The sequence below is a fragment of the Rhopilema esculentum genome, chromosome 13, assembly GCF_057945365.1.
Source record: "Rhopilema esculentum isolate cy_ngs chromosome 13, ASM5794536v1, whole genome shotgun sequence".
NCBI lineage: Eukaryota > Metazoa > Cnidaria > Scyphozoa > Rhizostomeae > Rhizostomatidae > Rhopilema > Rhopilema esculentum.
The window spans coordinates 745,146-817,234 of NC_142827.1; the positions used below are offsets into that span (position 1 = coordinate 745,146).

General features: G+C 35.8%; 3 protein-coding genes across 3 annotated transcripts in view; all 3 read left to right on the forward strand.

Moving 5' to 3' along the window:
- Positions 1 to 15,823: 15,823 nt before the first annotated feature.
- LOC135691661 (protein kinase C alpha type) lies at positions 15,824 to 44,913 on the forward strand. The gene is made up of 16 exons (XM_065209598.2): positions 15,824 to 16,058; positions 21,263 to 21,297; positions 21,805 to 21,887; positions 23,757 to 23,868; positions 24,172 to 24,321; positions 26,542 to 26,698; positions 28,377 to 28,608; positions 30,218 to 30,352; positions 30,732 to 30,905; positions 32,858 to 32,949; positions 36,104 to 36,166; positions 36,717 to 36,855; positions 37,515 to 37,595; positions 37,808 to 37,915; positions 38,488 to 38,628; positions 39,176 to 44,913. The coding sequence occupies exons 1-16, from the start codon at positions 15,892 to 15,894 to the stop codon at positions 39,329 to 39,331; spliced, it is 2,025 nt and encodes a 674-aa protein (XP_065065670.1). The 5' UTR covers positions 15,824 to 15,891; the 3' UTR covers positions 39,332 to 44,913.
- A 4,192-nt stretch (positions 44,914 to 49,105) lies between these two features.
- Positions 49,106 to 53,301, forward strand: LOC135691922 (uncharacterized). The gene is made up of 3 exons (XM_065209924.2): positions 49,106 to 49,609; positions 50,448 to 51,102; positions 52,057 to 53,301. The coding sequence occupies exons 2-3, from the start codon at positions 50,458 to 50,460 to the stop codon at positions 53,029 to 53,031; spliced, it is 1,620 nt and encodes a 539-aa protein (XP_065065996.1). The 5' UTR covers positions 49,106 to 49,609; positions 50,448 to 50,457; the 3' UTR covers positions 53,032 to 53,301.
- A 7,538-nt stretch (positions 53,302 to 60,839) lies between these two features.
- The window catches only part of LOC135691784 (transmembrane protein 184B), a 12,930-nt gene continuing 1,680 nt past the window's right edge, over positions 60,840 to 72,089 (forward strand). Inside the window, exons 1-8 of the mRNA XM_065209755.1 lie at positions 60,840 to 60,987; positions 65,600 to 65,721; positions 66,414 to 66,576; positions 68,789 to 68,879; positions 69,269 to 69,344; positions 70,091 to 70,182; positions 70,691 to 70,860; positions 72,009 to 72,089. The exon at positions 72,009 to 72,089 is cut by the window's right edge and continues 1,680 nt beyond it. Coding sequence (XP_065065827.1) covers positions 65,623 to 65,721; positions 66,414 to 66,576; positions 68,789 to 68,879; positions 69,269 to 69,344; positions 70,091 to 70,182; positions 70,691 to 70,860; positions 72,009 to 72,089 — 772 coding nt within the window. The 5' untranslated portion in view covers positions 60,840 to 60,987; positions 65,600 to 65,622. The remainder of the gene's footprint in view (positions 60,988 to 65,599; positions 65,722 to 66,413; positions 66,577 to 68,788; positions 68,880 to 69,268; positions 69,345 to 70,090; positions 70,183 to 70,690; positions 70,861 to 72,008) is intronic.

The window sequence follows — 72,089 nt, forward strand, 5'->3', positions numbered from 1 at the left end:
AAATGCATTGCGTGTGGCAACACCTATGACGTAATAATGGGAACGGTCTATTCATCTAATGGACATACTTCTGAACAGAATGGAGTTACTTCCTCTTGGAATGGTAGGCTATTAAGCTCGCTCTGCTACAATGCATCGGCACATATTTTGATGGTCTCACTCAAGGAACATTTGTGAAAAGACAGCTAATGTCAAAAGAACACATGAAATAATTCTTTTTTTTGTATTCACATAATTTTTTTACAAAACATACACAAATTAACCAGACGATACCACAGGGAGCATGGGAATAAATAGCAATCCTGTGGTAACTTACATTCAACATATAAAACTAAATTAACTACAATTTAAAGATACAAAATGAACGAAAGAATAAATATATAATTAACTACAATTTAAAGATGCAAAATGAACGAAAGAATAAATATATAATTAACTACAATTTAAAGATGCAAAATGAACGAAAGAATAAATATATAATTAACTAAATTTAAAGATGCAAAATGAAAGATGTTTCGTTTTTGATGATGCGCCGATGCATTGTCCCGGAGCGAGCTTAATAACCCACCATTCCCAGAGGGAGTATTCATTGAACTGATGGAAACTGCAACACGTTTAGTTCAATTCAGTTTTAACAATGAGATGTATCAAAAAATGGAGTTAAGTGTTAATGTTATGCTCTTATATCTAACTGTCAGTCCTGTATCTTATATCTCACTGTCAGTAGTATGCTCTTATATCAATCTAAGGCCCTTGAGTGTCTACTAAAAAAATCTTATTGTAGCAAAACTCAATCCCTCGATACGCATCCCTTATACTTTTGGACCGTTAAGAAAAATTTCAAAGTTAAAAGAACTTATGGCTTTTGGTCAAGCCCAGGAAAGGAAGTTCTACAAGAATCAACTCTTGGTCTCCTTTACTCAGTATCCGTGTAAATGACATTTTATTCATCGTTAGTAATACATGTAAAACATCTCTAAATTGGATACAGAAAAACAATATATATTCTTAAGGAATACAATTCTTAAATGTGATGTCACAAGAAACTATTTTTAGATACTTCAAATTTTGACCAAATAACATGAAGTAACACCATGGAACACTTCCAAATATGCAATATTCATTAGCTCCGACACAGGTTGGAAATTAGAGGGGAGAGGGGAAATTTAACACCCATAAAAAAATTTCGTGATAAGATTTATTGTTTTGCAAAAAAGTGGGGGAGGGGGCATAGCCCCTTAGCCTCCCCTTCGTTGGTGACCTAAATGGCAGTTAGTTATGTCAACAATCAGGTGAAGTGTGGCCAATTAAAGATTTGGCTATACTTGATTTCTAATTACGCTATACTCAATATTAGAATAAATGATATATGATTACAAAATGTTTATTCATCTAATAAATCAGGGATCTAAAATACGAAGTGGTTGTCCCCGACAAAGGATGGAATCACCACAGTGGTGGAGATTGCATATAGAAGCGTGAACTGCAATTCAGGGTCTTTAGTAGCACTTGGTTACATTGACGATGCCCCAATATTAGCAAAAATCCTCATAATATCAGAGTTTTGTTGATAATCGATCTCTCAGCTGGACATCCAGTAGAAAAAAGTGGTAATGGACAGCAGCAGAAAAATACTAAAAAAAAACAAAATAGGGAAATAACATTTTTGGCAGCAGTTGGCAAAGGAGTACTCCACAAAGCAGATACTCCACTTGAGCAACATCTACAATATCATTAATGAAAGAAGTCCTGTTAACTATCTACAGCATATACGCAATGTTTGCTTCATAAAATAATCTCTAATTAATTCTGCTTAATATTTGTTCCAGGTTACTAAACAAAAACCATTAGCAACTTAGGGTAGGATGGTCCTCAGAATGTTCTACCATTGTCAATCATAAGACTGAAGGTGGCGTTCTCTCATCATTTTGACCATTTATTTTGGGCTGTCGGTGCGCCAATCGCAAAGACGGCCATAATAAAGACCCAACCATTTTTAGGGGGTTGAGAAGAAGAACAATGGCCTTCTTCCGCCGACTAGCAGCATCTTGTTCATGCAAAAAGTCGCAAGCTATACGGCCATTAACTAATGCACGAAAATAAGTAGAAAGTCAACATGCATGCAAATAAAAACCCCTAAAAATTTCTAGAAAAACTCCACAATTGTGCAATCTGTGCCCAAAAACAAAAGCCCAAGGGGCACCTAAAAGGCGTACCCTGTCACATATTAAACGTGATTAAATTTCATTTTATCAAGCTCTGTGCAATTTATTTATCCCTCCATTTTGTCAAATAGTTGCATTGAGTTGCCTCCAATTGGAGCTAAAACTTTTCATCTCTGAAGAAAAAGAAACAATGGTTATTGCATAAAATTCTGAGAATATTGATACACATTGAGATGAAAAAGAAAAACAATAGGAATTAGTTTTTTAGGAGGACATCCATATTACCCCTTTTTTGTGTGGTAATCTATTAACCCGAAGACTATTTTAAGATTCAGTATATATGTTGAGAATTGTTCCACTGCTCAAAACTACTTTTTATCCATCATGCAGCTATGGAAAGGAGGTCATTTTCTTCAGCAATTTTTCCTGATCCTTCAATATTTGTCATAGACTTCTTAAGTGATGTCTCTCCGATAAAAACTGGAATGCTTGTATACATTTTTTTACTGGAACATGCGATCTGCATTGAAATAGATAACATTGTATGCATTTAACATTGTATTTGATCAAGTAGGACCTCTTGAGACTTCTCAGGTAGTGAAGGATGGGATCAAAGTTGCATGAAAATTGGATGATTCAGAGCCTAGATATTTTGTGCAGAGCCTGGAGAAAAGAGTATAAATTATTTAGAAGAGTATGCCTAGATCCCGGTAAAAAATATTAGGAGCCTAAAGTAATAGATGTAAAGACCACAACATGTGTTAAGTAAATTCTTTGCTTCGTACAGCTAATCCCCGAATCGCCCCTCCCTTCGTATAATCTACCCCTCAAATAAGCTAAAACTCTGATTAAAAGAAAGATCGTTGAAAAAAGGACAAAAAAGTTTATACGCCGTCAATCTGATCGATGTGATAAGCTGAAGCCAATCAATCTTATTGCTTATAATTGAAAATTTGCCACCTTTAGAATAAGCCACCTACCAAACATATCAATTTCGCGTTTTGATAAGCCCCAACGAGAGCTTAAGAAAGGTAAATATTTGCTTGCTGGAAGATTGATCTACACTATGGACAAATTTTGAACTACTTCTAGTTCACATGCTTTAAATCATCAAACAGAAATTTTTGTTGGTGTGTACAAGGGTAATGATAGCATTTCTGGGGGCACTACTACCTGTCACTAAGAAAGTAATGTTTTCCAACAAATAAAACACTGCGCGTCGCCAATCCAAGAAAAGTTGTCAATTTTATATCATAAACTCAACCATAAACAAGTTCCACGATTTTGCCGCCCGGTTACATGACTCTGTGGATGTGTTTTAGCAGAGACCAAACTAGATCGCTCTTACCCTACATCACAGTTCATGATCCCAGGTGGCAAAAAGCTTATAGATTAGACGTATCACATCACTCTGGCGGGCTTCATGTGTATGGGATGGGAATAAGCAAATGATGTCTAAGGAGCTAACAGGAATTAAAGTGCCGCGTGACGTGATATCCAAGCAAAGTTTATCAAGATAGGTCTTAGATAATTCACTTTTCCCAAAAACCTTTAGGCTGGGACATTCTTCTGTGCTTTTTAATAGAAAACATTTTTTCATCCAAGCCAGACAGGGAATTAAGTGTAATTGACTGAATTTTGCCTAAAATCTAATTTTTTCACTAATAATAATTCCACTCGATTTCAAAACTAGAATGGAACGCTTTCAATGAGCAAACACATTGAAACCGTGAAGATGTCGCAGAACAGCAAAAATCTCCTTTAAACTTGTTTTAAGCGTACCCCTTTCCTTCAATGTTCCTGAGATCTATTTATACATACACAGTCTGATGCTGACGACCAACTGTCTCAACAACAACGCATCGTTTTAGATTATTTGTAAATGATTGAACATAAATTTAAAAAACATGTTGAAAACATAAAATGAAATGATGCATTGCAAACCTTTTATTGTAGTGATCAGTTTTGCCATATAAGTGGGTATTTTATTTTAATGAAACATGAAGTGACAAAAAATTTCTAATTTGCAGTGATTCTTGAGTAAGCTTGATAACGATATACAGAGATCGATAGAAAACACACATGTGATTGTATATAATGAATAATTTAAGGTTTTGGTTCATGGTTTTATGTTGTCTATTTTTTTAAATCTTAGTGACAGGATTCCATGTTTCAAATCAACTAAATTTATAACTCTTTGTGAACTCTTAACAGCTATGAGGAGGGAACATGTACTCATGCCACTTTTTATCTTATTTTGAACGGACATTTACTCTTTCAAAAATAGCATATTGGCTTCTTACAAACACAGAATGTTAGGAAAAGTTAAAATTCTGGAATAATGGATTAAAAGTCTTTGCTTCAAATAAAAAATATCTGACTCAACTAAATGAGGCTTTTAATAGAGATCGAAGATGATGGAACGTTTGGTTTATAAGTAGCAAACATGCTTAGAATTTGGCCAAGACACACTGCAGGCTTCTTTCAACTTGGCAGAAGCATTGTGCTCTAAAAATCGAGATTAAAATTTAAAGCCAAGTATTTCAGAAAACTGGTTAGAGGTTATGCAAATGACAAAATGGCATGGTGAGCAAATAGACTGTGCATCAAGATGAAAAAGCAAATTAAAGCTGTTTCTTTTAGAGTTTCCTAGACCTTGGGGTATTACTTTTGCAAGGCAGTTTTTCAAAGGAAACTATGATATCTGTAGGTAACTATGAAACTAGTATTATTGAGCCTCTTTTTTGGCACTGTTGCTCCGCTTAGGACTCTTTTGGCACTGTTGCTCTGCATTCAACTGCACCTTCCACCAGTACCTTCAAACTACTGTCAAATGAAGAGCTTCTTTTAAACGTGTAACGCTAAGCAACTGCTTCAACCTTTTTTCATGCTTTCACAATTTTCATTATGTTTTTTCTGTTACAGTTGTGACACATCGGTTTGAAAAGTTCCAAGAATTATACCTCATTAATCACTCTCTAAACACCTCTAAACCGTTCCTTCCATTTTTTCAACTATGGTGCATGCAAACTTCTATCCTTTTGACTCTGCTGTTTCGTTATTTTACATTTCTCCTTCCCACTGTAATTTATCTCATTCGCATCTTAGTTTTTTCTGCCCCTTCCTTATATCATAACACCTTCCTTATATCAAAGAAATCCTTATTATTTTATTCAAGCATCTTCAATGTTCGTCTCAAAACTTTTTTTTCATTTTCCCATCACTTTCCTGAAAAACCCAGCTTGGCTCATAGTTTTATTCGATCAATCGATCGTCCTTATTCCGTTAAAGCCATTCACAAAATGTTGTCATACAGAAAATACAAAAATTTAGCAAATATATATGTATATATATGAAAAATACATTTATCTATTTAAAGATTTTCATATGTGATCTTGAATTGTATATTAAGAAGTATAATTCCCGAGAATTTTCCCTAATTTCACCACTGTGTGTGACATAAAAGTTAAAAAAGAGGTGGGCCTAAAATGGAACCCTGAGGAACACCAAAATATATGCAGAAAATTTACTTATTAAAGTGGAAATTGCGTAACGTCGAATCTATCATTATTATCTTATTCAAGCTTTTCAATCACTTAGATTATACTTTGTCAGAAAATTCTGCCCTGAATAATTTCAGTAGATAATCATTTTGTTTCTATGTCCTTCTTAATTGCCTCACGCTTTCTTTTCTCTTCCTTGTTCTTCTTCCTTCCACTTTAGTTCCTTTGCTTGATTCATTGCATCTTTTTTTTTCGCTTCTTGCAACATGTTCATTTCACTTTGACTTTATTTTTTTCATCGTTTCCAAAATGCTCACAGCCACTAAATATCTCAAGATATCAACATTTCTTGTTTTGTCCGTCAAATTATTCCCCAACATCCATCATAAAACCTTTAATTCTGTTATTTCTCTTCATTGCCCAGTTTTCCACTCTTCAACTTAATAATGGCCTACTCACAGTTCTGGCCATCTAAACTAATTCTAGGTATATTTCCGTCACTTATTATGTTAGTTACTTTTTCATTTATTCTGCAAATATTTTGTTTGTGCTCACACATAACTTTCACACCGACTGTCTTCATCTTTGAAAATTAAAAAGCCACGATGCTGAACTTTTTAATCTGTTTAGAATATTCCCCAGTTACGCGGTTTACCTTGAACATACAATTTAACTCTCTTTTTAGACTTTTCTCAGTTTTTCCATTTTATTAACTTTAAGACCATTTGCAGAAAGTTGCCGTTGTCACTTTTTCAGAGTTTTCTTGCAACTCATCTTTAGCTGCTGCAATCACAACAAGATCATCCACGTAAAGCAATAACCAGGGCAATTCTTTCCCTAGAAAAAGAAGGTTAGATGTTCATCAATTGGCACAGGAATAAAAAGCTGACGATGATATCGATTTAATATGCTTTTAATTGCCGTAAATTATCTCAAACGTTGTAGCAACTTCATCCATCTGAATTGCTTTCTTAAGCTTCATTTTTAAATCTAGTAATGCTCTAGAAGAAACCGTTTTGGCTTCTTTCTCTTTCGTCTAATTAGTGATACTATTATCTCGGTAGGAAAAGTGTGTTCAGTCCTTTGCCGTGGTTTGAATAAAAATCAGCACAGGTCGATGAAGTAGTATTCGTAAACATTGAAGATTCGAAAACAAAGATGCAAAATAAGAAGAGACACATTTTGCTAAGCAGACTCTTTGTCGCTACATCTGTGATTAAGGCATTACTCGGGATAGTAGGTGTGGTATTTGGCACAACTCGGTTAGCTGATTTCCATAATACTGCAGCCAATCACACTCAAATACTTTATAATTCATAGCTCACCTGCTGCGTGAAGACGTTTTGTTTTTATAAACATCATTAGATTATACCAGACATCAATCGAAGCAAATCTTTCTCCTCGAGAGTTTCTTTGGTGCGCATTCTTATTTTACCTCATTTTGGTTATGTTTCCTTTGCGTTTGCTGCTCTGGTCGTCATAGCAACACTTGAGTTACTAACTAGGCTAAATGTTCTGAGCATGTTATTATAACAAGTAAATCTCCTCTTCGTTCCACCTGGGCTACTGTCTCATGTTTCCCAAAACTTTGATTTGTCACCCGGTTGCATCGAGCGAAAAGCTTTTCTTTTAGTATAAATAATCCTAAAACGAACTTTAGTTAATGAAAGAATTTTTGTTTTTTGCAAAGAAATGGAATCTAAATTTCATGCCGGATTTTGTAAGTAAATTTTCTGAAATGGTTATGAAGACTGTGTATCAATGCCTGACTGAAGAATTAAACATGCATTGCCAATGAAGAGATGTTCTCAAGTATAACAAATTGGGGGGAAATGGACATTTCTACATAAAAGCAATATCTGGTTTGACGCAATGTTCTTGTGAGGTTCTACCTGTTAATTATTACAATAATGAGAAACCTGATTCACAGAATCATAAGAACCAATATATTACGTCATCCTGCCAAGATCTTGTATAAGTTTGTTTGTGTAGATATTGTGGTTATGTTTCAATTAGATTTAAGAACCACATATGTTTTCTCAAAGAAATGAAACAGTGAAATTCATTTATAGGTCATTATTTACAAGACATTTCAGGTTTACCTGTTTCTATAGTTTTGCTTTTAGTGAACAAACACAGAACGTACTTCAAAGAAATCTTTATTTTATTTACTGAAAAACTATTCGTGTTCTTAGTTCTATGTTATTGCTATGTGTTACATTTTACAATATTACCTTAAACACAATGAAGCTTTATCAGAACAGAATTTTTGCTATTGAATAAGCCATCACATGTGGTCTTAAACTCCTATGATAAATATTTGCCTAAGGTAGTAGACTGGAACAAACAAAAACGACTACGAGAATCCAATACGTTGTTAAATCAATTTTGAAATAAATAAAATGTTTAACTCATATTTTGCCTTGTATTCGTCCGAAATTTTACGTTGAACGGAAAGTGCCAGGTTTCAACTTTCTCGTCCTAATTTTAAAATAAAACCATCTTTGAATGAAGATTCTGATGGAAAAGTTATTAATCGAAAACAAGGCCACGAATAGAGCAATACCCCGTACAAAGTGCTCTGTTTTGTTATCCTTTTCTTGCAGGTCAAATTGGCGACTCATCTGCTCAAAAACGTTAAGCAACATACGTCGACTCCCAAATAACACAAGTAAAACATCATAATAAATATCTACTTAGCGAATATTTTTCTATGAACGCAAACGCATACTTTGATTGCCTAAATACGAAAAGATAAACATAATAATAATGATAATTCAATGTAGTGTTTGCTAATAGCAAAGAAGACAGTAGCATTTAAGGCAGAATAGTAAGTGATGCTTACTTGTAATTTTGAAGTTTTATACGCAAGAATCATATGAGAAGCGGGCGCTTGCGCAACTGATTGTCCGAAAGGATCGATGCAATCCTTAGATGGGGCTTAAAGATAGCATGTCATCATGAACGAAACGGCACTTTGACCTAGCTACCATATGGAATTTAAAATTTGAAAATTGAATGCCCCCTCCCCCAATTCGCATAACAAAGAGCTTTCTAGCAGAATATTTTGTATTAATTTGTCTTTGACGCCTATCTTCCAACGTGCAATGGAGCCCCTGTACAAAGAAAGAACGGTCATTTCATCTTCAGTTCTGCAGAAACCCACGATATAAGCATTGTAATATTTTTAGCCAATTTAAGTCAAAATGTTCAGCTACTTCTTTCTTCTTTGTTAGAACACAAGTGATTCTGGCCAAGGCTTACTGCTAGACGCATTTTTCGGAGATCACTGTTTTTGTCACAAATTTTTTCGATTTAAAACTTCGGCGCTGATGACAGCGTTATTCCAGTCAGTAAAGTTTTTAAAAGCTTGAATTGTACGCTTGGAACATAATAAAGCAGTAATGACCAGTTTACTGCACTGGAGCCTTTCTCGTTAAGAATCAAGTTTTGTTAAGTGTTCTGTTCAGATCTGTTGTCCATACAATGATTGTGGTTGATCTTCAGACAAAACCGAATATTGTATGATTGGGAAATAGAATAAAACAGCATGTTCCTTCTAGCATTAGAAACAAAACTCTCATGCAAAGAGAACAGCCTCCTTGGACGTGCAGATCAAAAACAACCATGCGATTCCGCAGGGTTTTGGCTCCCAAATATTTAAAAAGTCGTCAAACTGCAGTGACAACAAAGATTATCGTTCAAAAGGATTAATAAAGAGCGCTCGAGCCTTGTTTTGTAGCTCATTGCCTCTTTGCTCCAATTGCTCTCATTGCTCCAATTGCTCTCTTTGCTCCAATTGCTCTCATTGCCTCATTGCCCCATTTTTGTAGCTCCAAGTCTCATTGCCAAACTCACGAATTCTAGCAAAGAGTTTTTAGCATAGATCGAATATCTTGCTTCAAAATTCTCAAAAAGCGACATTCGGTTTGACCACTTTTGAAAAAAGAGGAAACTTTGGCTGTTTTCCAAATAATCAGAAAAAACACCTGCATTTACACTCGAGAGATCAATGATTTCGAAAGGAAATCGCAAAAGTCTGGGAGATCAATTCTAAGAAATCAATTTGCAATGCAGGCCAGTGAGTGCCAGACCAGATAGATGTTTTGAATTGCCCTGGCATCATTTTACAGGTGGAAAGTAAAACCGTTTTCATGTATCTCAAATGTTACCTAAATGAGAAGCGATTCTGTTTGCAAAATACTCACTCAATATTGATTTTATTTCCTTTTTTTTCATTTGTTCATACGCATCAAGTGGTACTTCCAAACAGGATTTAATAGCAGCACACATAATTTTTAATTCTTTGGTGACCCACGAACAGTAGTATCTATCTGAAACGGGCCTATTTTTAAAGCAGCATGTCCATCGCGTACCTGTGGAAAATTTTTGTCATTGTTCAACTAATTTTTCAACTATCATATTGACATTATCATATAGTGAGATTATACACATCAAATTTTCTATGAACAAGCCAACAAGATATAAAGATTTGCTGAAATTTCCCATTTTCATGGCACTGATAATTTCTCTTTTTTTTCAACCCCACCCAAAAACTTTCAGATATAGTAGACCTTGAGTGAAAGCAGCTTCTGTGCGAGCTTAAGAAGCATTACTTTTTAAACAAAGGATATCATTATTTCATTATTAGACCAGACAACGATCACTGATGTTAATAATTGAAGAGCCCCCGCCTCTATAGCAGAGTTTTTGACAAAAGATATTATGTGAAAAATCCAAGATGGTATCTTCTTAAGGCAGAATGATAAGGTTTGGCTCCCATCCTATCAATTGATACGATACATAGCTTTAATTTTTGTAGGTATAATATTTGCACTGACATCAGATTACGTAGACTCGTACCCATTAATGATTGAAAACAGGAGACATTTTTGTGAAGGAGAAACATCCGGTTAATCCTCTCACTAGTGCCGAGACCTCGACGTCGGATTACGTAATTATGAGTCAGTTGTTCACGCTTGATGTTAGATATGGACAAGTTATGGGCTCGCTAGTATACGCTGAATATGTTGATTGCAAATAGTTCGATTCCGTTCCTGTTATTATAAAATTGTGAAAACCCAAGATGGTATCTTCTTCAAATGTCCTGACCTTCATTCTTCAAAACAAACATTGCAGTATTGTTATACCTCTCTCCAGTCAGAACATTTATTTTACATTTCATATCTTTTGTGTCAAGGTACAAAGAAGGTCAATATTGTGCTTAAGAGGGGTATCCAAGCCCTTTTTATCGACAGGTTTAATAATTCTCCGAAGAAGAACCACAAAATTATTGTTTTTGGAAGAGAGATTTTTTGGAGTGGATTCCATACACCCTTAACAACCGTCCTGCAGGTAGCAATTCAACATATTCAACGATTATGCAAAGTCCATGATCGCAAGCCCTATCTACTTGCCTTGAAATAGTAATAGAGGGAGCTGGAAATAGTAGCATTGGAAAAGTTTTATATTTGACACTCGTACCAATGAGAATATGTTTGATCAGTCACCGTTAATCGATCAATCAACATCAATACTTGAAAAAGTTATGCACATTTCAGGTAAAGAGAAAATAAAAGATGAATAAAGAAGTAAATAAGTAATAATACACTAACTAATTAATCAAAGGCAATGAAACGCCATGTTTTTCAGCAGAAGGGAAAGCTATTATAAGGGTAATCCTAGGGCTGCGGAGAGAATTTATGGGTTAAGGGTCAGTATGATTTTAGAAAAGTCTTGAAAACGTTTAATTCGTTAACTAAATTCTATCAAAACCGACATACTGTTGCAAATAGATGCGCGTAAATGATGATAGTGAATTTTTATGGCATACATATTGCTATACATTGCCCTGTTGCAATCACAAGTAACCCAAGCCCACAATGATAAAAAAATCAGAAACTCAAGCAGTCAAAGACTCAAATTGCTCCTACCTTACTTAATTGATAGCTTCCTAGCCATTTTTTCAATATATGTATGTCAGTAAAGATATTTTACGAACTTGAGCACAATAATTTAGATGTTTGTAAATTAAAAGGTACACATCTTTCAGAACGACACGAATCAACATGATTGCTTTAGAGGTAATGTTGGTTAAAATGTGGGTTTCTATTGAATGCATTCATCATTGTTATATTTTAAATGAGGCTTTCAGGCGAGTATCGCGCAAGTATCACGTTCGCGTTTTTGGTAAACACAAGTTAGTGAAAATGTATGAAAGTTTTGTTTTACGCAACTCTCGACAAACCAATATTCATTCTTCTTTTCCAACTACAAAATGTATCATCAAATAAGAGGAGGAACTGATCAGTTTGCTCCGAAATAGGAATTTTAGCTCAAATAACAAGCTTCCACAGCCACAATGAGAGTGACTGATAGCTTAAATATTATCTAAGTAACACGAAAGAATAAAGAGAAATATAAATCAACAAGGTGGGGGGATTTATATCCCAAAATTTTTCGACAGGATGGAATTTTTATCTCGTTTGAATACGATGAGGAATGGTATTTACTCTGTTGGAGATGTTAATAATTCATTAAAGTGTATGTCATGATGCGATTTTATGCTGAAAACCTCTTAAAACTCCAGTTAAATGAAATTCTTTGGCTAGTTTTCAAGTCAGCAAAAGCTTTGACTGATATAAAAGATGTTGAGTGAACTTTACCATCTATTCTAGATATGTATTTGTATGAACGGATCGTTTAAGCAGCAAAAAACTACAAATCATACTTCATTGTTTTGAATGTTCATGTTTCAATGTTTTGAAGGAAAAAGTTATATTTCTCTTCTATGATCCTTAATTGTACAGATGTGAACACGAATCGGTTTGAAACATCTTTTGATAAAGATAAATATATATAATAAACAAGAGTAACAAATTTGCATATCAAAGTCAACTTACAATCCTTAGGTAGTGTATGATAAATATGTATCATATGTATGACAAATTAATCAGATCAGAGGAAAGCTACATTAGCCAAGTACCAACCAATGGTGTTAAGATGTGAAGGAGATAGAACAACGCATGGGTTGAACAGAAACAGAACGATAACTTTATATTAACTTCAAACGGCCTACACACATAACTGTATTACTGTCAACTGTAATCTGAAACTATATAAACATGGGTCACATGAAGTAATGCTCCTGCGCATAGTCAATTAGGTTACTACAAATGGCTTGCAGAAAATAAATTTGAAATATCTTCTAAAGTGGTGTCTATATCAAGGCGGAAATAGAACGTATAAAATCCAGAAACGACTTTCTAAAAAACTGCCACCTGCTTCAAAAATTCAAAGGCAATATACGTTGGAGGTAGTCTAGATATAGTAGGGCTCTTGAACTGCATTATGAGCTCCCATAGAGAAAGTGTATTGGAAAACAATATAAAGAAAAAGTGAATTGAAAATTTCAAAAGTATGGTATGCTTTTACGTTTCAAGGAACAGTACACTTTTGCTAGCGACAAAGTTGGGGTGCTGGTCTATTATTTTGACAAAGCTTGTTATCGAGTTTCAGAAATCATTTTGTTGAATTAGACATTAATGTCAAAAATTTCACTATATTTTGGGCGCTGCATTTCCCTGCCCTACCAGCTTTGTTCGAATATCCAATTTCCGCTTCTATATCATTGTAACAAGTGACAAATTTTCTCGCAGGCTAGATGAGAAAACAATGGCAAGTACAATAAGTAGGCATGGTTTTTATTGATCTGAAAAAGCTTTTGACTCTGTGAATTGCGACAATCTGTGCAGAAAATAAGTCGAGTTAAACGGCATATGACATCGGAAACATGTTTGGTTCAGGTACAATCAATGCGAGTGTTAAGAATTTCTAAGGTTAATTGAGAAGTGTCTTAAACTGAGAAAATTAACAAGGATGTACCACAAGGCTCACACCTCGACCTCCTTTGTTTTTGGTTTTCATCAATGGCCTCTCACTGTATACATTAAACAAAACAATACATGATGATGACACTAGTCTTTGCTATCAGTTATCAATTATCATTATATTGAACGAGGCCATAAATAATGTCTTTGAACAATTAAAGATATTGCCGAAGGCAACATAGAGCTGTTGAGCTTTGGAAATATACGAAATTCCTATTACCAGCTGAATCACCTGAAAGACCGTATTTAATTTTTTTGTGTTTTGACAAAAAACGACCATTTGCAAAATTGTGTCCTTGAAAATCTGTAAAATTTCAATTTTTATTTTGTACCAGGTTTGGACTTCAAAGTTTCCAAGATGGTGATATTGACTACCTTGAAGAAGAAAGTTCTGTAAAGGATTCGACCGCCGTAAGCGGGTGAGGGCAGGAATATTCAAGCGGAACCATTTTTCGGTCAAATTCCTTATAAGTTTTTAAAACTTGATATCATCATAAAATCACTGCCACAAAAGCTGTATTACAAACATAAACAATACTAAAAGATTTATCCAGACAAAAACTGTGGTTGCTAATCCTAATCTGAGCTTTAAAAAGTCACGAAGTTTGGAGTGATTTTCAAAACGAGGCCGTAAGTCGAAATGGTGAACAAAGCATGGGGAATATGTGCATTAGTTATTTAAAAATTCATATTTCGCAAAACTAATACAAAATACTTCCAGTAACCTAGCTTAGACCCCTAATGAATGTGGAGGTCTTGAGCACAGGTTGCCAGTAACCTATTAGGAAGGGTCGCCAGGTATCCAGGCTGAACCATGCAAACACGCGTAAAATAAATGCAAATCACGCTTGCACGGTACTGGAAATGATCACGCCCCCTAGAAGTTTTCATAATTTTTTAGTAACTATCTAATGGTAGTAATTTCTTGTTGGCAGAGCCATCGGTATTGGAATCTCTGAATAATTGAGACATTTACCTGGTCTGGTACTGGAAACGAAGACTTTCTGCTTGTAAAAACGAAAGCACTCTATTTCGAATTTCGCTCGAAGCACTCATTTTCACGCAATCACGCATAATGCTGATTCACAGGTCACGCGCCAATGTCTACTCACGTATTTAAGCATAATAAAAATTTGTTTCACGAATTCACGCATCGAAAACACGAAGATCACGCGATCACGCCAAAATACTTGGTAGCCCCTAAGGAACCAATTCTAGAGAAAGTAAATTCTAGAGAACGAAAAGAAAAACTAGACAATGTATACCAATGAGGATCTTGAAAGCAATGCACGAGGATGACATGTACTTTTTGTATCACACAAGCACAAGGCAGAAGAAAGGATATAAATTGATAAGGCCAGCCAGAGACCGAAATAGGAAGACATTCACTGCGGTAAGAGAGGCAGTCACGCGAAACCTTGCCGCCAATGGAAACAAAGATACAAACATGTAGAAACCAATACCACACAACTTGATAAAAACACAAGCAACCATAGTTAGAAAAAAAATAATGATTTCCGCTCTAGGAGGATGCGCAGAAGAGGGCCTAGGGCTCAATCTTTTTGATGCATTCAATGCATTAAAGCAAGAACTGAAAATAAAAGTCAAGCTTTTTCCCCAATAGTTTGCATGAATGTAATAAACTCGACCCTGAAATCAGACAACCGCCTTCTATTGACATATTCAAGAATAGATTACTGTCGATCATTAGACCACTTTCTCAGTGGCGTCGCTTGACCTTCCTGACTAGGGGGGTGGAGCTACGCCCTTGTACTCTGTATCTTTGACCCACAAGGGCTATTTTTATCAACTCAGCTTAGGGTAGGGCTACTTTTTGTGGTCAAATTGCTTGGCAAATCGATTTTCAGTTCTCATCAAAATGGAAAATATTGACTTTTCTCTTGCTATAAATTGATATTGCTTGGAAATCAATTTCATGAAAATGGAACTTTGCTGCCCCCATGCTGCCCCCGTGGCTCCGGCGCCCTTGGAAACCAATTTGGTAGGATTGCTAGTGGGCTAGTGCGGTCCATAGTTCAGCTTGAGACAGATTTGTTCATAATTAACTGTTATCAAAGGGTATCCGCAAGACCCAGACATTTTGTATAATTCTTTTCCCTAATCACACCAAAAATTTTCTTTTGGTTGAGTTTGACTCATTTGTCTTGGTTTTAGTTTTCATAATTCTGTGCCTGAGTCCCGTAAGGTACGAATTTTGAATGTAGGTGGAGCGCGGGACAATACGTGTTGCCGCGAGATAATCTCTCCAGACGCTGCTTTTGAACACAGGCCTTCCTTCAGGGTTGTAGTGGGAAGTAGACCATTCAGTGAAAGATGGAAAATTCAAAGAAAAGTTCGAAGTCAACTGATGAGAAGCCTAAAGGATTTAACAGAAGAGGGGCAATCAGAGAAAAGAATGTTTATGAAATAAAAGACCATAAATTTGTGCCAAAATTCTTTAAACAGCCAACATTTTGCGCTCACTGCAAGGATTTCATTTGGTGAGTTTGTAAACTTTTGTCCAAGGCATCATCACCAATCACCGTAATTGTATTGCATTAGTATTTGCACGTTTTATTTTTTCATATGATTTAGTGTTATGATTATTTTGCAGTTTTGCTCTCAAGGAAACCCGAATGAAGGTTTTGTTTTTCTCGCCGGTAGTGATTATTTCCCGTGATTCGCGGAGGGGCGGTGCGTTTAGTGCTCGAAGCCCTCTTTCCTTGCAAATACCCTGTATAATTTAGTCTTGACGGTTTGATAAAATTTGAGGTATATGCCCCTGCCTGTGTTTAAAGTTATGTGCTTTAGGAGCAAATGCCTGTGCTTTAGAATGCAATCGAAAATACCTGGAAGAACCCTCTAATCTTGAGTGGGTGTTGATTCTTATAAAGAAGATCAGTTGATTGTACGCTTCCCTCGTCGGCATTTCTTCTACTGCGCAGGGAAGGACTTCCACCAGGAGATGACAGCTTCCAGCCGCGCCCACGCCATAACTTTGTAAAAACTCAAGCCGCAGCAGTCTTTTTTTTTAAAAAATTGTTTGTATTTTTGTCGAAGATCATTTTGAAAATAACTTCCTATGTATCTTCTCCATGAAACTTGATATCCGAAATGGAAAAATGATTTCAGACTAAAAGTTGTTCCTTTTTTCTCAAGAAGCTTAAAAAAGTATTTTATTTTTATCCCATAAAACCTGAAAGTAATTGCAAAGTAGTCTGTAGAAGAGAAACAATCCCTGCCATCTAAAGGTCATGGTCTAAATAATTTGTATTGGGGTGTAGCCCCCAGACCATCCTCCACTTTTCAAGCCATATTTTCCTCTGAACCAATTCCTAACATCCAACAAAGTTTCATATGAATTGAGTGCTTCCATCTCCTGATCATTTCCACCCACAATGTTCTCCACTTTCCCATCATTATCAGAGGCTACTTCATCATTGGTAGAATATTTTTTTTATTTAGACTTCAAATTCTGCTCATATTCTTGTTGAAATGTAACATAAATTGATTCCTCTAGATATCAAAGCTTCAATAAACATTGGAGCTCAAATTTCTTGTTGATATCCTGTTTATTTTCAGCCTTGCTTCTCCATCTGGATCTCCCTTATGGTCTTATGTTAACATCTTTCATGTTGATCATCTACAATGTATCTAACAGTATAAAATTTCATCCTGTCTTCCTGTCCAGCTCTTAATGCCAAATGCACGGATTAGATAGTTGTAATCCTCCTATGCATTTTCTCATACCAATATTAATAGCCCCTCTTTAAAATAGCCTCTTTTAATCACCAATTTTTACCATCCTTAATATGTTAGTTTTTCCATGCAGTCCCATGCAATGCAATGATGATGTATGTTTTGTTACTCACTAACAAATATGTCAGCTGCTTATTAAAATTCTCTTGTTTAAATTTTCTGAATTTATTGAAACAAAAACTCAAGGCACACCTGCCTTTCACTCTCTTTTTGATTTTAGTCATTTGAGATGGCATGATTGTTGAATAAATAATCATTTTTATACCTTTACGTGTTGCATTAGATTCCAGGTAGTTGCCGGTTAATATGGCCTTATCTAGCATCTCTTCCTTCTGGCATATTAGTAATTTATTGGCCTTGGACCTACATTTGCTTTAATGGAACAAAAGAAAGAAACTAAGCATTCATGTAGGCACAGGGGAATATGCTCCATAACTTTCTGCAGCTCACAGGTGACCTCTTTTGCCAAAATGTACCCCTCTTGTCCCATGAATATTTGTAAAATCACTTGATAACCTTTGTTTAATTGATTTGCTAATTTTAATTTTTATCTAATTTACCATTGAGATTCCAAAGCAGAGGCTCAATGGGATTTTTACTTTTGCTAAGTTATACTTGGGTTGTTTCAATGGTTTTATTTGTAAATATTCCAGTTTATAATGACATCTTTATGTCATTATAAACTGGAATATCGTTTGTAATTTTCATGCAAATATGAAATTCCCAACTAACTAGTACCATATGTTGTATGAATATAAAAAAAGAAAAATTTCTATAATATCAATGGATATATATATTATATCCAATACATAAATTTATTGTAGATTTTTTATATATTGTTGGCGATACTTATTATTGTGGAGTACTCTATGATTTCCCAGTTTTAGTTGGATTGGAACCTAAGTTCTTTAATTTAAAATGCTCTTTTTGGTGTGATATTTTTCAATGCTAGTTGCAAAGTAAGTCAGAGATGCACTAAAGATTTTTTAAACACAATTCATTCATTGATTTTAATGTTAAGTGCAGAAAGTTGTTGTGCTATTAATTATTTATTATTCTGTTAGAGAAAAATTTTGTTAAAAATATTCTGTTAATACATTGGTTAATATTTTGTAATATGGTTTTTGAATTTTTAATAAGCGTCTTGTGGTGAATTGTCCCTTCATTAAAGATGTCAATAGAATAGTGATTTTGACAGTTTTTGTATTCTTCAATTCAAGCATCCAAACTAAAAATAAATTGACAAGGAAGTAGGTAACTCGCACATTGTCAACTTGTATTACAAATGTTAAGTTTTATTTAGATGTTCTTTTGAAAGATATTAAATTTGCTGCAAATCCAAAGATTATGCAGTTTATGATATGAATGAGATTTTGCATGACGGAGAACTCTGTCAACCTGCTAGACACACCTTAAAATACCTTTTAGTATTTGAACTCTTGTAACAATTGGAACAGGTACTTTTGTACTCAATGTAATTGAAGGTTCATTGATAAAGGCTTGTATTCCTAAAAAGCCAGCTGCATAAACATATTTTGCTACAAAGCAAATAGATTCATGGTTGCATTTTAAAATATGGCATGGAGAATGGATGTTTTATTCAAAAGCCACAAGTTAGCTATGCCCAGGCTCATATTTGTCCTAGCAATGGTGAAAGCTCTTTTCGTCCTAGCTGGTATATAATGAAAATCAAGCCATAAGTGATACTGTAATGGACATGTATATTCATAATTAAAAATTCATGCAGATTAAAAAGATCTGGATTTTGAATGATTGGAACAAACCTTGAAAAAAAGGCGAGGTTGTATACCATGCAGAAACAAAATGTTGATTCAGATATTGGATGATATTCTCTTAAAGAGATTGTTGAGATTAATCCTTTTTCAGGAATCAGTAGTTTTTCTTTTTTGAAGGTTTGAAGGTGTTATGGCCTGGCATATAATTAATATTGATCGTTCATACAATATCAGGTATCCAACGCCTGAGAATTTCACATCCATTTGAAAGCCAGTTTTCATGCATTGTTTTTTATATATCTCAGCTTTTAACAGTGCATACGAAAAAACTTGATAAAATTGTTTCATCCATGCTGCTTCATGACAGTTCTTCCTGTACGTAATAAAATGTTTTAGAGACATTCTAAAATCAGTCCAATTATCTAGAGATTTTTTCCATCTTTCTCACATGGTTATTGTTTCACAAAAGCCTTTTGAACATTATGAAAAACTTGCAGCAAGAATGTAGGACCAGGTGATTTTCCTATTATAGTTTGCTGGGGAAATCTTTACTTTTAAAACATAAAACAAGGCGCAACTTTTTACCACCCTTAGAAAATGGCTGGTGTATTTTTGCTCAGTCATCTATACAATGAAATAGAGAGATTGTCATATGTAGACAGTGACGTTGTCATAACGACTGAAATGTATCAATCATAGAGAGATTGTCATAACAACTGAAATGTGTCAATCCCTTCGTATGGAAATTTCTCTTTTAATGGCCTGTCAAACAGTGCTTGATGCCTTATAGGCACTTTGGCGTTCTTTTTATTCTAAGGTATTTACGGATACCAACATCTGCTGTGCTTGTTAAGAAAACATAATAACCATGGTTCAAGGGCGTGACCTATATATGCAATTACTGATGCTTAAAAGCTTGCCATGTTTTACGGCTTTTGCCCAAACTTAGTATTCCCCTGTCTTGAAAGTTTTTGGATTTGAACGCGGCTGTCGCCAAAACGAGGCTGTTTATTTTCAACAAAACAGCGGAAACAACTTCTCTCAGTAAGTTTATAGACTATAGCAAGATGAAGTAGAATTTCTTTACCCTGAATATAGTCATTAAGCCTCTTTAGGAAAAAGTAAATACGACGTTCCATTTTAGGTGCACAGGCTAATCTATCAAGAATGGTTAAACTAATCGTCTGAATCCTCGCATAACGCGGTCCTAAGGTCGTCTTTTTCACGCGAGCGGCGCTGCAAACAATTAATAATTTACCAGGTTGGATTCAACGATGTGAGATTTACACCATTTGATGAAGATTTATTCAAAATATGATGTCTTTTTCTCTAAGTGTGTTTAAGTTGGTATTTCTCATTAAATCGTGCTTGATCATATGCAGGTGGGTGGCTACTCTCCAGGTGAGCCTTATTCTGCAAAGCTGTTCAACTTTTCCCCTCGCCCAACATCTTTTTGCTTCCCATAGCTAAACGCTTTGCCAATCAAAATGCGCCGCCGCCGCTACGAAGTGACTTGTTATGGCGCTACGAAGTGACTCCTTTGCTGCAAGCATGTCCACGTTGAAAGAACGTGCTTTTAAAATGGTAACACCGAGACAAAAAAGTGTGAAAATTTTTTCAATAATTGTCATAAAAGTCCTAAGAAATTGCCAGCTAGTCATAGAAAAAGAACGTTGCTTGTTTTGCAAGATTTTTGAGTAACTTCTTTTCATATAATGCTTAACAACATATAAAATAAGAAATCTGTTTATTTCGCAGTTTTAATTTCTTTGAAAGAAAGCTGGGGAGCCTAATCATTGCCAGGTCCTAAACAAGAACCAAACCAAGCTTCTGATTGTTCGACCCTCTCATAAAGAGTTTTGTTTTTTATATAGACGAACATCTCTTTATATTCACAATTGGTATTTACCCACTTTTATTAATTTTTAAGCCGCTACTTATTGTCAAAATATTTTGAGTGCACCTTTTTTTGAAAGTAGTAATTGGGTTTACCAATGAAAATCGAGAAAAACAACAAGACTAGAGCTGTAACTAAACCATAATTAACCGTGCAGACGTACCTCATTTTGGCGGAAAACTTTGTTCGGTGGTATGATTAATGAAACCGTCTTCTATATTCAAAAGATCTTTAACGTTTATTTTAGCTGTAGTTTTGTTTACAGAAGAATCATGTGCTCCAAAAATACTGATCAATTCTATTTGCATTCTAGGGGCTTTGTGCAAACGCAGGGATACCAGTGTAAAAGTAAGTGAATATAGATTTATTTGCGCTTTTCTTTGATCAAGCAGGCTCGTGATATTTGCCGGAATTCAAAGATTCCAGACCAGAACAACGACATTTTTGACTAAAGTAAATGGTTTCTGAGAATCAGCTCGTCTTCCACCCCGTCTTCCATATACAGTGAGAGTGAAACTTTAGGTCAGCGAACGTAACATTGGATTTGTATGGCGCAGTTGACTTCTTCATTTGAATTGAACGCATTGGTCGCGTGTAGAGCGACGCATCGAATTGTACAATTACAAAACGGATTCATGCACAGTTTCTGCAGATTCAAAACTACAGAATAGAATTTGCTGCCTAAAAACTTCACAACCGGAACGAGGCTGACCTCCAAATGTATACCAAATCGCTTACTGCCGGAGCCTGTATACAGCGATTATTATTGTGCCCCACATGCAACCACGTAACTTTTGGAGACGTGCTGTCGTGTCTTGTTTTTTTCTGTCACTTTATAACAACTTTTTCTTCCAGTCTGCTGCTTTGTGGTTCACAAGCGATGCCATGAATTTGTCTCGTTCCAGTGTCCAGGCTCAGATATATCTAAAGACTCTGATGTAAGTTCCCTTTAATCTTTACTACATCTAGCAATGTGCACCTTTATCGCCCAATTTAGTTATAATGATTTGTAAGCTATAAAATCGCTGTTCCCAAATTCCGGAATGAATTCAGATTTTTTCTGATTAGGGAACAGGTCGCGAGAATATCTATAATTCGCTTCCTGTAACCCAATCTTTGATACTGATCATGCACCTAATAATAAGTAGCCAAAAATGCGCCTCTAAAATTCTCAAATGACTTTTACATGTTGGTATTAAGATGTTCAGATCTGGTAGATACATGAAAGGGGAAACCTCACAAAGATCGGGTTACTGTCCATATCGTTTATTGCAATAAAGAAAGTTAATTTATTTTCAATCGAATGTCAATCTCTAGTTTGGTGTCATGTGTAAACACTATTTTACATTGATAGAAACTCCACAGAACTGACTGGTTTGGCGTTACTCTGCAGTTTTTCAAAGAGAGAATTTGATTTAACCTTCAAAGGAAACAAGGGTTTCTTTTTTATAGGCAGACATTTTATTTTGGAAATATCTCTTCAGAGGAAAGATCTTTCAAATGTTTCATTGACTGCAAGGCGTGGATGTTTCCATGATGATTTGTAATCTTGAATGCGTTTCAGACAACTAAGGACTTATTTTGACTTATTTGAAAAGATGAAACACAGTTATATGCGATTCTATCATTTTCAGCTGTCGTCGCCCACACTTACTGCCTTGTTTTAAAGAATTAAATCAGATTGTTCTGTTAGTCTCAACAAAGTTTTTCCATTTCCATTTACTGTCTGATTTGGCCTAACTGACCATGTTTGTTTGGCCGCCCTGTTATTCATACCTAGAATCCCAAGCTTTACGATGAGTAAAGATAAGGTCCTTTGAGTCCTGGTGCTTAATATTTAGTTGTCCGAGCATCTGCTCATGGATTTTTTAAACCAAATTGCGCTTAGCTGTTAAAGCTTCGTCTTCCTTTGTAATATTCAGTAATGAGTCAGTGAAATGTAATTTTTGATCTGGTATAACCTTATAACCAAAACTATCCCCCCCCTTTGATTGATTTTGTCAAACATTTCACATCCGCTCTTTTGAGTTGCCAGACCTTCTAACCTGCTTTGAAAATAAAAAAAACATTAGCACATCCCGTCACCCCCTTCACCCCTTCACCCTTTTGCTCTGTCACCCCTTAACTCATGCTCGAATAGCGTCATCCACATATATCACTTGTCATACCTTCTATTGTAATTCCGGTATAGGACTCGTTCCAATTTTCTTCCGGAGCAAAGATTTCTGTCAGTGTATTTTGAAACAAAAACACATTTCTATAGGCATCTTAAGCAGGCCTTAATATGCCATAAGACTGTATCAGGGAATAATGTCGCCATTTTTCGCGCCAGCAATATTAATTTCCTCTGTGCTCATCAGCCCCTAGAGAAAGGTCATTTCCAGATATTCCAATAGCAGAACTAAACAAAAAAGCATTAATCCTACAGTGTTTAATAAGGCATTATTGAAAGGCATTTTATGAAAAACCTAAAGGAAACAAACAAGATCAACGTTTACGCGCAGTTAGACATCAGTTTTTATGCTACACTTTGGTCGTAAAAACTTTGATGGTATTTAGTATAACAGCAGTGCGTTAGAAAAGTACTTTCGCGCTATGCGTCGTACTTTTGCCGCGCAAACTAGATTTTCTCCTTGATTTAGTTCTCCAATAGCAGAACTAAACAAAAACTCTCTGCTATGAAGGAAATTATCAATTTATTCAATTTATGAGTTTCTAGCTCAGTCCAGTTTAGATATCCAGGCATATTCTTTTGTTTTTGAATAAGAGTTTCTAAACGAGTGGATTCTCCCTTCTCTTTATGACAGGCGCCACAGTCGCCGCACAGATTTAAAGTTCACACGTACACAAGTCCGACGTTTTGTGACCATTGTGGATCGCTCCTTTATGGCCTTCTCCACCAAGGACTCAAGTGCCAAGGTACGTCAGTTCCAACCTATATCCATTTTAACTTTCACTTAAACCTTTATTCCTTTCACCCTCAAAATCACAGCTTATGCTAAGATTTTTTCTTGCTTGAATAAAGGTTAAAATTGAGATAATCAGTAAAATATTAATTAGGGCAAAATACATAATTTACGTATCCGATAAAACACAAGACTGGCTATGAAAGTGTTGATAGGCTCAGTACTCCATTGTTGTCATTGACCTTAGTGAAGCGTATTTTCATGTTAAAAGCCTAAGAAACACTGAATTTTGTTGAATTTTTAATTTTTTATCTAGCCTGTGAGATGAATGTTCACAAAAGATGTGAGAAATCAGGCTGCATTCCAAAGTTATGTGGCGCGGATCACACAGAACGGCGGGGTCGCATCCACCTCAAGATTAAATACACTGCCAAATCAGAAAATGAGGGAGATTTGGAAGTGGAAGGTAAATTACCAAAAATCTCTAAATAGTTTGCTTTGCAAACGGCGCATTTTGATCTGCAAGCCTAGGTCATCTTGTTTCTCTCAAGCTCCTCCTTTAGCAAATAAAGGCAAATAAGAATAAGATTTTGCGATAACGTTTTTGCTTTATTATGCTCAGCCCACATAATTCGCTACATTATCCGTAATAATCCGCGTCAAATAAAGGCTTAGATGAGCTTAGCCGAGGTGCGATTCTACTGGCTTCAACTGATTAGCAAATGTTTGGTTATCGTGTTGATCCCTTTAAATGAATGCAATTATTCAGAAAATGTACCAGTGGCTGACAAGGCACACGCCTATACCGTAATATTACTGACATATTGCGTTATCAACGTATCCAGAGCAAATTCTGTACATCTGCCCTTGCAGCTGCCAAGAAAGCGGCCGTAGAATTTCACTGATATCATGTCCTAACCGCATCACTGGCATCAGTGTTTTAAGTAAATTTTGCTTGCAACTTCGGGAGCTTTTTTTGTCTTTGATGAACCTTTATTGACCTACATTAGACGTTTTTCTTATCAATGTCACTTCATTACTTAGCAAATTGCCAGTTTGCTTAGTGTTTCTTTGCCCGCTTTTGATAAAGCATTCTTCAATTATTTATAGTAAGTTTACGATTTGGCCGCAATGTTGATGGGAAAATCTCGTAATCGCGTGAAAAGTCTATAGAAACTGGTCGTGCCGAAATTCTTTCTCGACAACGCACCTGCAACAGGCTGAGGAAACTGCCTTCCTTAGATAAAGATCCAATCTGACAAGCGACTTAGAGAACCGTTTTGATTTCAACGATCCGTTAAGGCAAAATTAAGCCGCTGTAAATAAACCATGTAGTTAAGCGGATTGTACAGCAAATAAAATGTCGATATTGTTATCCTCTATCTTCGAGCAACGCCTTTCAGAAATCCTTACATCCTGCATTAACATCGTTGGTGAACACCCCCCTCCCCCCTTTAGCTCTTTCTCCCTCAATGGTTTATTTTTTATGGCGATGTTTCTTTTGTATCAGTTGTGATAGATTGACTTCTTTGATTTAAATTTTTGGCGACCGTTGTACGTCCACCGAGCTTTCTAGATTCGTCGGAGTCCAAAAGGACCTTTAACTATGGACCTTAAACCACACATGAATTTCTTTCTATAATCAAACTACTTATTAATTTCATAATCAAACTTCCTATAACGTGAAAATTGAGAGATCATGTTAAGTTTTACAGTGTTTATCAAGAAAAATAAAAGCATGTCGAGTCGCTGCGTTAGCCTTGGACGGGATCGTTCTTTTTAAAAAATTTCTCCATTAAGACTAATTTGTAAGTAGAGGCTCGAAAGTAGATCAGAAGCAAACAGACATCTTATTTCTCGGCGTATTTATCGAGTTTCTAGGTATCTAAAATACACATATGTAGCTTTCAAGAAATTTATGCGAAAACTTCTTTAAAAAGATATCCTTTTGATAGGATAGTGTAAACTGCGGATTTAGAATTTAAATTCTTTCTCTGGCGAGTGTCTTGATTTTTGTCAGCCAAAACTCAAAATGGTTGGAATGATTTTTGAACTTGGAGCAGTAAAAACTTGTATTTGTTTATAAATTTCCTTGATAAAACATTGAGCGTTATAAGAGCAAGTTTGGTGGGTCTACTGATATGCCGGGTATTGCTAAAAGTCGTGTATTTTTAACAAGAAATGAAGGGTAGACTTCTGGATATCATATCCGCGGAAAAATACGGTAACCAGATTTTGATAATAATCGAACCTTTCTCTGTCATCAGTGGCGGTTTTAAGGGGGTCCAGAGGGGCCATGGCCCCAGACCCCGCGCTTATGGTAGCCAAAAGGGCCCACACCTAAGAAAAAGAACAAGGGCCCGCAGATGTTTTTGGTCCCGGGGTCCACACTCCCTAAAACTGCCACTGTCTGTCATGTTTTGTGTGAATAACATCGACGCCTTCGAAAAGTTATTTTTCGAACCCCATTTGAAACATCAGAAAGATTGCAGACAAGGTGCCTGTCGATGGATGTGTGCATCTTTGCCGTTGTCACTTATAGATGGTGCTCTTTTCATTACAACATACGTCTGCTTGAAATTAAACGATAAGTGCCCCAGTTTCTAAGAGTGCATATTTCTTTTGATTCATTTAACCTAAACTGCTTTTAATATGAGATTCAGAACTCTTTCTGTACCTTTTTCAGTGCGGGAAGCAAAGAACTTGATCCCAATGGACCCAACTGGCCTTTCTGATCCTTACGTCAAAGTAAAACTGAAGCCTGACCCTGAAAAGGAGACTAAGAAGAAGACACAAATCATGAAAAAGAATCTCAATCCAGTTTGGAATCAAAAATTCGTGTTGTAAGTTTATTGCTTAGCCCTGCCTTTATCATGTGATCAATATATACGGTAACAAAATGTGGGCGAAGCCGAAAAAGAGTTCACATGGAAATTGACAGCAGAAATGTTTTTATGTCGATCCTCTGTTGAAGCTTCTTCCGTTTCTTCAGCTACTTTGAAAACAGTCCAATAGATTCAATTTAAGTGTCCTTGTGAGTTTTTTCTTCCTCCCACCCGTCTTCTAGAAAATTAACTGTTAAATCAGCATTTTAGCTGCATAATTTGTCAAAATACGTAGAAATGCAAATTGAAATCGGAAATAATCTATTCGGAAGGTTAAAACGTTTTGCTTTGCAGGTCATTTCATTTTGTGCTCTCCGCAGATGAAAACATTCGCTCAGGAACACATGCCTTGCATGTGATGGCGAAGGACAGCTTCCTCTGCATTTTTAATAAATTTTCTCACTGCTATATTTGAAGCTGAAATACATGCAAACGTAGCACTGTCATTTTGTCTACCAATGCGGTTCCAATAAAATTGTGAACTAAGTCAGCACATGCTCTATTAGCAAACTAAATTGCTTTAACAAATTGAAAATGCTTTAAGCAGCAGTTTTGTATTCCATAAATCCAATTTCAACTATTTTATTGACCTTTTAAGGCGCTCTTAACAGAATTCGATATAATTTGGTTTTTCATTATTTTGGCTGCGAAATAGCCTCGAGAATAAAATTCGGAGTTAGATAATGTTTGCCTTTAATAGTTTTTGTCTCCTACAACATAAATAAATACTTAAAGGCAGTCTGTCCTCTATTGTGCACAACTTTATTTTCACTTGAGTGAAATTCGCGCACCGTTGAGCTTGATCGACAATTAAACGATTTAAACCAATCAAAGACAACTTTGATTCCAGAATTTTTGAATAAAATGGCTGTGTTGAATCAAATGGCCGTTGTAGTGGAGTTGTGGCTAGAAAAATTTTATTCTCTGTTTTGTTTCTGCGACGTAAGTTGACAGGGAAAAGAAATGTCTTCCATAATCATCATTCAATTCCAGTGATAAAATCCTCTTACCACTTCCGATTGCCTTTTTGCTCGCAGTTTCAAATGTCGTCCACTGTCGCAGCTAGGCCAGCCAAAGTGAGCAGCGTAATCCGTTAAAGACTCATTGCTAACAATGAGCCATTGCGCTACGCAAGCATCCCATAATGCATTTTCAGACAGTCTGAAATCAATTGTGATTAATCCGTAAAGTTTACTGCCATTGTTTGGATTGTCGCCTGGATAATTTGCCACCCTCGCAAAGGCTCATTGTTAGCAATGAGTCTTTAAGACAGGATAAGTACTAGGACAGCTATTGTTCATATTACTCAATCACTGAAAGGACAGACTGCCTTTAAATCTTTGACGATTTATTAAAATTTGTTTAGTACGAGGAAGCAAGTTTAGCAGTGCCAATGACGCTAAATGACTTTGTTGTCAGGTAAACGAAGAGGATCTTGCTTGAAAAGGTCTGGTCCATGAATAGTTGATTGTAGTTATCTCATTAACCGTAAATTATAATTTAACGGCGTTGATCAGGCAATGGCCTTTTGGCGTTGCTGTGTTTCAAAGTACATAGAAGTCAGGGTTATGGTAAAACTTAATAGGGATGATTTACTTCATTTTCCTTGCTTTTATCGCGTGTAAATTTATTGCAGTAAAATAGCCAAACAAGATCTGGATAGAAGACTCAGCGTAGAGGCCTGGGACTGGGATAGAACGACAGCTAATGACTTCATGGGATCAATGAGTTTCGGTGTTTCAGAGTTGATAAAGAACCCAGTGGAGGGGTGGTTTAAGCTCTTAAACAAAGAAGAGGGAGAATTTTACAATGTACCGATCCAAGATGATATTGGCACGGCACTTGCAGAGTTGCGCAAGAAATTCAAGGTTGGTGTTCTTAAAACCTAATTGCTGTTATGTAGCCTGCATTTGTCAAGTTTACACATGAATGCTCAGTTTCTAAGAGATTCCTTGTGCCAGTCCATGCCAACAAGACCCGTGCCTTGTGCCCGTCCATAGCGTTTCAAATTTCTATTTTTGTTTGCTTGTAATTCAGCAAAGCAAAATGATTTGCTGGTCGAATTCCGTCACCGAAAATCTTCTCTCTACTCAGCCCTGAAACATTTAAATATTATCGTACCAATTTGCTCTTTAAACGTTCGCTATATAATAATGATAATAATAATTATACGAATATTTCATCAGGATAAAAGCTTCAACAAAAATATTGCTGATTTTAATGCCTGTCCTGCTTAAAAGAAAAGAAAAGAAATGTTAAAAATCTAACTTACAATTTTATAACTATGAAAAAATATTACGTTAAAAGTCCTTGATTATTATTAAAAAGCCTAGTTTATCAAAACTATTCCATTTTTAAAATAAAATCGTTTTTTCTTTAAAATCCTTTTTATTTTCGGCATTTCTTACGTCTATAGGCAATTCATTGTATAACTTAGCCCCTAAGAGCAAATCATTGTATAACTTGGCTATTGACTTCTCTTTTTCCAAGACTCTTAATCTATTGATTGTTTCCTATATCATACGCTTCTCATTTTATTCAATCTCGTAGTGGCCTAGACTTAACATCAGTTTTCAAGGAAAGTTTAACTAATGCGTGAAAAATGCAAGTTTGCCTAAACCTCAGTCCTACAGACTTTGTTTCAATGCGATTAAAGAGCTGTATAGACTCATTTTTCAATCAAACTATTTCCTACAGACTTCATCCATATCTTGACCTTGAAAACCTTATATAACGGACAAGGTTTAATACAAGAATTGCAGCAACTGGCATATTGTTCATCAGTTACAAAGTTACAGTGGTTAATCCAATTTAGTTAACGGTCGACATTTCCAATTAGTTTTAGAATTTCTAGTTATTGAAGCAGCTTCGTGTTAGACAAATCGAGTTAATAATAAAAGTTTATTGGACCTTTCAAAACTTGCCCAATACCGTTGTGATGGACTTATTCATTTGGTTTGATTTTAATGGACTTTCAAAAGAGAACCATAAAACTTACATGTGTCATTTTCCTTAGCTTAAAACGAGGCAAACTCGTATCAAAACATTCTATAGCATTGCATAGCTTATAATATATCGGTCTTCGTCTATCTTTTTTCCTAAAATGATGCTAAAAAATGTTTCCTTGCGTAATCCTTACATTGACGTTTAGCAAAAACTGTCTTTCCAGATGATGTTTAAATCTTAACAGATAAAATGATACTGAAAGGTTACACATCTATGTAGGAAAACCTGTCGTCAGTTTACTTTCTTATTGTTAAAGATTCCAGCCAATTTCGTGGAGGCATACAAAGTCAGTTTATACTTGCTAAGACATTCAAAGGTCCAGAACCATCAACAACAACTTCTAAACGCGACTATACAGCGTTAAATACAGGGATACGTCACAATGTAAAATCTACAGAGAATCACAAGACAAGTTCAATGATACTTTGTCTCTTACTTAAGTTATTGAATCTTGACAATTTTTAACTGCAGTTCTTGAAGCCGAAGGAAGATGAGAAGATTGCGCCAGTTGAACCAAGTGCCCCGGCTGGGGAGACATCGCTGCCTTCCATGAAGCCAGAAGACTTTACATTCCTCAAGTTGATTGGAAAAGGAAGCTTTGGAAAGGTGGGTTTCAAACACAAAATATTGTGTTATTTTTTCCATGTTTGCTAACGATTACGGCTTTAACGGAGGCAATTGTAGACAATGAAACTTGTATTCTTGATTTCTAAGAACATTGTAGACAAAAAAACCAACATTTTTCACAGAATCTATACATTACATTAATTGATGATTTAGTTTTCATAATTGCATAGGAATCGAAATTACTGTATAAAGCTATGTATAATATTTGTTTTTATAGGTTTTTCCAGCGTGAACAAAGAAATTTTCCTTATTATAATTACTCCTGGTCAGGCTAACTTTTAAAAATCGCAAAGCTCGTAAATTCGCACGCTTTCTGTTGTTGTAAATCGTTGACTAAATAACTGTCTTTTGTAACAAGGTTATGCTTGCTGAGCATAAAGCGACGGAAGACGTCTACGCAATCAAGGTTCTAAAAAAAGACGTTGTGCTGCAAAATGACGATGTTGTTTGTGTCATGACTGAGAAGCGAGTGCTGGCATTACAGGGGAAGCCACCTTTTCTCACCGCAGTACATTCATGTTTTCAGTCACAGGTAAAAGCAGTTGCGCCCTTTCGCTCGTTCAAATATGCTTGTTGTTGTGGTCGTAGCGTGTTGTTATTTTCGTATATTTTGATCTTGAAGAATTAAAGATACATTATGTTGTACAATGCAACAATCGTATGTTTTTTGCCCCAAGCTGTTTTTGTCATTCACCATATTGATACCCACTGCAGTTGCCTCTAAGCTCATCATATTATTTTATATAATCGGTCATTAGTAATCCCTTAATTATGTGTATGCTTTGCGCCGATTTCATTTTATGTAGGAAACCATTCCATTTCTGAGGTCACAAGCTTCACGAGCTGCCGCCACCAAAATTTGTCTGATTCAGAATATTTTGTAGTACACTCTCCTCGAGATTTCTCCAAGAATGATCAAAGTTGTTTATTATTAAAAAAGGAAGCAGATCATTTATTACAGAAAGTTCGAGGAATGGGTCCAGTTGCAGAGCCCTGCGAAACACCATGTATATGAAAACCAAAAACGTCAACTATAAGCAGACGATTTAGCCATAGGTAAATCATGTGCTATACAGTCAGAGCCCTTTACGTCAGGGCCCTTAAGTATCCTGATCAGTGTCCAATTTTAATCTCCAATTTGAAATTAGTCAGCACACATGGTTATTGCCATATAATTCTCTATAAGCAGCAATCAGAAAAGTCTTAGCGAAGTATTGTATTGGAAATTTTTTTATGATTTTTACGAAAACGTTTGAGGAAATTTTCAAAACGCCTGGGATATGAAAATCTTTTACAGTTTTTGTGTTCCTTTTATAAAGGGGGACTTAGCTACACGTTTTTCATTATTTGTGCATTTGCAATTACCAATATGGATAACATTGTGTAGTTAAAGGGGTGGCCAATTCATTATCTTAAAAATATTGTTATTATTTATTATTAATACTTTGATTTAAAGTTGGCTGTTCGAAATAGCTAAAAATGAAAGCTAATTAAGGCCAACTATTTACAAAAAGTGTATACAAAGGAAATACATAATCATTACAAGAAACCTAAACCATATATAAAATATTCTAACTAAACGATTATCAAACTCTCGCCGGTCGGTTTCTGATACTCGAGCGACGTAAATATTCTCTAACTTTTCTAAATCTTACCAAATCAAAAAAAAATTCACAAATAAAGGCTATATAAATATATTCATTGCCACGATTTTTGTATAGAACAGGACAGTTCTGATTTACGACTTAGGCTTCACACTTAATACGATCATCAGGCTAATACATTATGTTACTGATGCCAGCCGATTTTGATTATGATTTTGATCATCAAAGGCCAGCTGGTACAACCGGAAGTAAATTGTCTTGACTGTGACGTCATTGTTTGTTGAAGATTGTTTGTAGAGGGCTTACTCTTTTGGCAGAGTGAGAAAAACAGCGCAAATGTTTTGAATGTGTGTAGTGATTTACACCTGATTATTACATTGTTGAGCTACTGGCATACAGTAATCATCTTGTTTTTAGATCACTGGCAACTTTTATTTTTCAGCCTTCTTTAAGCTTTCTTCCGGAGCGCTGATTAAAATCATTTTGAAAATAAGAAAGTAGTGGCTGGCTTTGAATGGCAGAATAAAGCAACTAATGACTTTGTGATTCCTTAATGATTTCAGACGTGAAAATTAATGTTTTTTTTATTTACTTAAGAACAATTTTTATAGTCTTGATTTTTTGCACTTCAAAATAGATTAATCAAACGAATTCAAAATAATTGTGGATTTTCGTCACTTTTTTAAATACCATTGTAATCTTATCATTGTTTTACAAAGAAAATTCTTTCCTTTTAAAATTTTATTTTTGTGATTGCCGCTTTCATAAAGGCAACCATAATTTAGTTTCGGTTAAATTGAGTGCGTTTATTAATGTTTTTTATATTTTCTACATTTCTAAACTGCCAAGAGGTTATTTGCGATGAATTTTTTATTTGCAGGATCGGCTTTACTTTGTGATGGAATTCGTCAATGGAGGCGATCTGATGTTCCATATTCAGCAGGTTGGCAAATTCAAAGAACCACAAGCTGTGTAGGTGCAATTTCATTGCCAATTCATAAACATTTTTGCTAAGAGGTGTTTTGTATGTTTACATAGGAGCAGATGAATGACCTGAAGTCGTCAAGTCGTTGCTGAACGGTGTGATTCAGTGATATAACGAACGCAGTTGTGTGCATCGAACCTAAGACCCCATTTACACTGTGCCGGGTAAATTTTATCCGCATCAGAATTAGTTCAGATAGGCGTCGCGTTTACACTAGACCAACGCTGTCCGCACGAATTTGAGAGCGGCTATCCGCACAAAATTAGTTCATCTAGGAAAGTGGATTGTATTAGTTCGGATAGCTATGTGGTACAGTGTAAACGCTTTCATCCGGATAAATTTTATTCACATCGTATCTTGCTCGAAAGCAATTGGCTATTTCATCCAATTAAGTTGTCGCTGTCTCCCAATCAAGACCTTTCGCCATCTTGGCTGCTTTGTTGTTGATAAATACTCATGTTAAAAGTACAGTATCTTGCCAGTCCACGTAAAATTGGCATCCTTGTCAGCTTTTCCGACTTTCGTTGCTAGTTCAGTGTCATTTTGTTTCAAGAACAAACTATTAAAACAAACTAGGCCTTATTTGTATTGACAACTCTTTGGATTTGGTCTAAAAGAGAAGCAGATGATTCTGAAGAGAATGAAGTCTTTTACATTGGCGGGAATTTTGTTATTATTTTGTTGCCCAGTGAAGACTTCGATTTTGGGCGTTCTGTGCATGATTTAGGTCATGTGACTGCAGTTATCCGGCACAGTGTAAACGGGAGGGCAAAGTGGACAAAATTTGTGCGGCACAGTGTAAGCGCAAATTAATCCGAACTTTTATGCGGATAAATTTTATCCGGCACAGTGTAAACGGGGTCTAAATTTCTTTGGGAATCAAGCAGCTGTTGCCCGTTTTGTGGTGACTCTTTTTGACGTACAAAGGATCCCGCCCCAACAGGATAAAATCCTTGCTATTCGTTACTCATAACGGCGTCCAAAACGTCTCGAATTTTGTAAACTTATGATATATTCGCCAAACAGTCCTTTTTGAGAAAATGTTTTTAAATTCTCAAGAGTCGAATTCTTGAAAATTTTTTGAAGATTTCGTAACTTCTGAAACATGCATGGTTACCTAAAGCACAGTTATAGACAGGACAGTCGCAACTGTCACAACAAGAGAATTCGAAATTGGTTTTTCGATGAAAGAAATCCGAAATTTGTTAAATACAGTTTTCCTGTCATTTTAAAACTTTACACAAGAAAAACTTTGGAAGAATTCGTGGAGAACCAACGATTTTATCTTCGGAATGAGTTACCAGAATAAGTGGTTACCAGAATTGTTAAACGATACAGATTTGAGAAATCAAGCGTCATCCTAAATGAAGAAAGCCAATCATACCCCCGATTGAAAAGGAAGCTACGTTATATTTGTAAACTGGATGAACCGTATCCAAAAGACCAAAGTTTTTGAATTACTCAGACTCAAAAAATTGTCCTTTTAGAATGATTTCGGTCTTCCATATCCGATGATCGCGAAATGAATTTTTTTGCCTCAGTCCCTTGAAATCAACTTCAGTTTTGTTTTTTGGGATCAGTTAGGATTAGAAGAGCGGGTAAACTGGCTTGGCTAAAGGGTGTGTGTTTACGATGCGATGAAGCGTCTTGCGCTGAGAAAAACAGTCAGTTTTTATAACAAACCAAGCATGGACCTACCTAGACAATGTTTCTTAATTCTTTTGGTCTTTTTAGAAAAAGGTTTGGCGAAAAGGCCTACTTATCACGACTAGTTTAGGCCAATTACATATGGCAGTAAAGCATATAAAATGACAATATATTTTCATTTTATGTTGGCTCTTGGCGTCTTCTTCTTCTTCTTATATCATTGCATCGAATGCCACATACGGATCATGGTGTGCTTCATTCTTCCATCTTTTTTTTGTAATCTCGCCTAGTTGTTTTTCACCTCTAACACCCAACTTCTTCATCATCCAATCTAACATCTTCAATCTTTGCCTTTCTCTTGCTCGCTTCCCGGCCATCTCAGCCTCTATAATCTTCCTTTCTACCTCCCTTCTCTTCTCAACTCATGTCCAGTAAAATCCAATTGCCTCTTCTTGATAGTGCTCAACAATTGTCTTTTCATTCCATTCTTGGTCAAAACTTTTCATTTGTCATCTTTTTAATCAATGAGATCCTCATCATTCTTCTCCAAAACCACATTTCTATCGTTTTGAGCTTGTCTCCATGTCCATACTTATTGTCCATGACTCACATCCACACAGTAGCACGGACCAGATATTACACTTTGAGAAACCCTTTCTAACACCCAGTCCTATCTTTCTTTTACACAAAACATTCCTCCTACCCATTTATGCTTTCTTCGCCTGATCTATTCTTCATTTAATATCCAAATCTGATCTCCCATCGGATGTTATCAAACTGCCCAAATAATTGAATCGACTAACTTGATCCATTTGCACTCTATTCACCTTCACACGATATTCTGGAATCTGTGACTTGGCAACCAATCTTTTTTGCACAGTTTATTTTCGACAGTTCCTAGTGTAGGCTTTTTGAAACTATGTTTTATTATCTTCTGAGTTGAAACGAAAGTTAAAATGTCAATCTGACATTAAAAATCTCAAGTATCTTAGAGTATGATGTTCAGATATTAAACCTTGGCCTAAGTATCAAAAGATTTAACAGCTTGAATGAAAACATAATTACATAAGCTCTTAAGTATTTTATAATTAATGCTCTTTTTATCAGATTGTTTCTGTATAGTGACTGGTGTTAGATAGTGACTGGTGTTCTAGGACAGTACGATGACAGATCATTGAAGATAAGGACATTAATATAAGATTCTTAGATATTTTTGGGCCTCTTTTGGTGTGCTCAGTAATAGGGCAGCCATTGTGCGCAGACTCAACCAGGTCTTTCAACAAGAATGATAAAACTCCCTATTCATGGAAATATCTGATATATCAGAATAAATACCAGCAAAGTAAGATGACAAGTGTTCTAGTAAATTCTCATTTTCAATCGAAAATTATACAGTGACTTTTAAAAATGATAAACTTCGATTTTATTCACCTTTTCCTGTTGAATTTCGGTAATTTCTGCACTTGAGTTCAATTTTGGTATTCTTTTTTTCAGTTTCTATTCCGCAGAAATTGTAGAGGGGTTGCTGTTTTTGCATAAACGTGGCATCATCTACAGGTCTGTAAATCCCTTACTTTCTTAAACTAATAAATTTATTTATTCCCTTTAGATAATCATGTGTTTTACGGTAGTTTCTTAGTTCATTATTTGATGTGGAAGAATTGTGCGAGATATTTGGATGATGTAAGAAAATGTAGATACTTTTGCTGAATGGGCTAAGAGGGGTGGAGAAAGACCGAGAAGGGCCGAGAGAGGTCGACAGGGCCCGAAAAGGGCCGATATGGGCAGTTGAAGATAGTGTCATCCAATCCGTTTGATCGCATTATGATGTTTGCACGCTTGATAAATTGCAAACAATTTTTTGGCGTTGCAGAATTCAAAAATAGCTATATGCCTTCAACAGGCAAGCAGCAGTCATTGGGCAACCTTCACAGTCATGCACTGGCTTTTACAATTGGCCTATTTCGATCTACAGCTGAATATATATATTTCCTAGCCTAGAATTTTCGATCTATATTCTGACGTTTTATGCCCTGAAGAGTTTAGACGAAAAATGTTTGCAAAACCAATTGATCAGTTATTTTTTTTATCTTTTATTGCTGAACAGAGACCTGAAACTAGACAATGTGATGTTAGATAGCGATGGCCATATCAAAATTGCTGATTTCGGCATGTGCAAAGAAAACATATTTCCACCCAAGACAACAAGGACATTTTGTGGAACTCCAGATTACATTGCTCCAGAGGTATGCTTTGTTTTCGAGCATTTTTTATCAATGCAACAGACTGTTCCTGTCACCTTTTTTGTTTTCAACAGTCATCCGATAGCTTCAGGCATCCACAAGATTCGTGTCTTTTCCCTCTTTAAAAATGGTTTCCACACAACATTACATTTAACTTTATTTTTGTTAGTATATCTATTCCTATTTATTCTCTATTTATGATTTGTCCGAAAATATCTATTCACCTTCTACTACTTTCGTCAATATATCTGTACCGTTTAATTTTATGTCATGTCTAGAATTCTGCTTTTTGAAGCATTAAAACCTTGCCTTGAGTTACAACATTGGCCTTAGTTATGTTGCTTAAAAATTAAGAGTGAAGATGGTAAAGTAATGTCTTTCTTTTACTAAAGATATCCTTTCATTCTCGACATTGTGTCTTTATCAAATTTAAAGCCATTATTTTCATTATGTTTGCAACTAAGTTTAATAACTTTATCAATGATTTCACAAATCTTGAAACTGCGTCATATTTGCTCATTCTGGTCACATTGGTGAACGTGCGGATAGTGTCCTGCCGTACCGAGGTACCATGTGTTGCAAGCTTCCTGTGACGTTTTCATTTGATGTCCAATGTAGTTAAGCCATCTGTGCTTTGCCTTAGGATGTCTTTGATCCCGTAGATTATTGCTTACCAACCATATGGAGCAAGCGTTGATTGGTGGGCCCTTGGCGTTCTTATTTACGAAATGTTGGCAGGGCAGGTAATTATCCTTAGCTTTGTTTAGCTGTTCCTTATAAGTTGTCATTAAACTGCGTAAAAATAACCACGATGTTTTCACGAAAAACAATTAATTATTTATACTGCTTTGCTCAATTTATAAAATTTTCTGTTTTCAAAGTGCTTTCATCTAAAAATGCTTCGGTCGACACAGAAGCACCAGCTGACAATGAGTTTACAAACCTCTTTTTGCAGCCTCCGTTTGATGGAGAGGACGAAGATGAGCTATTCAACTCCGTTCTAGAACAGAATGTCTCTTTCCCAAGATCAATATCCAAGGAAGCAGTATCAATTGTCAAGGGTGTAAGTACAATAACATTTTCTTAAGTTGAAATAATAGTTATTGATTAATAGCTGTATATAATATGTTTAGGAGTGGTATTTGGGTGTATTTTTTTACTTTTTCGGGAGCATATTTGTTTTCAAAACACCTGACTCATTGTTTGTTTTAATTTGATTATGACTTGTTTGTGCTTGTTTCCTGCATTTGTGATGCTTTCAGTATAGTTCCTAGCAAGACATTCTTGTTGATGCGTCATTCTCGCAAGACATTCTCGTCAGTATTGTAATGTAAGCAAGTTCGAATGTGCTATTTCACAATGAAATTCACCTGTCTGTGTTTCGGTTAATGTAGAGCTCAATAAATGCCTTTGTACCTTTGTATTATCTTATCACTTTCCATTTTAAGGAATAAAGGAATGGCGATAGAGCTCGTTAGTATAAACTGTTCCATTCTACAAGCCTTCGTTCTTACTAAAGTTTTCAGTCAGAGTTGCGAAAAGGGCTACTCCTCTTCCCTTTTACTTCTAGAGCTAGCTATTTTTGATTTCAAAATTTAGTGTACAGGGCTAAATCTATTTTCTCTGCTTTTTTAGTTTTTAACAAAGCATCCACAAAGACGACTAGGATCTGGTGAGACAGGGGAACAAGACATTAGGGATCATGTGTACTTCCGGCGCATTGATTGGAATAAATTAGCAAATAGAGAGATTCAGCCTCCTTTTAAACCAAATGTGGTATGGCATGTTTTGTTTTGCCTTGTCTTGCTCTGTTTAATATGTAGTTTTTTCCTGTAAGGCAAGCGTGACGCAAGAGACTACTAGCCTACAGCTTGACGGTGTGTCTAGACCACTTGTTTTAACAGTGTTTCTAGGCCTACAAGATAAAGGAGGCTGTTTTCTTTGAAGGATTCTGACATTGGAAAACATTTTTTAGTTGCCGTAAATTCTCGAATTAGCCCCTTGGGGGCTTATTAATTTTTGATATTTTTGGATAGGAGGTTATCCAGGGGGGGGGGAGGCTTATACGAGGGGGCTTATAAAATTACAGTAGACATCAAAAAGATATTATTATGTCTGTGTGCCTGCGTTTTTCTGATTGGGTTATTTCGATCCGCAACTGGCATTTTCAGCTGTTGTTCATAAATAAGGTCAAATAGGGTTTTGTCTTATTTCGTAAAGAGATTAGGTGATTTGTTATGGTAAATTTGCTATTTCACAAGTTGATCCTTAGATATTTAGAATGAACATTTAAGATGTCATTTGATAATTTCCTTGATTTCAGCGATCCAAGCGATCATTCGACAATTTTGACCCCGAGTTCACCGAGGAAGCTGCGAGGCTGACACCAATCGACAGAAATTTCATCCAAAACATTGACCATCGCGTATTTGATGGGTTTTCTTTCGTGAATCCTACAATGAATTCGCTGGGTAAATGACATTTTAGCAAGATTAGTACAAGTTACTTATCCTATGGGAAATCGAAGGCCCTTGCACAGTCATCGAGGTAGTATATTTAGAATTGAATTTAATCATTTTGGGCACAAATTTGCACATATATTCTGCATATATTCTGCATATATTCTGCACTAAGTGTCTTCACTTGGTATTCACTCATCACCTAGAAACATATAAGGGAACTTGATCTTAGCGCTCTTGCAACGATATTCCACTACCAAATCGGATCCACCCCTTTTTATGGGAAATCCTGTCTTGCGATTTTTCCAATCTGTCCCCTATTGTGCTCAACTTCTATTTTCACTAGATTGAAATTAACGCACCGTTGCACGTGTTGAGCTTGATCGGTAATTAAACGATTCGGATCTTTGATTCCAGGAATTGATTCCAGGAATTGCTTCCAATATCCACCCAATGCTAGTAGGATAAATCTTCTTGCCATTTCAAATAGGATTTTGTTCGCAATTTGAAATATCGTTCACTACCAGAGCTAGGCCAGCCAAAGCGATTAGCGTAATCGATTTCGGCGGGAAACCTATTGTTCATGTTACCCAATCATTGAGGGGCCAATCATTGAGGGGAAGACTGGCTTTAAATTGTTTTAGAACAGTTCAAAAGTATTAAGCAATGATAAACTGCAATGATATCAGCAAACATTTACCTAATTGCCTTCAATTTTTGGGCTTTTATCAACTAGTAAATTATGTACTTGCATCAATGACCATACGGGATTCATACTCTGCTTATGCACCTTTTCTTTCGATATCTTCAATCGTCCTAATTCTGAAGTTTAGAGACCAGATTATAAGAACCCTAAGAATATTTATTCTTAATCAAATATCAGATGCAAGTCTCATGTCATTACCACAGACGTTCTAAAGCCTTTCTTGTTGCCTGCAAATTTGGGTCTTTTATCAATTAGTTGGAGTTCTATGAAATATAATAACAATTTATTAGGTATGTTCAAGTATTTATCGCTGATATGCTTGCCATTATGGGACTTTAAAATGGCAAAACGTTACTCAATAGCAATAAATTGTGGCATCATGGATAATTGATAAATTATGATACCTTATATAACTTGTATGTTGGGTTAAATCTAAGCAACTTGCTCTCATTAATTTATATATTGAAAAACTGTATTATTCAAATAATTTCCTTTGTAGTTTCGCGGGTTTTATGTATTATCTTGTTATTTCGAACAAAAACGATTTTGAAAGAAATTTTCTTGTAAGCTATCCTAATTGTAATTTAAATTCGAATTTCATCTCTTTGAATATTTCCACAACACTTTCTCTGCAAGTTAATCTGTCTTGAATTTGCCAATTTGAACAAGTTTCAAATTTTCATCATGTTATTTATTTCTAGCTTTGTTGCATAACTACCTCAGGAAGTTTGTTTTATTTTATGTATCAAAATTTCTTGAAAACCTTTGGTCTCCTTCATAAAATCTTTGTCTAGCTGTCACTTTATTCTTTAAAAACCAGTGCATTCAATGCAAGTTGGATGCCAAGCTCACAATGCTTAAAAAAATGCCAATCGAAGATTTCAAGAATATCTGATACTGCATACACTGTGGGTCTCTCAATAAGGAACAGCTTTCCTCCTGCCTGTTGATTTGTTGATATTTTGCTACCTAGCGCCCGAAGGTAGTTTTAAGACGCTAAAAAGCGGTGCTTATCGAGCAGTGTCCTGGTCCTTCCCGCTTGATGTGACCATACCTCGTGATTCCTATACAGAGACCTTATCACTCGTGCAGTCTTTGTAATATGAGGCGTGCGATCGCACGCGCACGCCTCCACACACGCGCAAATTGTCCAAGGCATGCTAATCATCGCACGCGCAAAACAAAGAATTTGCCACAAAATTTTTTTAAAATTGCTCAACTCCAAGTCGCCAAAGACGGTTCTGTCGTTGTCCAAGGTGTTGTTAAAGTATTCCAATAAGGGATTTAACAACAGCGTCAAAAAGATCGCTTAACAGTTAATACGACAAGATCGCTTAACAGTTGACACATTGGGGATTAATCTGCAATCAATACCTGGTGCTTACTGTCAAAACCCGGCAATTTAATTTTCGATCCAAGAGATGTTTTCACTGTTCGATTGATTATTCTGTCCTTCGGTAATCATGGCGAAAAGAAAGAAAGTGGAGCTGGCAACATTCATTGGTTGAGGAAAGAACGAAATTTTCGGTTTCAAGTCGGAAAAGGATGATGCTACTTCGATGATGCTGATGGCGTGTTTAGTACGATGAAGTTGTTTGATCGAAAGCAATGGAGCGACAACAAGGATTACGGGGTCCCAGAGATCACTGCTTTTGCAGCTATTTTCAAACCCCCCCCCCCCCCCTCCTCAGCGAGACAAAGTTTGACGTTTCGAAAGCTCTCAAGGAATGGAAGTCATTCAAAAAGTACGTACACTATAATGCTTGTGGGATTGAAGCAAGAAAGCTGTGGAAAAATACGCTTTCTTACAGGGCAGACGAGTACCCCAACCTGTGCATTCTGGCAAAGATAATGGTTGCAATATCTGGCTCCAATTCATCGGTAGAGAGAGCATTCAGTATTCTCAGCATATTATTGTCAGATAATGTCACACAGGGTTATGGAGATGAGACTTCGCATCGCAGTCAATGACATTATATGGACTGACGAAGAAAGGGAGAATATTTTGAAAAGGGCAACAAAGATCTATCTTTCGAAATGCAGAAAGCAAAAGCTGGATAATTACAACAGTTTATCGAAGAAACCAAAGCTAGATAAGGAGGAGGAAGCTGAAGAAAGCTCTGATGAAGAAAAGTGACGGTGACTGTACTTATTTTCAAATTATTTTAAACTTGTTTTTGTGCCCAAAAAAAGTGTGTTCATTTCGACGTTTGTGTCATTTCTCTACCTTCTCATTTGATTGTTAGCTCAATTCCAAAGGAATACCGATCTAACGGTAAGATATTTTTTATGAATATCCGCTAAGATATTCACGGGTAATAGAATTTGAGTAGGGTCTATGGGTAATAGAATTTTTTTTCAATCCAGATTTCTTTAAGTGACTAATTAAATTTAACATCTTTAAAAAGAACCAGAACAGTTTCTCCGTCAATTACCTTGGTTTCCGTTCAGTTTATAACACAAAAGGTCTCCTCAAAAGCAGCACCCAGTTCTTGACAACAGGGATGAGAAACAACCGATAAAAAGCGGTGCGCATCGCACGCCATCGCACGCGCAAAGTAACCAAGGCGTGCGAAATGCCGCACGCGGCCTATTTTCATATTACAAAGACTGCTCGTGGCAGAGATTCGAACCCTTGGACCAGTACCTTGACTACTGATCCATGCTCACATCTGTCTTCACTCTTTTTAAGTAGAGATATTTATCAATTTTCATTTGGGCATTTCATTTTTATTTTAAAACAGTAGCCCCATCAGTCCAAAGGACTGCTTTTCAAGGGGGAAGCGCATCAAAACTTTCCATTGTTAGAAACCAAAGGAATTAATTAATATTAAATCTATATGTAAAGTACAGGAAACAGCTATAAAGTAAGTCCGAGAAAGATAAATTGCTCCTGTATGAAGAGTACCTGTATGACATCTAAAGATGATTCATTACAAGTCTGTGCACCCCGGAAAGATATAGCCTTGTGCCTATTGCAAGATTTATTCAATGGAACCAGAACATTGACAGTGGCATTGCGCAAATTCTTATTGATTTCACTTGCTGAGCTTTTCATGAAGAGGCTTGAAAGATAGCATGGCGCAAGATCTAATAATGCTTTGTATTTAAAATCAGTCTTCTCGCTTTTTATAATAAAAGTAACGCTTGCAATAATAAAAGAAATTGAGTTTCTTGGTCAATATTGCGGCAGATTTATCATAGTTGCTATTGGTGACAATTTTTTGCAGGTCGATTTTGCAATTTTCGTAAGGTTTGCAATCTAGTTTCATCGCAGCTTCCTCAATCAAAGAAACTGTAGCGGTAATGTGGCCCTACGATCCCATGATACTTTTTGATTGAAGTTGCTTTAGATATGAATTATCTGGAAATTTCAAAAGCCCTAGAGCAAGAGATATTCTACTTCATAATATAGACCAGGTTAATATTGAGGTAGGTGCCACATGAAAGCGCGCAAATTGCTGTGGTTATTTTCGAGTACCCACATATGTAGGGGTTCAGAAAAGTGATGGTGAACGGTAATCTGCTGGGGTCTAAGGGCTGAAATCAGATTTATAACTTCACAAAATGGCAACAAAACCACTTTAGAATAATCCATGAGACAAAATGAAGTTCTGAAGTACCCTTGATTTTATGTGGAAGCTTTTTGTCGTTAAACGTAAGAAATATATTTTTGCTATGAATATATGTCCATTTTCTATAGAATCAAACAATCTCTTGCATCTTTTTAGAAGTTTTTGGAGTAAATATGTTCTCCTTCTTAATCATAAAATCACACATCTAGTCTTCGGTTGTACAATAATCGCCACTCTTTCTTTTCTTCAAACTACAACATCGTCAGTTTGCAACAAAGTACATCCATCTTCATTTGGAAAGGCCTATTCGATTCACATTGTTGCATGGCTCTTTTAATTCACATACATCATTTCGAAAAGATGCTTCCTCATTTCAATCGCTGTCTTTTGACAATGATGATATTTTTGCCATACTAGGACAGGACATGCAAAATGAATGCCCTTACAGACCTTTCTTTTTGCTGCAACACCTTCCAACACAAGGCTTTTCTTTTTCTAGAGAAAACATAGTCATTGCCATTCCCATTTTCACTTGCGCAAGATATAATCTTTTTCTTTACGTAGATGTGTGCCGAGGACGCAATACACCTGTTGTTGACAAATATCTTTATCATCAGAAGGTAGGCGGAAGATAATTTTTTGGATAACTTGAACTTTGACGATAACTATAACTAATCGAAAAGGTTCAAATACTTTTCTTTCAGAACCCGTTAAAATACTCAGAACAGCATTATTGTGATTTTTTTCCAACAAAGAGCTAAGACCTCCCTATAAGGTCAAGGGTAAATTTTGATCACTTGGCCCTTTTTAATTGCAAAAAGGGATCGTTTTCAACTGAATATACACAGAAACGGTCTTACCTAAGGCTGTGAAGCAAATAATGTAACTTGTGTTGTATCCAAAAGAAAATATTCCATTTTTTCCTTCGCAGTGGCATTTCATCTCAGTGCTAACTGTTTCACCCCCGTTTTCACCCCTTAGATCCTGTCGGAGAACCTTCCACTGCGCAGCATTTTCCCACACGTTTTCTTTAGAAATTTTGTAAATATATAAGGTATTGTTTATGTGTCTTTAATTACAGTTCTGTTTCTCTAGTTTTCGCAGCCAACACAATCGTTGCTGAGGTAATGTGTAAACGTGTTGAACTAATTGCCATATGACTAATCCCATTAACATTATTCTTATTTCTGATTGGTTGTTTAGGTGTAATTTACTTAATCCAAAGTTGTTAATCAGTTGGATTTGTTGTTGATCGTAGTTGGTTGTTGAGTTGATGTAGGAAAGAATGCACGGTTTTATCGATTGATAATCTTACGGTTTACCCAGCCTGTTTATTGAGTTTTTCTCTCATTACGTGATAAAGAATCAAAGAATGCATGGGGTGGGATTCACCTCAGATCCCAGCAGATTACCGTTCACCATCACTTTTCTGAACCCCTATATATGTGGGAACTTGAAAATAACCACAGCAATGTGTGCGCTTCCAGGTGGCACCCATCTCAAAATTAACCTGGTCTAATAATCTCGTGTTCTGATCCCAAGCAAGGCTATCTTAAAGTTTTTAATTTTCAACGATATCAATTTCAGCGCCATTAATAAAAAATGAGCGGGTCGCTTCTTTATTGTCATAAATCTTTTTATAGTTTGATAGAGAACCTACAACCATTTCCTGCGCCTTTATGGCGTTTAGTGGCAGTTTGTTCCCTTGAAACAATTCCTTTTAGCCGATCATCGAGCTCATTGATGTTTATCGCAGAAGGCGAAATTCTTGTGTCGTCAGCATACGTGGTGACGTCGCATTTACAGTTCTGTACACAATATTTTTGACCTTCAGAGCTTCGGTCTTGTCCAGTTGATTGTAGGTAAATAGTTGCGACAGTAACTACGCAACCAAAATCATATTGGGGTTGAGGATTGCCAGCTCTTATCATCACTAATAAGGTTATCGAAGGGGTGTACAAGAAAAAAACCAATCTTTCAACTCTGACTGAGCTCTTTGAGAAAGCTGGAAATATCTCTCAGTAGACGAACCTTGCTAAACTAATGAAATCTTTCCAGTACAGAAAAGAAGGTCAAAAGTGCGAATAGAAAATGCAAAGCAAAATGAAGGATGCCTTTCTCATGGCTCCCTAGTCTGTTCTAATTTGACTGACACACGAGCCATGACATCTAGGATTTATACCGCAAATCTCTGTACCGCGTAAACCAAGTTATATATTCACTGAGAGATCCCATGTCTCAGAAGCTGCAATATCCTCGAATCTCCAAAGCTAGTTCAGAAAATGCAAAACTATAGGGATATCATTGATAACATTCCAAAGAGTGATTAATTGCTCGTTTTAGAACAGAAGCCCCAGTTTAAGCCTGTTAAGTGGGTACGCTATATAACCCCTATATGGATGAAAGTAAGATTAGCCTCGGCAATGACAAGATTTCTGTTAGAATCTTGAATAATAGTAATGTTAGCCTTGGTAAAGACAAGAATTATGTTACACCCCCAAATGAATTACATTAAAATTTGCCTCGGAAAGAAAAGACAAAAACCGCTAGCCTCTGTCTCAAAATAGACGGATGCATCCAATGATATAGAACCCTTTAGGGGTCACGCAATAGCAAAGCAGCTTTCTCTGCTAAAATATTTCAGTAAAACATTTTACTTGCACTCCTGTGGCTATCGCTAGTCAGGGGTCGCCTTGGTAGAGCGACCTATTTAGTTATTTTATTTAGATGCTCGAAATAGAAATTATAAATGTTCAATAGTGTATAGTAAACACTCTAAAATGATATTTTTAAAAGGAATATGATGAGCGGTGAGCGATCCCAGATTGGAAAACGTAAGAATAGTCTATTGTTGAGTTTAACCAATGGCAATTTAGGTGACCACCGAAATTCGTTGCGACATGGTACTTTTGAATGGTGATAGAATGGATTTTAATCATAGTTTATTTTTGTGTTGGTGTTGGTGTGAACTTGTGTGGTGATTTATGCAGCATTTGCCTTGATGTGTTAAAAAGAAAACAGAATGGATTGCATGTTCTATAATTCTTGCTTCACTCTACTTATTACCTGTACCCCCTAATGGGAGTTTGTGGCTATCTAGTTGGCATTGAGTGTAATTTGCTTGTAGCATTGGAACCTTGATTATACACATTCTATAAAAGACCTGGTCGGGGGCGTGGCTTTAATTGCTTACAGAAAACATTGCCAGAGAACACAATCCTTTCTCTCTCTTCTATGGCTTTTCATCTTTCACCTTTCACTATGGCTTTTTTGATTTCACTACGCCTTTCACCATGGCTCTTTTAGTTCATTTTTTGCCTTACTTTTTCTCATACGGCAGCAAAATCGTTAACTGAATGCCCGTAGGGAAGTGTTTATCTATATCCTACCAAACATTGAAAGCTGAACTATAGTTTAAGCATCACCGATACTTAAACATCATTGAGGACTTAAGCCGATGCACCAACGGCCACTGAAAGTCTTTATGAGAAGCAAAGAAGCCTCAAAAAGTATGTTCAGGGCTTTGACTTTATCTTGAATATCACTAATTGATAAGCAAAATGAAACAGTTTACCAACAAGCATCATCCATTGAAAACCTAATTTTCTAACGTATTCACAAGGAAAGCTTTTGAAAAAATTCCGTCAGGTTAGCTGGTCTTTAAACCTTTTTAGACCTCTGGAAGCTCTATGCTTTATTTTTATTATCTAAATTGAGAAGGATTTTCGCGCTTTTTATTAAGCGCACGTGCAGGGCCCAAAAAGAAGTAACATGGTAGCGGCGCTGCCAGGAATGTAACTGAAATCCTTATATGTTCCAGGAAGGAAAAGGAAGAAGAGGACAAAGGGAAAACAAAACAGGACAGAAAAGGAAACGAACGCAAAGAGAAGGGAACAAAAAGGGAAAGAAACAGGAAAAGGAAGGGAAAGGGACTGCATTTGGTAGCGTAATAAGGAAAAAATGTGGAAGAAAGAACAAAATTGTGACAGTGAAAAAAGTCATAAAAGGAGAAAATGAAAAGAGAGATCTTGAGTTTCGAGATATGGCCGGAACGGAAAATAAGTAATTCAGCTGGATAATCTGGCCTCATTTTGTGCCGAATAGTCTGCCTGCTATGTTACTGCAAATCTGTCACCTTTAACGAATATCACTGCAAAAATGAAAATCGTCCGAGAAAAAGAAATAAAATGGTGTAAATAGGTCATTTTTATAAATTATGGATCAGCCAAAATTTTGAGTCAACGTTAATAACTAAACAAATTAGAAACTTTTTATCTTCAAAGATGATTTTGATTTAATCGAGAACAAAAAGGATTGGGTGCAGGGATGCTCGAGACACAATTTAGGATAGTGAAGTAGTTAGATACGTGAAGTGAAGTAGTAATAAGAAGCATGAATGAGAAGGAGCTTGCAAAAACTAACAGCAAAGAATTTATATCCAGGTTTTTTCAAGAGAAAAATTGACTTTGAAATGAAATCGAGGTGAGCCTCTGAGCACTAGCTGCTTCGTCAATCAAATGTTCAGTTGAGTCAGTTGCTGAAATTGCGTTCAGCAGCTACAAAGAAATCATCCTGAAAGGCCAATAGGAGAGAAAGCTGCTGAAGATGAAATGGTTGTTGGATGGAATAGAACTGTGCTTAGCCGATATGACTTAATAAAAAAAGAGGCATCGAGCAATTACTTTAGAGTCGACTTAATCAAAGAATGGTACTTTGTTACGCAGGCAGGCCAAACTAACATACGCTCAGTTAGCATGGCAACCAAGAGAATCAAGCAAAAAAGCGTCGAATTTGCCTTAAAACGCGTAGGTCTAAACAAAAATTTAATGGATAACTTATCTGAAACTGAAATATTAAGCAACGACGATTTGAAGAAGTTGTTCCATGAATGTTGAAGTGCTTCTAGAAGGTGACATTGGCAGTAAGATTTTACGAGTTTCTACATTGAGGTTTGAAAAATACTGAATATCATGGTTTAACCTTCCACCCTTGATTGAAGGACGTTTCAGTGGAGCGTACCTAGTTCAAATAAATATTTCCATTTCATCTACGCACTTTGACATTGTTTGTTGAACTGAACTAAATGAAACTGGTCCTCTATATCTTCTGCATGTGTCTTGAAAAAATTTCCAAATCAGTTTATTCTGGTCATTGGCTTGCTACCAGAAAGCGAAAACGTTGTTAGCCCTGTGCACATGGACCCAAAGGCCGGGTATGGTTTACAGATGTGAACTCTAAGCTTATGTCAGTGGACTATAAGCTTATGCACTATGAACTCTAAAACGCAGTTTGGGAGATCATCGATGTAGATTAAAAGGAGAAAAAATGTAATTTTAATTTTTAGCATTTCATCGGTTTCTCTAACTGCAATAGTTTTTGAGTTACTACGCTATTAAGAACAGCTTCGATTATAGGTCTCGACACACGAGACAGAAATAGCAGGCGCCAAAGAAAGAAAAACTCCCATGCAACACTCATTTTGTTTTGAAAAAAGTTGGAAGTATTTTCGGATTGGTTATGATGAATGATAATTCTCTCTACAAAATTGCAATTTAATTTTATGTCCTTTATATTATCTGACACTTAAGGTGACGTACTGGTATCTGGTTGCTGCTAAAGGGTTGGGGTGTGGGGTGGCAGTGAGCTTTATCAGGCCATCCCATCTGACTCATTAGGCTGGAGTCACATACATAGTCATGTTTGGTAGCTGCTTGTGAATAAAATTTGTAATATGATGCGGTTTTGTATACTGGTGGCTTGCTTGAGTCTGTGAATAGCGATTTAAAGGTGCGGACATTTCATGGTATCAGGCAAAGATAAAGACAGGTCGTCTTTACAAACAAATACCGGTTTAAGTTTATGCGCTTTGAAATCCTTGGTTGTCAACCGACGATTTTGATGTTTTCTGGGTCTTTCAAAGCAAACCGTTTTGATGGCTTGAAAGTATTGCTTGAAATGTTCCTCTTGTCACAAAAGGATTTTACCAGGATGTTGTCCAGGCACTCTTCAGAAAAAAGGTAACTATGACTGCTTTACGGGTCTGTCCGTGTTTGATTGTGATTCAAGACAGCAAACTTTTCTCGTATTAACAATTGATGAAAATCTTCCAAGATTTCTTACGGCAAATTTTGCAGTCGTTTTGGCATTGCATTTGGTGTTGATTAGTTGGTGTGTTGTGAACAGATCAATTTTGAGCGCATGCACTATTTCAAGAATATCACGTAGAGAAATTAGTTGTCGTAGAAGACCATAATAAGCAACGACATTTTAACATTAAAGCATTCTCACGGCAATATTATGTTGCAATATTCCAGATTCTGTTTGGCAGTCACTGATTAAATCCTTCTTAGTAGTTTCTTTGTTTTGGATTTCACATCAGAAAAAAGTGTCATAAATTACTGTTAATGTATGTTGAACATAAACAGGCGCAAGTTTAGATTGACTGAAATACATAAAGCAGCTTGCAGCAGCTTTGATATCTTTCTACTTTTGAAATGGTTTGGTAATAAGTAGGTCATTGGCCCTATTAGAATTGTTAGCAAATATAATTGGCAAATAAACAAAAATTTAAATCTTTAATATACACCAACACCTGGAAATTGTAACATGATATCTTTGCAAAACCTATTTGAAGCACTAATTCATGAATACTTCATATAACCCGGTAACTAATGTCTAACTTTTTATTTTGATTTTTAATTGTGAATATAAATTTTTCGAATGATCATGCAGTAAAAAGTTAGCGTCCAAACTGTTAAATGTGCATTCATACTGGGCCGCATTCAGTTTCACTATCATATTATATAGGTAATATGTCCATTTTCAATGTTTTCATTTTACTCTTGTCCCATTAAGTGTTTAGGGTATGGATGTAGAGAAAACCAAATCACGCCGTTCATCGGTATCAAAAATTGACTCCCCGATAAAGAAAAAGATTGCAATTAGTATCGAGAAAAGGGAAAGAGAAGCCTCGTTCCTTCTTGAAAAATTGCAAACAAGGAACAGACCAAATTCCGGCCTGACACACCAAGCCGCTACTGGAACTGGCTCAACTCAATCAGCCTTAAGAACAGAAGATGTAAAAACAGTCAAAGGTATAGTAAAGTCAGCAGAAAACCTGAGTGGCAAAGGACTTTTAGCCGCAGACCTAATTAAGAATCTACAGTCGCAAAACTTGACATCACAGAGAAGGGGAAGCCAGGGATATCAAAGTTTTGTTGAAACAAATGATGCAACAAAAAGTCTTTCACCCAGGCTTTGTCTGACATCTGCTGCCAAGAGACAAGTTAAATCTGCCAGACATAAGAATGCAGAGGAAGTCAGTGTCCATAGGCTAGATGTTCCAAGACCGAAGTCAGAAGTTTCCTACCGACAACCTGAACTCACTGGAGACTTGTTGAGAAGAGCTAGTTTGCCTGCATCAGATTTTCGTAACAAGAGGCTTGCAGCCGCCTCGATACTAAACAAATACAAGAGCGCAAATACTCTGAATAACGAAGCAGCCGATAAGGTTAATCCCTTCTATATTTCTTTTCGATAATTAATGTGACAACTGGCTTTTCACTTCACATTTACTCTCACACTCTGAATCGTGTCATGCAGGGAAGTTTTACGTGAGAAAACTAAATCTTCAAAGTTGTAAGCAAATATCTTAAAAAAAACTTCGTATTCAAATACTTCAAACCAAGTCCATTTTTTTAGGAGCAAAACCTGCAAAATCTTTCACAAGATTTTCAATATCTAGTTTTTAAGATTACCCAACTCTACAAACATTAGCATAATATTTTCAATCAAAAGGACCTATTTGATGCCTATTTTGATCATTTTTTCAAACTGAAATACATTATAAATAGTTCGTGAATAGCATGATGCCCTTTTTATTCTCAGCCTTGATTCTTAAATCATTCTTAAATGATACAACTAGTTAAACCTGGAAGGAATCGAGAAAGGACATTCAAATCCTTGCTTTGCTATGGTTCTTTATCATAAAAATATTTTGAAATGAAACATACCAGCTCAACACAAGCGTGTGACTGAAACATTTTGCTCAAAAATATTTGCTCTACATACTCAGAAAAGTGAAAATCTAACTGTCGATGAATCTAGCCTGGCAATTATTCCAAAACTTTTTTCTCAGACTTTCAACATTTTGACTGTCAGTGTTGTCTTTTATCGGGATTGTTTCAAGAAAGCGCAGGACAATGCCCTTCAGATTTGCTTCAAATACATTTCAGTGTACTTCTTGCAGTCATTTTCTTGCAGTCGTTTAAAACGATTTCCTTATGTCTAAATTATCACCCTTACCCCTCTGTGGTAAGAACATAATTGCAGATTTGCATTTTTCTCAAGCATCAACTTTCTGAGCATTAGGAGGGGGCAGCCGCTCCCCCTTTGCCCCCTAGCTACAGTACTGCTCAAATTTGTAAAGATCAGCTGAGTTCTCATATGAATTGTTTAACCGCAGGTTTCATTGCCTCAAATAAGAAGGACTGGAAGTGCAAACTCAATATGCCGGGAATCTTATGAGAAAACTGTTCCTTCACGCGAAGTGCAAAGAGATACGATAAGTGCAAAGAGAAGATCTTTAACGCCGCGTGAAACGGTCACTACACCTGCAAAACAGCAAGCGAATGTCAACAAAATTGTTGAGAGAACAGACGATAAAGAGAGAAGAGATGAGAGATCTCGAACAAAGATTAAATATCATGAAAGTGACCAAAGCTCGTCGAGTGAAACAGAGAGTGACAGCGAGAAGGAGCAACCTGATGAAGCGAAAAGGAAAAAGCAAACAAAAGTTTCCCAGACAAAAGGGAAACCTAAGATCATTGTTTCTAAGAAAAGCTTAAAAAGCAAAGAGGAAACAAAGCAAAAAGAGTCCAGTAATAAGGTTCGGAAGAATGACGACAAGGATGAAGAAAGTGACAGCTCTAGTGACAGTGACAATGAAAAAGATTCTTCAGATGATAAAAGTGAAGATGAAAACGATAGTGATGAAGGAAGCGACAGTGGCAAAAAAGAAAATTTAAAAAATGAAACAGTCAGTAAACTGGTGATAAAGGACGACGAAGATTCTTCTGAAAGTGAAGATGAAGACAAAACTAATAGTGGATTGATTGAAGATTCTCTGCTCGTCAACGAAGAACTAGAAAAGTTGTCAAAGGAAATGGTTGCACCAGGCATGCCAGCTGTTGACTTGCAAGAAATGCATGAGAAACTTCTTAGTAATGGTATTATTAATAAAAGGCGAACAAAGAAGAAAAGTGAAGATGATGATGAAATAGCGGAAGATGTGGATGATTTGATAGATACATTAGATGATCTACTGGAAGCTGATGATGAAGATATTGCATACGCCACAAAACAAGAAATGAAGAAAAAGACTTTTAAATCAAATGTCAAAATGATGATTACAGCGGAACGTTTTAGAAAAGAAAAATAGTCGGTAACATGTATTTAACGTTTGAAATTTACAAACTAAACGACCAGATCTCTTCAAATGAGCGACCCCTAGATGGTTGACGGATTGTATTTTAGGATCATTGTCAGATGTTTTGAATTACTGATTTCTTTCAGTTAAAGGACGCAATCTTTTTGGAAATTTCTGCTAAATGTAGAACAAATGATTACTTGCCATGTATAGAGCAAAAATAACATGATAAAGATTACATTGTTAATAATTTTCAATGTTATGAAAATTAAATTTGTTGCATTCTAAGTTTTCATCTTTGTCTCTTTATTCTTGTTTTGCTGAATCCCCTATCAAAATTCAAGTATTCCGTTTATACTGAAAATAAATTTTACATCCAGTTGATTGATATGAATACTTTCCACTTTAAGTCATTTTGATAATGTCTGCTTGCTGATCTCTGATTCTGAAAATCTAGCTCTAGCATTGCTAAGATTAAATCCCCCAAATCTGTTAGATTTTTCATTGAAATCTTTTAGAAAATTTGGTGAAAATCTGATATAAGAAAAACCTGTTAAAAAACTAAGTTTTTTTAATATGGATTTTGGGGTAACCTTTGGAACGAATAGAAATATTCTGTTTAAGTGAAAATATTGAGGCTGCTGATGTTGATTATGAGGTTGTGGCTTTCTCAGTTTTTAAAATTAGATTAGATAGCAAGACAGTCTTGGCAATCTCTGTTAGAATTAATTCCTTTTATTCCAAACATTTATTTCAATTCTGAAACCTTTGACCAAAATTTGTGAATGACCAAAGGAAAACCTAACCTTGAAAATGTTGAAGGAGGGGTCATCGCAAAATTTTTATAGGACAATTTCTTATTTTAGACTTGTCGCATATACAAGATTATCTTCCGATCAACATAATAGATTTATAAAGAAGAATTTCGATATGATTTACTTACTCGGTGAGCTACTTGCAATCGAATGATTGCTGATGCGTATTTTTAAGTGCATGTCTTGCTTGTATTGGCCAATGAGTTAGATTTGGGGCCTGAGACGCTAAGAACATTATGCCTTGCCCTGGGAAAATTTTCAATTTGTGCAAAAGGTTTGAAATTCAAAATTCTTCACAAATTCTTAAACAGTACTATTTTACCATATAACCCTCTTTATAGTCAAAGAGGTATGTATTTTACCCTGGTACCAGAGCCACAAAAATTAACGGCAGCAAAATAAATGAGAATTGCAACAAAAAATTAGCGCGGCAGAGAACCAATCAAAGCTCTCAATTTCTGCTGCCTCTTGTTTTTTTCCTGCCAATTTTTGCGGCTCTGTGACCCAGGGTATAGGCATTCATGAATGAATACCCAATAAGCAATATTTTGCATGCTTTCGCTGTGAAATTAATTGCCTGAAAGAATAGCTTATTATTTGAATGTTTTGTTGCATCAATCATTTATGTGACGTGAATATACATTTTTAAGCAGATTTGCCATATTTGATTAGTTTTGGTGGTAATTGATTTTAAAGACTGATTCATGAAAGATAAATCTGCGACGTAAATGTGATGAATATGCATGAATTGATTAGCTTTGACTGAAAATGATCTGTTAGATAGATAGCATCTGCGAATACAGCCAATTAAAAATCAAGCTAGTGCCCAAAGTGTTTTTTTGAAGCAGCTAATGCTGTTGGACGAGGGCCAACTCCTGGACTCCGATTCCCTTCTCCAATTATAACATAACCAACTACTGGCAAAGATAGATAGTACACTTACAATGAAATATTTTCAGAAAAGAAAGTCAGAAAAAACTGCAAAGAAGGTGTTTTTAAGCAAGCTTGAAGAAAGGACTGTTCTGTTTAAAAACACAAACGACCTTGGAAAAGATTGTCACGATCGGTATGAAAAATGTTGTGATGTTTTTAAGAAGAAATACAGAGAAAGAAATTATGACAACATGTAACAGTGGTAAAAAATAGTTTAATTGTGTCATTTAAAAAGAACCCAAACGTGACCTGGCATTGTTACAGTAGCTTACCACTGTAAGCCGAACAGTATTAATGGTATGAAAAAAGTCTGGTCCCTGGAGAAATTTCACATTGCAAAAACATTTAAGGCATTTTTTTAGAATTCGCATTTGACAACTATAATTTTGCTTTTCAAACAAGGCTTTTGATAGCAGCTAATGAATCTTAATTAAATATATCATCCTGTAAATGATGTTTAATTTTTGTTTTTCTAAATAGATCTTTAGGCCAAAATGGCTCTCAGTCTAAATACAATATCAATATTAATCTAAAGTATGGACTTTATTACAAATGAAGAACTAAATAAATTGATAATAATCAATAAAAAACAAGTCTAACCAGAACAAATCTAAAAAGTTTGAAATAAGTTACAGCAAAAGAAAGCAGAATTACGGAAAGTTCTATAAACAAACGATCATTTCACAATTTGAAGTGTTCTGAAATTTCTCACGTTTACGGAATAAAGATAGATCTTTTTAGCTAAGATCTTTGTTACTTCAACATCTTTTTGACTCATCAGCCAAAAAACTGGTTTTTACTGTCTATATTAACTGGCTTTTACTGCTTTAATTTACTGTTTCTATTAAATTTATTATAATTATTATTACCATTAACATTATTATTATTTTTAAAGGTACAAATTACCAAAGTGTTTAGTGAAGAAAGGGTCTTGGTCTTACAGCTGGATCTATAGAACTAGGTTTTTTAGTTATGTAAATCCTCATACCTATGTAGTCAAGTCAGTAGTTGACGTATTTCTGAAATGCAATGACGCCAGTTTATCTCAACTCCGGGTAGAATTGAGATTAAAGAAGATTGGAAGTTCAATCATTATTGTCAATTTCTGTCACTATTGGGCAAGGGGCTGGAACACCAGATAGGAAGCACAGTCTTATCAGAATATTACAGATGCAAATGAAGATCATTCTGAAAAGAAAGAGGCCGATCCATTAATTTTAAAAAACCAGAAGATTATTACAACTATCCCATTATTGAAGAAAAATTTTATTGGTTTACAGATACGGTAAAGGGTTGTTTGACCATGTTCTTCTCAAAGAGTTTTGTTTGGTGCTCAGCTAAAACGATATACGCGGAAATTGACAACTTCATAATAGTGAAAGTGTCTGTAAAAATAGGATTGGTTCAGTAGCGGAATGGTCTTGAGATTGCGGAGCTACTGAAAGACATTCATGGTACCGTCTCTTTTTTGAGGCAAAGGTACATTTAGCCATCTTTCTGCATAATCTCAATTGATAAAGGATTTTTCTGACCTTCTTGATAAGCTGGTCAACTTGTTCGGACATGAATATAATACTATCATTGACAAAGAGTTTGAATTTACAATGTTTCTATCCTCAATTAGAAGAAATAGTCCATGGACTGATCTCTGAGTTGCACGACGTTTTAACTTTAGCAACTCAAGCGCATTTCCTTTCGTACCCTAAAATGCCCATGTTTAAAAGGCAAATGCTTTTTAAGCATCAATAAATACACCATGACTAAATATGCAAAGTTTGACAGGAAAACAAGAAACGGAGCTTTTTGTACATTTCACAGAGTGTTATGGAGATTTGCAGTAACGAAAGAAAGCTACTTATAGTTAGAATTACTGTAAGCACATAGAGATAGGACCTACCATTTATATTTATAGTTTCTGTTGGAGCATTCTTTGGAGAAGAAGATGTGATGTTCAAAGATTGAGTTATTATGACATTATGCAATACTGAAAATTTAAATTAATCAAAATTTGATATTACGTGTTCAAATTCACAACAGATCTGGCATGAAGAAAAAATTAAAGAAAAATCTGACCAGAGAAAATCATTTTAATTGCAAAAAGCAAAGAAACAACTTCGTTTCTCTCGCAAAAAATGTAATCAGAAATCATTTCAAAAGGGTAAAAAAGGCATAATGAGGAATAAAGACTTTTGGAAGTTAGTTAAATCATTCTTGACAAAAAAGGTGGCCTATCAGGGAGCGATATTTTGCTAGGAAAAGATGATAAGATGATAATAGAGGATCAAAAACACAATGTCAGTAGACACAAATAAACAAACTAGTGACAGAATTATCGTGAAACTGATTCTCCATTAATATGCCAACCACTCTAGCATCCTAGATATACTTAAAAATCCAGAAATTTTTCATTTTCTGCAGTTGAGCCAATCGAAGTAAGAAAGTTGCTAGAACATAGTCCACTAGGGAGGAGCAAATTCCTCCTAAACTTTTGCTTTTAGCTTCCAAGAACTGACTATACCCATAACAGATGCAATAAACGATTGGTTTAAGAAATGTATGTTTCCAAAAAAGGAAAACGTGCGGCCGTAATTTCATTCCGTTAGATAAGGGTGAACCAGTTCGTAATACTGAGGAAGCTTCTGTCCCGTCTGTTTGTTGAGCGCTTTCTCTAAAATCAATAATCAAAGTTCAACTGACTCCGCATCTTGATCGCTGTCTTTCAAAGTTTATATCAGCATATAGACAGCGATACAATAAAAAACATGCCCTGGTAAGAATGATCGAAGAAAGGATAAATAGCCTTGAGAATGATAACATTGTGGGGGCCATTCTGACGGACATTCAAAAATATTCAACTGTATCCCGCAAATGGTTTTCATGAAGATGCACCTGTTTACATCTATTCTTCCCTGAAAAGTAGGCAACAGTCAGTGCGTATTAACAACACGTATGGTACATAATATAGCTTGTACTTTCGGATGTTTTGCAAAGATCTGTTCTTGATCCAACCCTATTTAACCTATAAATAAGGGATCTTTTTCTTTATATGAATATATCTTTATTTCTTTATATAGGCCCATTGGTTTCTATGTCTTGTTTTGTTTATTTGTTTTTCTCCATACCACCGCATATCAATGATTCATTTACCTTGCTCCTCCTTTTATGCAGAATATTTTCAGATTCAAACTAACAACAAGGTCAGCAAAGAGCCAAACCAAGTTACTTTCGGGTCAAATCGTTAGGACCACAAATTTGGAATGAAATGATTTATCTAAATAAATTAATTTAGCTGCAATAATTCAATTTTCAAACATTTAAGAGACTGATAAAGCAACTGGATGGGCCAACCTGCGGCTGTAGTGTTTGTAGCTAAAGCTAGTAACTAAACTTTGCATATGGAATATACATTGTTGGTAATTTCAATATTCGATTAAGATTAGTTCTTTTTAAGCTAGAGTGAATAGGATTTTAAATGAGATGACAAACAAACAACTGGGAACACAATGCTACCAGAACCAAAGAAATTTAGAGCCTGGTAATTGAAGACAAAAATGAACGGTTCTCCAATCCTACTTTGTTTTGTACAACGTCCTTTCAACAATTAAAATTTGAGGAAAATAGGAATTCTTCGCGTAGCATTCTGCTACAGAAACCGTGTCGCTTCGTTGGTTACTCATTTACTTACTTACTTACTTACTTACTTACTTACTTACTTACTTACTTACTTACTTACTTACTTACTTACTTACTTACTTACTTACTTACTTACTTACTTACTTACTTACTTACTTCCTTACTTACTTACTTACTTACTTACTTACTTACATATTTACTTACTTACATATTTACTTACTTACATATTTACTTACTTACATATTTACTTACTTACATATTTACTTACTTACATATTTACTTACTTACCTACAGGGTGCCCCACTCCTATACATATGTACTCATTCTTCGTTCATAAAAACCAATAAAGATTATTTCCGCTAATAGTCAGTTGTGGGCGTCGGGCGGTGTGTGGAATTTATGATGACAAATGCAAATTTATACAAATTATTTTACAAGGCCTTGCTTGCATATTTTTTGTCGTTAATCATGCCATTGTCGTTAATCAGACCATCACAATATGTGCCGACGCTTTGTACCGGAGCGAGCTTAAGAACCCACCATTCCCAGAGGAAGTATTCATTGAACTGATGCAAACTGCAACACGTTCAGTTGAATTCAGTTTTAACAATGAAATGTACCAACAAAAGGATGGTGTCGCTATGGGTAGCCTCTGGGACCTGCCTTGGCCAATATCTTTGTCGGCTTTCATAAAGAGCGTTTGTTTGACTGCGACCAAAAGCCAGGTGTTTATTTTCTGTATGTGAATGACACATATACCATTTTCAAAACAAAGACTGAGTGTGATACTTTCCTAAAACGCCTTCACACAGCCCTACACTTTGAATTTGAAAAGGAAGAAAATAATTCCTTGACATTTCTAGATGTTTTGGTTGAAAAATCTGGCACTGGGTTTCTCACTAGTGTATACCGTAAGCCCACATTTTCAGGGTTATACACTCGATGGAATTCGTTTTGCCCAAAACAAAGAAAAATCAGCCTCATCAAAACGCTTACACATAGGGCACTGATGATTTGTGCCATGTCTAAACTCGACTCGGGACTTCAGAAAAACTAACATTTTTCTGGAGAACGGCTATCCAGAAGATGTTTTTTTCAGTTTTCATTAAGGAGAAGATAGGAAATTTCTCGGCTGACGTAAAATTTGGTCCTCAAAAGTGCCCGATCTATCTCAAACTACCCTGGATCGGTGATAGTTCCCTACGTTTTGAAAGTCGAATAAAACAGGCCATTACAAATTGTTTCTTTGCAGGCAACCCACATGTTGTTTATAGTACGAAAAAGGCCCTTCCGTCCATTCAAAAGGACTGCATTCCTGCCACACAAAAAAGTTCCGTTGTTTATGAATTTACTTGCCAGTGTGATTCTGGCTACGTAGGACGCACTACCCAAAGATTGGAGGACAGAATAAAACAACATGTTCCGCCTAGTATTAGAAACAAAAACTCGTCCCCAAAGAGAACAGCCACCTCGGTCTTGCAAATCTGAAAATTACAACTAAAACCTGCGATCCTGCTATCGGGCAGCATTTACTTGAAAACCCAGATTATGCAAAAAAACTATAATGGCGACATGTTTTGGATTATTGGTAAAGCCCGATCGTCGCTCAGTCTAGCAGTTTTGGAATCTATCTACATAAACATGAAAAGACGCTATTGTGTAGACAAAGGACTTCGTTTTCACCTTAGGCCTGGTTCAAACGTCGCACTTCTCATGTGCCGAACCTAACTCTGTTTGGAGCGACACTTGAGCACCTTTAGCGCGACTCCCGTTTCAAACGTCGAACTTAATCAAGTCGCGCCAGCCAATGGGTTTTAGGATTGTTACATGAAGTATCTTGGTTAAGGCGCACAATCTCAAATATTTATTTGAAACGCATGCGCCCTCAAAGAAAGAAAATATTTCTGTGAAAGAAAATGAATTAAATATAATTATGCATTAGGTTCGGTACATGACAAGTTCGACGCTTGAAACCGTGCCGTGCTGGAGCCGTGCAGCTCGGCAAGCTCTGCCGATCCAAACTAGTCTGCCGCTCCTAATTAAATCTGCCGTACCAAATTGATTCAAACGTCGCGCCCCTCATGTACTTAATTCTCGAGTTAGGTTCGGCACATGAGAAGCGCGACGTTTGAACCAGGCCTTAGGACTCCATTGGTAACATTCTCAATAGGCAAGCGGCACTGATTGGTCAACCTCTACAGTCATGTGCTCGCTATTTCTAACATCTGGGTATATATATTTCCTAAGAGTAGAGTTTTCGATCTATGTTCTGACGTTTTAAACTCTGAAGGGTGTCAGATGAAAAGCTCTAATTTACTCAAATGTTTGCTTTATCCAAAGCCATTTTCAAGTTTTGTGCCTCCAAAAGATTGTTTTAATCATGCCATTAGTAGCCATTAGTCAGTTATAATTGTTGGATAAGTGTCTTGCATCGACGCTGATTTCGATACACTAACTGCTACGAAGGAGGTGGCATCATAATAGGCAGATGTGAAGGTGAGCTGCTAGCAATGAAAATACTTGATTTCTTTCGTAATGCCATGGTAAAATAAGGAAAATTTCAAGTTAAACATTTACTGATGCAAAGGTAACGTATACTTTCGAATATTGTTTTGCATTTTTTTAATTCAGCGCTGCCATTAATGCTCCTACCGCCACTGCGACACAAGACAAGTCCAAAATAGGCCTTAATTCCCAATTTTTGTTTGTTATTTCGCCTGGATTTGATAGCGATTTTTTCAAAAGGTCACTACCCAAGAAGTTGCACAGGTGTCAGTTGGTATGTCTAATTCGAGTTTTAATAAAATCCTGCAATGGAAAACAGTGGTGTCTCATTTAAAAAAGTGTAACGACAAGGAAATTTTTGGTCATTAATTTCGTTGTGTCAGGACGGGTTCCGTATCTGGATAGTTGTATTTAAACTGTTCGTTACGAAAATGATAGATGCAGAAAGTTTCTGTAAAGGCTATTTAGAGTTTCAGTTTCTTCATTCGTTAAACATGTCAACATCATCATCAAATGCACAACTGTATTTTCTAAACCAATGATTCATTGAATGAATAAGTTTCTTGGTGGAATTCCGCTACCAGTTATGATTTACATTTAATCTTTAAAACCGCTTTTTATTTTATATTTTCCTTTTTTTCTCAATTTGGAATCACTTCAAATATCTTTATGATATAAAAAAAGGGGACTCTAGCACAAATTTAGTTTCAATCAACAATCAATTAGCAAATGTAGAATCTGGCTATTTCGACGGACCTTTATTGAGTCCCCTAAGCCACCCAATCAATGAGCCCCTATTAGCCATGCTGCATATTACAGCATTGGCTTATCCAGTATTGATTTCTAGGGGACTTGAATGGTGCACAGTAAGGCAGCAGCCACCCCTGCGAAAACCCAACCATGGTTCATGGCCCAACCATAGTTTGCAATGGTCATACCATGGTTGAGCCGTGATCCTGACAAGTGCTGACCATGGTTAGTGACCATGGTTGAGCAATGAAAGAAGATTTTGCCTGTAATGATTTTATTTTGTTGGTTCTTGGAAAATATGAATCCTCAACTGTCTAAAAAGTTATCCTCAATAGAAATATAAGAAAAAGTAACAGTTTTCTGTATTTTTTATCATTTTCCATGTAACCATGTCTGACCATGTCAAGACCATGGTCCATGTCTCAAGACACAACTCAGTCAATAGGGGGGGTTTATGTGCTTGGTTTCTGATACCTTCAAATTGAAAGATTATATTTTCCTTGTCTCACTATTAATTTCCTTCATTTATTCTGAATGGCAAGAGTTTTACATAAACATGGTCTAACCATTGCTAAACCATGGTCCATTTATCAACTGATATTCATAAAATGGCAAAGAACTTCTAAATTAAACAGCTTGATATCCACTAGTTTTGTTTCATGGACACATTTCCTTGTTTTTAAGCCATAGATAAATTATTTTCTTTGAATTTGTGATGTTTTATGAAAATTTGGCCTGACCATTGCTGACCCATTGCTGAACCATGGTCCATTTTTTAATTGACATTTCTTAAAGTGGCAAAGAATTTTTAAATTGAATAGTTTGATTTCTACTTTATTTGTTTTGTGGACATATTTCCTTGTTTTTAAGCCATAGAAAAATCATTTTCTTTGAATTTGAGATGTTTTATGAAAATTTGGCCTGACCATTGCTGACCCATCGCTGAACCATAGTCCATTTATTAATTGACATTTCTTAAAATGGCAAAGAATTTTTAGATTAAATAGTTTGATTTCTACTATATTTGTTTTCTGGGCATATTTCCTTGTTTTTAAGCCATATAAAAATTATTTTTTTTATATTTGAAATGTATTATGAAAATTTGGCCTGACCATTGCTGACCCATTGCTAACCATGGTCAATTTATTAATTGACATTTCTTAAAATGGCAAAGAATTTTTAAATTAAATTCAAAAGCAAGATCAAGCCCCCTGCCCCCTTCAAAGTCAAGAAAATTTCTAACAAGAAAGATGGGCTCCACCCCCTATGTCCCTACAAGAAATCTCCACTGTTTAAAATCCTGGTATTTTCTTCCTTTCCTACTAAGAAATTTTTGCCTATAAGTAATTTTTTGCATGGTTATATGTTTCATTATTAAGCAGGCACCAGGGAGCTTTGAGACGGTGGGGGTTTTAAAGAAGTGGGAGCTAAAACCTTTTAAAAAGGGGCTTTCCTGGTAGTTTATTACTTAATATTTGATATTTTTAGCAGCCCCCCTGCCCCCCTGCTACGCGGTGCCTGTTAAGTTGGGTATTCCAAGATTAGCTTTGTTTTGTAGACATATTTCCTTGCATTCAAATAAGAAAACATTTATTTCCTTTGGATTTAAATTTTCTTATGCATGCAATCATTGTTTGACCATCGCTAAACCATGGCTCAACCAACAAGCAACTGCCATTTTTGAGCGCGCTTTTTCAAACACAAGATGGCCGTTTGGATTGCAGTTACTCGCAGCTAGGGACTGCATACCTCCCAAGATAAATTACGCAGCGCCGGAATTGCAGTTCGATCATCTATCAGTGCGTTCACCTTTGCGATTCATGTACGCAGCAAAAACAAGATAATTTGTTAAAAGGTTTGTGCAGTTGGGAAGTTTGTTGATTATGTTGAAAGCTTCATCCCAATAAAAAGATATATACGGATAGATCGCGTTTACACGGTGCCGTACAACTTTTGATAAGGAAAGACTTCCCGTTCATTACGAGTACGGATAAACCAGACTTTTCGCAACTAGAGGCTTCTGTTTAAACTCTCCTCGCTCCAGAGTTTATTTAAAGAATTTTAAAAATTAAGAAAATTGGACTTTATGGGCGTTGTCTTTCTAAATTTCTAACGACCACGCCCCTTCTACTATCAGGGTATACACCAATTTAACTTAAACTTTTTTTGATAAAATTCTTTAAATGTTTTTGTACAAAATCTTTTATTCCAGATTCGCATTAAGAGCAAAAATTTTAGTCTACTTGAAAATTTTCATAATGTTTTTGGTCACGACATTGATTTTATTATGACATTAGAAAACTTTCATTAGGAATTTGACCGTGATTGATAGCTAAGGGGGTAAAGTTTCACCTGGAACGATTATTGTTGTGAAACCCCTTACAAGTTCATACTTCAATTCTCTGTAAAAATTGGAACACAAGCAGAAACAATATGAAAGATTGTATCCGGAAGTGACTTGCGAGCTTTATGCACTTCAATGCACGATTATGATGCCCTGGAAGCAAGCCTGGCTTCAGGAAATTTTTTTGGGAGGGTGCGAGTGTTTATCTACCGAATACATTTTGGCATTATTACACTCCGTTAATGCGACTGGTGCATTGTGCTTCGCAGTTTCAGAGATGGGGCCACAAAACTGAGCCTGGGGGGTTAAGAATAAAGTTCAGTGACATAGTAGGACCCGCCATGGTTGGGTCCGACGCGAAAGAAATTTTTTGAAATTAAACCTTCTAGGATGGCTAGAAATGCATCTCCCAGACTAAACTTGTCTCTGGTTTTGCCAAATATCTTGGGATTAATCTTCTTCTGTGATGTTCCTGAAAATTCTCTTCTGGATCAACGGAAAAACTGAACTCCAGAACTTTTTAATATCTTTGAATGTTTTTAAAAATTCCATGAAGTACAATTTTCTACAAAAAAGTTTATCTACCCGTCAAAATCCCAATTTTACTGACTAAAATCCCAATTTTACCGACTAAAACACAAATGCCTATTCTTGTGTTACACCCCCCCCCCACACACCCCCATGGAACCGGCCCTGCCTGGAAGCCCCATTCTACAGATTGTTAGAGGCTAGTATTTGCATACAGTCTCATGAAAACAAGTTCAAGAACTGCATGTTAAGCCTGAACTTTGCCAAACTTTACGCACACTTTTCATCCTGTGACTACGCTCATGGGGGGCCACTACGCTCTGGGGGACAAAACAACATATTTTAGGCCATGCCATTTTTAGCACCAAAACGCCATTTTGCCAGCAAGAAAAGCCAATTTCATTGGAAGGGAACTTCCAAGACCAACTTTTGGCTATGTAAAGGTAGTTTGAAAATCATAGGATTACATCACTAAAAGTAAGTTGCCAAAATATTACCCCTCCCCCAACATTTCCTCATTGAATTTGTACAAAATTGATCCTGCTGAGAACTGGAAGGGGGGGTGGGGGTTAACTCATGGGCCATGAGGTCCTTGAAACAAACCACGTAAGGCCCAGTCAATATGAAGTATCATTACTGAAATGAACTCAGCCACTTGCTCTCTGTGTGTTCATTTTGCTTTTAAAATGATTTTTGATGAAATGATAACTTTTTTGTACATTTTTATTGAAAATAAATAGAAATTCACTGATTACCCTGTGCAATCCCCTGTCTGCCTTCCCTGCATGAAGGCCTGTCTCGTGAGACAAGTTGAAATTATTGAAATTAGAGTTATTGAATCATACAGAATATCCTTGCTTTTTATGAAACATTTTCACTTTCTCAAGGGTAATTTGTTTCTATTTTGATTTCAAGAAAATTTATCATAGATAACTCATCCTGCTGAGAATAGATCCAAAGTTCTTTTGTGTAATTACTTGGTTTGTTTGAAGTGTGGTTTCCACTCTCTGTGTTTCTTCAAGTTGGTTGTTTTAAAAATCTATAGAAAATTTACATATTGTTTCTCTTTCAGAAAACCCATAACGTAAAGAAACAATGAATAGCACATCAGAAAAACTTTTATTTGCTACAATTGGTGCAAAAGCGCTTTCAGGCTTCTGTGCATTTTTGGCATTATTTATTACAAGTCACCAGGTATGATATTAGCAAGGAGCAGATGTTTTCAAGTATATATAAAGTATTTTTCTGTCATTTGTAGAATCTCAGTAGATTTCTGGGTGTTATTTGCTGTCAGGAATTATGTAGAAACCACAAGTAACAATCCAATATAATGTAACACTTTGGTTGAGCAGAATAGGAATGTGCTAAGTTGCAACTCTGCTTTTCAACTTGGTAAGCATTGTATTGGTACAGCTCTGTCTATAAAGCACCAAGCATCCTTTGAACTGTAAAATAGTGTTTCAGTTAAAATCTAAGATGATTTATGATTTTGAAAACAAAAATGTTAAATTGAATTTAACTTATAATAGTTTGCCTGTTAAATCCCCATTTAACAGCAAAGTATCAGTTAAAATTATTTAGTTTTTATTTTTGAATCATAAATCATCTTGCATTTATATCAGATCATTCCTCATTATTTTTTGGTATCCCTACCTTCTGTTTATTGCTTTTGCTATCAGTACAAGACATCAAGGATGTGGCAGATACCCTATCTAGTGTCTCTGTTATCTTTTTTCTGAAGTTTTTGCTAATGAAAGATTTTGCTAATGAAAGACACAGGCAAACTTTGATGATCAATTATTTATTCAATTTTGACACTATAAAAGAACATTCACCTTAATAAGTGATTAGTTATGAGGTTTAATGTTGAGCAAATTCTTTTGCAGATATACACACATCTCAGATACTACACCAACTCAGATCAGCAAAGATATATCGTCAGAATACTGTTTATTGTCCCAATATATGCATTTGATTCATGGCTAAGTTTAGTCTTCTTTCAAGAGAATTACTACATCTATTTTAACAGTATCAGAGATTGTTATGAAGGTATGTTTTCCTGCCAACTGGCTTTGTCATGGAGTATTCCTTTTTTATTTATGAACCATCTTGACTTGCTCAGTACCCCTGCAATGGAACTGTCACATTGTTAAAATCCCTTTCAAGCATGCCTCTGCTTTACAACCAAACATCCAACAAAGAACCAGGCCCCATATATTTGATCAACTAAATAATATAACTGAAATTAATAATATAAATAAGATTAATTTAGTTCTGAAGACTATATTTTCCAATTTAATAGATAAACTATATGCTGTAAATCCTCAAATAACACCCGATCAGGAAAACTATTAAAAAAGTGCCCCCTCGAATAAGCACCCACCAACCCCACTTTAAGAAATAGGCACTTGTACAAATATTGGCCAAATGAGTTTCTGAGATGTAAGTTACTGGAAAGGTGATGGCAGTTAGCTGAAACAGTAGTACAGGTTCCGCAATAGACTGCCTTATTAGATGTCAGATAATGTTTTATATTGGGCCTGCTGTTGTGTAAGAAAAAAACAAAAGGATGTGTTAAGCAGATACTGAAAACTAATTAGTTAAAAAAAATGACAGTGATTGGAAAATAAACGAGCCAAAGATGATTTCACAATTGATTCATATGATAAAGTATGTTTAAGTCAACAATAATATCAGCCTAATATTTTATTATATAGACTGGAAATCTGCATCAGGGTATGAAAACAAAATTTATTTCCTGTGACCAGACAAAACCATGCATAAATTTACTGCAAGAATTGGAAGATAAACAAAGAAAGGGTTTAGTGATATTTCACCAGTTTTATGTAAACAAAGGTTTTGAGTTAACATTAAAAGATTTAAGCGGCTTTGCTACCACTTCAAATCATTTTCTGTTTTGGTGACTGAAAATTATTCTTTCTTAGTGAATGCCTTTATTGATCTGGAATAGGGGCTTAGCTAAAATATTAAATTCCTAACTGATAATAATTTACAAATCAGAATATTAAAATTTGCTAGAATGCAGGTGGAACAGCACAAATAGAGATCAAATTGATGTATCTATTATCTTTAGGTGATGGGGGAAGGCATCAAAGTTAACAACTTTAAAAATGAGCTTAAAAAGATCAATCATATGATATCCTTTTATCCATTGACATTTTGAGCAAAACTATGTGATGAAGATGTAGGTCAGAACCCTGAAAAACAAAACAATTGCAAAAATCATGTAAAAAAATTATTTTTATTAAAATAACACTGTGATATGCAATATACAGTATAGGCCTTAGCCCCATTTACATCACAAGAATTTGTAAGAGTTTTCAAGAATTCTGCAAATTATGACAAAGATTCTTAAGCCAGATGGAAAACTTAAAATTTTTATCAAACAAGAATTTTCAAAACATTCTTAAGGGTTCTTAGGAAAGAAAACCATATGAATCTGTGCAAGGCATCCACATGAGATAGATTGCTTTTGTCTTGATGTTTACTTTTGGTAAGCATGAAACTAAATACATCGGTGCTTCTTGCAAAAGGGTATTTTTTAAAATAAATTCCTGCAGAACTTTATTCATGAAAAATTCCCTGTGACTGCTCGATCCTATGGTCAGGTGGATTTTCTTTCCCTGATCTGCATCATCATATTTCTCTAATTCTTATTTTGTTTGATAATTAAATACTGGATTGTTTTTTTACAGTAAATTACTGTTTTCCAGCTGAGGTAAAATAGCATCTAGATAGCTGCTTGCAAATAAGCCATTTATTCAAAATGAGAATGTTATTTTCGCTTTCAATTGGTTAAATACAGACACAGTAAAAATCTGCTTGTACAAGAAACTCATATTTTTGTAAAGTTTCTTTTAAAAGTTTGATAAGGGTTTTAAATTTGATAACGGTTGTAAGTTAGTATATTTCTGGTGTTTTATTAGTTTGTTAGTCTTTTACTAAATAACCATTTATAAGAAACTGGACAAAAAATAACCACTTATAAGTATCTTTCCGATCAATTTTTTCAAATTTCTTAAAGAGCTCTACCTGTTCCAAGATTAGGTAAGCAAATGCATAACAGTCAACCAAAACCTTGGAACTGCTTTGCAGCGCAGTTCTTGGTGAAATTGCTTAAAGAGACTGTCAAGTCTTTTAGACTCATGTGTACTTCTTTCCACAAATACATATAAGATGGATTCAAAAATTTTGTGGCTGGCTGTATATTCTTATTTAATATTAAAATGATTTTTTTCAGCCTTGGTAATATATAACTTCCTTTGCCTTTTGTACGAATACCTGGGTGGAGAGATGGCAATTTTATCTGAAATCAGGGGACAAGCAATCAAGTAAGTTCTTTTCCATGCTTAATTGCTTGAAATTATTTTTGCTTTATCATATTAATTTAGTCTCTAACTTATATGTTTTATTTCAATTTTTTTGGAAGCTGCACATTTAGATGTCAAATGAAATATCATTTTACTCGTTGAAATTTTTGCTCAAGTCTAACTTTAATTTCTACTTGATATTCATTTGTGGATCTTATTTCTCTTGTTACTATAATGCAGTTTTTTAACCATTTAAAAGCCTCAAGTTCCTTTTTATAGTGTTTTGTACTCAGCATGTCCGGAAAACTCAGCGTGTCTGGACCAAAGTTGTAGTCTATAAGGAAATTGTAGTCTATTAGGTTCAAGGTTAATTATTGTTTTGATAGTAAAGCCTTGTTAATCTTCTTCAGATCTAGCTGGATTTCCTGCACTTGCTGTCTCTCAGGAATGCAAATCGACGTCAGTTTTTTAAGATTTTGCAAACAGGTATGAATGCCAAACCGAATGTAATATCCTTATTGAATATTTTGCAACTGGCTCAGTTTTCCTAATACAAGCTAAAGATCACATTTATTATGAGATCATCCAAGTGAAGTGTGGAATTAACTAACTGGAGCAAAAGTGCACATGTTTGATGCTATTAGGACAGTAGTACATTCGGTGATTTCATAGGATTTAGGTCAGGTTGTCGAACAGAGGGCAAATAATGAAGATCAAATCCAGTATCAGTGCCAGTATATTTGGGGGGGGGGTGGGGAAATAGGGGAAAGAAGAGGTATGAAAGAGAAGAGAGGAATGGATCAGTTGTCATTTATTCTATTTGAATGCTGAAGGGTAACCTCCTTGAATGGAATCAAAATGAAACCGAAAAGAAGTAGAGTGTAGGAAGAACAAAGGGGTCTGCTTGCGAGTCTGAAAGTGAAATATTGATGGTATGGAGAGCTTTCATAAACTGAAATGCCATTTAAGGTGTCACTGTTTGAAAGTAGCTGTGGTACTAAGGTATTACAATTGGAAAACAATCGAAGCTATTTGCACTCTGCTTGTTGCTTGAACTTTTTACAACGACACTGAACAATTAATTTTTTTATCACTTTCTTGATTTTTGTATCTAAAAAATTCTGAGTTTGCAAAATTTGAAAATCTGTTGGATAAGTTTTCTTTCCCAATTATTTTTTATTAGAATCCAATGAAATTTTTAAGAATCTCTTATGTTCCAAATTGAATTTCAGGCAACACTGCAATTTTGTTTTACAAAGCCCATAATGGCAATCATTATCCTGGTACTACAGCCTCTTGGATATTACTCAGAAGGAAATTTTGGGTGAGTAGCTTCACATTTTTAATGCCTACAGCTTTGTACCGCGGCCAGCACTCTGCAATCAGGTAGCTTAAGCATTACAGACTCCAGTAGCATACTTTCATATGGCAAGGTAGTTACACTTCATTCCATAATTCAATCTATGATTGCCCAATCAGGTTGATGGCAGTCCAAGTACAATACAATGGATAACTAGTAAATCTAAATGAATTTGGATAAGAAGGTATCGATTGAAACGAACATGATTTGAGCTAAAGTAAATCAAGGTAATAGAAGCTGCTAATGGAGAATTAGTATGCAAGTTGTATAAAAGCCTGAACCCCCGGGTACCCTGATGCAACATACAACTTAGTTTATTCAATGTATTCATTTTTTTCATCCCTAAAATAATTCGCGCTTTACTCGATTGCCGGGCGGCTCTGTATTATTTTCTAGTGACCTAATATCGACAGATTTCAGTGAGTTATGCTCTCTTGTTATAATCTTTATAACTTTTGCTGTTTTGTTGCAGGGCTAACCGAGGATACCTGTACATCACAGTAATTTATAATATTTCCTACTCGGTGGCATTGTATGGACTGTTCTTATTCTACTCTGCTACAAAGCAGCTCCTTAGCCCATACTATCCTGTTCTCAAGTTTCTAACAGTCAAGTTCGTCGTGTTCCTCTCCTTTTGGCAAGGTATGCGATTTTACATTCAAATACCCTAAAATTGGCAGTTTCATATCTTCTAAAGTACAAGGAGGGCCATCACAAAACTTTGTAGTAAATTTTTGTGAATTTAGTAGTTGTTAACAATACAAAAGATCTTTTGATTGTAGGCTGGCCTTTTCCTAGCAAGGTCATAAGGTACTTAGGTAAACAGTGGTAGATAATTTTCCTGAACTTTTTATGAACAGTATGAGAATTTTTAGCACCTGTATGGTTAAAACAGTGGCATTTTTTAAATCTGCAGCCCTTTTTTGCCCTAATTACCAAATTGTACCCACATTGAAGATATTTTGAATTATGACCTTGTTGTAGGAAAAGGCCACTTTCATATCTTATTAGTTGTGCCAAATTTCAGCTGGTTTGGTGAGGTTTGGTGCAGATTCTAACCTTTTTCTGGTGTTTTGACATCCAATGACCTATCTCGCTTAACCCGCATTGCCTCAAATGTAATTAAATTCCTTTGTAAGCCGCACCATTGCATCATCATTACCATCCACGAAGACGTATACCTCTGCCTCAGCTTTTAAGCAATATGACGTTTCTTTTGCAAATGGAAATCCCATTTGCCCCTGGTATTCAGACTATGGTCTAGCAAGCACTTTGAAAAGACTGTTTTTCTAAACTAAGACTTGTATAAGTTTTCTTGGGTTGATTTCTTTGTGGTTTCCATTTTGCTGTTTTTTCAATTGCTGTTTTACTCTTTGTTGTCCTGTCTTTGAGTCTCACCTCATTGTTTTACTCCTTTACTCCCCTTCAGTCTTTCTTACCTTGCTTTGACGTCTCCCTCCATTTCTTCTTTCTTTGCTTTCATCGCTTCCTTCCTCTTTCTTATTGTTTCTTCTTTTACATTTTTCTTCCGTTTCTTTTCGTTTTGAATAACTGGTTTCAATTCAGTTGTGAAACAACTCTTTCTCAGCCTGCCCGATAAATACTTAAAGAAGTAACAAACAATTGTATAAAATGTTATTGTTGAAATGAAGTCTTATCACTCACGGTATATCACTCACGTAACTCATCAACCATCAGTCATCAATAAAAATCGTTGCAAATTCCTTAAAAGGTTCAATTTTTTTCTCTGCTCTTTTTCTATGAAATTTATTGCTTCGTTTCTAATGTAGGGGTTGCTTTGGCCGTCCTCGAGAAAACTGGTGCCATAAAGACATACCATAAAATACCCGCTGGGTCCATTGCAGCAGCTT

What these genes read in the sequence shown, in the direction of transcription:
- LOC135691922 (XM_065209924.2), top strand. Translation starts at nt 50,458, where the DNA reads ATGGATGTAGAGAAAACCAAATCACGCCGTTCATCGGTATCAAAAATT. An exon ending in ATAACGAAGCAGCCGATAAG is followed by an intron (nt 51,103 to 52,056) that starts GTTAATCCCTTC and finishes GTTTAACCGCAG; the next exon opens with GTTTCATTGCCTCAAATAAG.
- LOC135691661 (XM_065209598.2), top strand. Translation starts at nt 15,892, where the DNA reads ATGGAAAATTCAAAGAAAAGTTCGAAGTCAACTGATGAGAAGCCTAAA. An exon ending in GGGAGATTTGGAAGTGGAAG is followed by an intron (nt 24,322 to 26,541) that starts GTAAATTACCAA and finishes TACCTTTTTCAG; the next exon opens with TGCGGGAAGCAAAGAACTTG. An exon ending in ACGAAATGTTGGCAGGGCAG is followed by an intron (nt 37,596 to 37,807) that starts GTAATTATCCTT and finishes CTCTTTTTGCAG; the next exon opens with CCTCCGTTTGATGGAGAGGA.